The 72,089-nt window shown below is 39.8% G+C and overlaps 4 protein-coding genes and 1 long non-coding RNA gene across 10 annotated transcripts in view; 4 read left to right on the top strand and 1 right to left on the bottom strand.

Annotated features, from left to right (window-relative positions):
• The window catches only part of mtmr3 (myotubularin related protein 3), a 98,374-nt gene extending 93,718 nt beyond the window's left edge, over positions 1-4,656 (top strand). For all 6 annotated transcript variants that reach the window (XM_043715815.1, XM_043715814.1, XM_043715818.1 and 3 more), the window contains one exon: positions 2,493-4,656. In XM_043715815.1, the coding sequence (XP_043571750.1) occupies positions 2,493-2,664 (172 nt within the window). In that variant the 3' untranslated portion in view covers positions 2,665-4,656. The remainder of the gene's footprint in view (positions 1-2,492) is intronic.
• A 10,771-nt stretch (positions 4,657-15,427) lies between these two features.
• Positions 15,428-31,762, top strand: LOC122562711. The gene is made up of 3 exons (XR_006315392.1): positions 15,428-15,438; positions 28,329-28,332; positions 31,648-31,762. It is a non-coding gene; the product is annotated as an uncharacterized LOC122562711 (long non-coding RNA).
• Positions 16,363-25,160, top strand: ficd (FIC domain protein adenylyltransferase). The gene is made up of 2 exons (XM_043715812.1): positions 16,363-16,676; positions 22,824-25,160. Exons 1-2 carry the CDS (start codon positions 16,448-16,450, stop codon positions 23,903-23,905), a joined length of 1,311 nt encoding a protein of 436 aa, XP_043571747.1. The 5' UTR covers positions 16,363-16,447; the 3' UTR covers positions 23,906-25,160.
• sart3 (spliceosome associated factor 3, U4/U6 recycling protein) lies at positions 26,483-59,378 on the bottom strand. Its single transcript, XM_043715811.1, has 19 exons — positions 59,037-59,378; positions 56,262-56,388; positions 55,854-55,958; positions 54,465-54,649; positions 52,521-52,626; positions 51,188-51,312; positions 47,024-47,179; positions 45,737-45,875; positions 44,501-44,608; positions 42,697-42,774; positions 41,282-41,340; positions 40,409-40,518; positions 39,762-39,874; positions 37,006-37,082; positions 35,129-35,288; positions 31,769-32,211; positions 30,254-30,406; positions 28,692-28,879; positions 26,483-27,270 (listed from the first exon to the last, which is right to left on the bottom strand). The coding sequence occupies exons 1-19, from the start codon at positions 59,178-59,180 to the stop codon at positions 27,081-27,083; spliced, it is 2,766 nt and encodes a 921-aa protein (XP_043571746.1). The 5' UTR covers positions 59,181-59,378; the 3' UTR covers positions 26,483-27,080.
• Positions 59,379-59,772: 394 nt separating this feature from the next.
• On the top strand, positions 59,773-71,125 carry iscu (iron-sulfur cluster assembly enzyme). Its single transcript, XM_043715813.1, has 5 exons — positions 59,773-59,890; positions 62,539-62,652; positions 65,173-65,283; positions 66,605-66,683; positions 68,846-71,125. The coding sequence occupies exons 1-5, from the start codon at positions 59,807-59,809 to the stop codon at positions 68,911-68,913; spliced, it is 456 nt and encodes a 151-aa protein (XP_043571748.1). The 5' UTR covers positions 59,773-59,806; the 3' UTR covers positions 68,914-71,125.
• The last annotated feature ends 964 nt before the right edge of the window (positions 71,126-72,089 follow it).

Below are 72,089 nucleotides of genomic sequence, written 5' to 3'. Positions count from 1 at the left end.
AAAAGCTGAAAAACAATAAAGCTGTCAAATAATCACAAGGGCTAAGGCTGTTATTCTGTGGGACCCCTTGCTTACCTCGCCTTTGTATCCCTGACCACTGACCCAGTCAGAAGACCCAATTATTAGGAGTATGATCATCTCCTGGAATGAAGTGTCAGGAAACATTCCCCTCCCTAGTGTGTCACAGTGCTTGCAGCTTACTTACTGCAGATGTATTTGTTGTTCACCATGACCGGATCCAGAAGCTCTCACATTCGACAACTGCAGCGGATCTACCCTACCATCTCTAATGTGTTAATTGGTAATTGCTAATTACATCATTTATCATAAATATGGTCCACACCTTAAACGTACAGTCCAATATTTACAATATTGCCAAAACTTGCAGTTTCTAGTAATACCAGAGACTGAATTACCTACTGCTACACAAAATTGGAAATGAAGTGCTAAAAATGGGGAGAAATGTGGGCACATTCACTGAGGTCCTTTGCTGAACACTGTTCATTCATTGCCAGAGGATGTGGTGGAGGCTGGTACAATTGCAACATTTAAGAGGCATTTGGATGGGTATATGAATAGGAAGGGTTTGGAGGGATATGGGCCTGGTGCTGGCAGGTGGGACTAGATTGGGCTGGGATATCTGGTTGGCATGGACGGATTGGACCGAAGAGTCTGTTTCCATGCTGTACATCTCTATGACTCTACATCTTTCCCCAAGCATTAAATTCCCAGATACTGTATACTCAAAAAGCCCTGTCGCACTCAAGTCAAGTTTTCCTCATATTGCCACGTTCCTTGTTGGTATGTGCATTTTAAAATCCCTTTTTTATACAGAATTGTGATGAGTCACACTCCAGTTTATTTTCTTGCTACAGTAATGAACACCTAATCAGGCCCCTATTCAAAAAAGGTGTTTCACATGATTGCTAACTGCCACAGTCAGCAGTTGCCTATTTAACTAGGCTATTTTAACAAAAAGTCTGTTAGTTCTCTGTCAGAATCTGATTCTTACTCTAAGTGGAACTTTAACAAGATTTGAAAAAATTTACCAGTTGAATTGTCACCTTGAATCAAATTTCCAAATATACTGTCATTCGGGAAAAGTCTCCCTGACCCTTTGTCATCTATTTGTTGTAAGTTCACTTAATCCTGTCTGTTGCCTGCTGCTTGTGTTTAGCATGCAAATTCTCCTGTGCTGTAACTTCATGATGTTGCGACTCATTTTTAAGTATGTCTAGTGCTATTCCTGACATGCCTTGCTGCACTTTGATTTGAACCAAGCTTGGTTTGATGGTAATCGTAGAGTGTGGATATGCTGGGCTATGAGTTTACATGTTGTGATTGATAAACTCTGCTGATGCTGATGGCCCACAGTGCCTCATGGATACCCATTTCTGGTGGTCTGTCCAGCTGGTAGGATGGGCCATAACCAAAGGTGGTCATGTCTGGGAAATTATCTATCTTTATGGAAGAATGATTGTCAGGTTGTTGCTTGACTAATCTGTGGGACAGCCTTCTCAATTCTGACACCAGCCCCTAGATGTGACTAAGGAGAACTTAAAAAGAGAGTATACAGGGCTGGGTTTGTCACTAATGTTTACAGTGTCCATGTCAATGCCAGTTGGTCAGTGTAGTTTCCTAAGAGGCTTGCTAAACAAGGGCATTTAAGAGGATCTGGAGTCACATGTAGGTCAGACCAGGTAAGGACATCCTAAGGGACATAAGTGAACCAGATTTTTTTTTAACGACAATGAACAAGCTTTTAATATGTTCTAATCAACCTGTTCAGAGATGTCATTACACACTTCCGAAGCAGGTAGAACTTGAACCTGGGTCTCCTGGCCCTGAGATAGGGACACTGTCATGATGCTACACAAACCCTTGACAAACTTTTAATGTAATTTTCTAATCAATCTGTTTATATGTTATTACACATCTCTGGAACAAGTGAGACTTGAACCAGGGCCATGTGGCTCAGAAGTAAGACCACCACCACCACCACCACCACCACTACCACCGCTGCATTACAAGAGCTCTTCAACAAGCTTTTAATTCTAGATTTATTGATTGACTTCAAATGTTGTCATCTGCCATTTTGAGATTCAAATCCATATCCCAGAGCATTGTTTTGGTTCTCTGGATTACTGGTCCAGTGACATTGCCACTACCTCTCCTGGTTCTATTTTCATTATCCTCAGAAGACAAATACTTTTTGTATTTTACTGGGGGCTTGAAAGAAATGATTACCATTATATTCATGAATCCCATTTACCTTTAATAATTTTTCTGTCCGTGTAAGCATTTAGTAACTGTGAACCTTGTGCATGCAACCTCACTGATAATTGTTAAAAACTGAAGTTTACTACTGGAGTTGAGTTTGATTAATATTTGTCTATGAAGAACCCAATATTTTTTGCAAGTTTAATATAAAAAGATGAAACGAGATCTTAATTAAAAGCAAAGTAATGATCTGCTTATTTGTTCCTTCAAAGGAATTGTGGGAATGTGTTTTGCTCAAGTTGTTGCAACCAGAAGATCCCAGTGCCGAGTCAACAGCTTTTTGAGCCTAGCCGCGTCTGTAAATTCTGCTACAGCAGCCTTCAGCCAAATGGGTCCACGCTGGAGATAGAACTGGAGAAACCCATTGCAGCTACTTCAAACTAAAGGCAATGCCTTTCCTCCCACAAACACGCACATTTATGGGATGGTACATAAGAAGCCAAGCACTTTGGTTACTGTGCACTTGAGTGAGGACTGATGCACAGTATTGCTTGGAAGTTGTAACAGGATGTGGTGGATGGAGATACATGTGGATAAAATAACTTAAAACTGTTTGGAAGTTTATTTTATGGTGGCTTGTGGCGATTGGGATAGCGTGGGCAGTGCAGTATATTACTGTATTAACCAAAGGCCTTAGACTTGCAGAAGTGGTAAGCAAATTTTTATCGAGCAGTCACATCAGCACACTACTCCCTCTACAGGCTTAATTGAATATATAACATCTTAAAATAGATCAGTGTTAATTATGTTCCTTTTATTTACAAAAGAAAATTGATTTTTGGCATGTGTACAGCAAGTATTATAAATGCCCTATAGTTACAGCAAAATTAATTTGCCGTGAACTGATGGGCACTGAAGGAATTATATATTTTAAGTTTTGTTTACACAATGTATGGTAAGCTCAAACATTTTTGTCTATTTGGAACAGGATTTATTTTGAGCTTGGTGAATTAACCTTTTTCTGCTCTGATTCTGAAATGTGAATGAAGGTTAGAGGAGGTCAAGAAATAAGTTCTAGATAGGTGCCATTGGTTACGATATGATACGGGTTTCTGGGATTGTGTTTTAAATGCATACTTTGACATTTGTCATTTCATTTTTTCATGCAAGCACTTTTTTTTTATTTTTCTCTTTGTATATAAAGAGGACAAAACGCTATTGCTAGCTATATAGCACTCTTACCTAAAAGATATTAAGTGCTCCTTGGCCCACCATGAATAGAGATGTTTTGTTTTCCAATTTTGTTTTTAAAAGCAGCAATTGCTGTAGGCATTTTTCAAAGATGTAAAGAAAATTACAAGTACAGCATTTGTATGAAGCTTATGCTAACTCTTAGCTATTTTGTTACTTTGTTATTAATGAGCAGTGTTTAATACATATGCATATATATAAAATAAAATTGTGGGCCAGTGGTTATACAGGTAAAAAAACACCAAGTGCTTTCTCTCCCATTTGACTTTAGAAAATTAACTTCATGGTTAGATCATTTAAGAATGATGAGCTGTAAGGTAATCATTTAGAGCATTTTATGCAAACTCTTTCTTGTTCCCCTCTTTGTTCTGCCATTAAAGAGTTAAACAAAAATCATTGCAGCACAATTTGGATTTCAAACGTTTTCCCCACTACCAAGAGGCAGGAAAGGTCCATTTTTCAGAACATAACAGCAACTGATCCTTGTAACAAACAGGAAATAATAGTTCCGATTGTTATTGCAAATTGCAGCTTGGTATTTTACCAATGCTGTGCTTTTGAATTCTGGGATCATTTGTGCATTCTTTTTAGCAAAAGTGACTAAAAATTCCATATTATAAGCCTGCTAGAGCACAGTAGAACTTTTTTTATAATATGACTAACCACACCGAATTCACATTAAAAACTGTTTTAGTGAGAACATATGACAGACTGCACTTTATCAGTACATTAGTTGCTTTGTTAATACAGTACCATCTTTACTTTTCCACCTTTAGTTTTTCCATGTTGGACTTGAAATTAGAAATCCACCTCATCCTGGTGCTCAATTTCACACAGTTGAATGTGTTGAATACACAAAGTAACATCATCTGGGTTTAGAACTAAAGTTAAAATGCTGCTAAATTTACTTTGAACAGTCTGGTCTGATCTGTTTTTCTTTTGTCTTCTCATCCTGTCTAAGTGACTGTTATCCTTCAGTGGTAATGGTAGATACTTCTGATTGTACACTCAAGTGGAATTTGTAAAGTAGCACTTAAAGCCAGGCTTTAATTGCTTTAAGAAATGATGCCACAAAGCTGGGTGTTGAAAATGTAGTGCTTACCTGTTTGTAAGCTTTCATGGCATATACTCTTCTGTAGCCTCAGAATGATTTATTTAAATTTAAATAAATTTGTCATTTTCATATATTGTGTTTTATCTCGAATTTGAAGTGTCTTATTTTCTCTCTTAATGCTTTATATTGGGTTGAAGGGGTACTTGTTGGCATTTTAGTTGCTGCAATGATTTACCACCTACAATGGATTGAATATTTTACTGATGCATTAGATAATTTCTTCTTAAAACTTGTAGGATATTATTCGATACAGGGATAACACAACCAGATAATTTATTAGGATATTATAAATGTTTATATGAAAATAGCATGACAGGAAGAGATCACTCTTGCAAAATAATATGCCTCAGTACCTTGAGGTGATCCTTTGAACATCTTAAGTAGCTAGAAGATTTCTTGAAGTTGAAAGTTCTGACTGCATTGCTAATTATTTTGTAAATTGTTTGAATGAAAGTTTTCAATTATGTTTCTTGTTTTTGAAGATTTTCTTCTTTACAACATGCCCAGATTTTGCCCTTCTAATTTCCACTTTCCCATCATGCGCAAACAGAATTTTGTAGCTGAGAGATTGGGTAATTTGCAAACACTCTGGTTTTCAAAATAACCCAGTCAGAATTCACACATCAAATCTCTCAAAATATTGTCTATAATAATCAGGGTATTTGGTCTACGTGCCACTATGACGAACTTCTCTTCAGAATCTTTATTTTCACATGGCCATCAGCTTTGGATAATAAGTACTTGCATTTAACTGCAGCTTGACTGTATGACCACCAGTACTGCTACTTTGGCCTCCTGTTGCCATGACGGTGCACATCAAAGCTGCCAATTTTAATTAATTTACCAGCAATCTTAACGTAGGATTTCTGCATTGAGATGATTCTGTTGCGTTTATTTTTAGGAATAAACATAATGAGCACTTCAACCTAACCTTTTTCTATTTGAATACAACAAATTTAGCAGTATTTTAAGAGATTACATTTTACTCTGAGAGATTTCACACAGTGTGTCTTGGTTGCGTTGCTCCTAGATACCACTGTGTCTGTCAAGGCCACAACCGTGCTTGTCAGTTTGAAAGGAAGGCCTGGGGAGAGCAGGGTAATAATGCTTTCTTAGGACCATGTTGATTTCAAGATGACATGCCTAACCTTCCATGACAATTTTTAAAAAAATGCTTAAAAGGTTTGGCAGCTTTTGCTGTGAGAAAAACAGTTAATGTATCGGGTCAAAAATAAAATCACAGCTTATCAGGACACTAGTACAGGAGTTCCTCTGGGTCGCATGCATTCAGCTGCTTCACCAATGACCTTCCCATCATTGTGAAGTCAGAAGCAGGAACATTTGCTCATGATTGCAAAATGATTCACCAGTCCTCAAATACTGAAGCAATCTCAGCCAATATTCAGCAAGAGCTGGACATCGTCCTGATAAGAGGTAAGTAATATTCACACCACACAAGTGACAGACAATAATCATGTCCAACAACTTCAGATAATTGCATTATCATTATTAAATCTCCCACTACCAACATCCTGGAGATTACCAAAAGCTGAATTAGACAAGCCTTGCAAACACTGAAGCTACAAAGCAAATCAGAGGCTAGACTTTTTGCGACAAGTAACTCTTCCTCTGTGACTTCAACTACCTGGATGAGTCAAGCTGCAATAACACGCGAACTCAGTGACACTCAAGACAGAGTAGCCTGCTTGATTGGTACTCTAATCACAATCTTCAGTGTTCACTTTCTCCAACTGCACCTTCCAAATGCATGATCACTATCAACTGGAAGGACAAGGGCAGGAAGTGCATGGAAACATCACCAGCACCATCCCGACTTGGAAATATATGACCATTGCTTTAATGTAACTAGCTCAAGATCGTGGAACTCCCTCCCTATGCACTAGCGGCGTATCGACACCAATTTGACTACAGTGGTTCAAGAAGGCCTCTCACCACCCAATTCTCCAGGGCAATTAAGAATGGACAATAAATGCTGGCCTTGTCAACACCCATTTTCCATGAACAAACAAAAAATCTTTCAGGCAAGTTGCACAATATAATTGTTTAAACTCCAGAATGTCTGTTTACATCTTAGATTTGGTCAACTTGATGACAGGCTGTGTTTGTACAAATAGTGTGTGCTTCATGTTGAGCAAACAGAAACTACCTGTGTGGCTTTTTCAAATTGACTTGTAAAAGCTGATGTGTGGCAGTGGGTTTCATAGTCATGACAGACATGAAGCTGACCAAAATAAACAATGTAGAATTAATTTTTCAAGGCAGTCATGATAAGCTCACTGAGAACTTGTTGGTTACTATGAAATATAACATTTTAATTTAGGAAGGTTTCATCATCAGGTGGGTGCTGATTAGAAAAAGTCTTCAAATCTGTAATGCTGTGATCAAAACTGTAGACACAATTCTAGCTGTGGCCTAACCAGTGTTTGATACATTCCTAGCATTTTATGCCTGTTTTTGTGTTCTGTATCTCTAAATCTCCTAAACTCAGCCTTTCTAAATTACAGTTTATCCTTTCATAATGATGGGCAAATTGTTCAAATTAATGAAGTCAGACTTATAATTATTTGACCTGTTCCTCTAACCTTTCTTACATCACCTGTAACAAATGAGGACTGGAAAATGATTCACAGAGCATATGTTATTTCCTACCTCATTTTCTTTTAACAGGGTGGCATATAATCCATCCAGCATTGATTTATCCACTTTCAAGGATGGTTGTCCTTTCAGTAGTTCATCAAGCATAATGTGACAATATCTAATATTTCATACTCTTATTTAATTAGAATGCCTACAGTAGTCCTCCCTTTGCCCACTTCTGAGATTTTTCTTTTACTCCCTTATGGAACATGGACATCGCTGGCTGGCCAGCATTTATTGCCTGTCCCTACTTGCCCTTGAGAAGGTGTTGATGAGTTGCCTTCTCGAATTGCTGCAGTCCACGTGCTGTAAGTAGACCCACAATGCCCTGAGAGACAGAATTCCAGGATATTCCAAGTCAGGATGGTGAGTGGCTTGAAAGGGAGCTTGCAAATTGTGGTACTGTCATTTATCTGCTACCCTTGTCCTTCTAGATGGAAGTGGTTGTGGGTTTGGAAGGTGCTGTCCAAGGATCTTTGAATTTCTGCAGTGCATCTTAGAGATAGTACATACTGCTGCTACTGAACATCAGTGGTGGAACAAGTGGATGTTTGTGCCATATCAAGCAAGCTACTTTTAACCTGGACGGTGTCAAGCGTCTTGAGTGTTGTTGGAGGCAAGTGGGAGTATTCTATTACACTCCTGATTTGTGTCTTGTAGATGATGGACAGGCTTCGCTGAGTCAAGAGGTGGGTTTCTCACCAGTGTTCCTAGTCTCTGACCTGCTTTGTAGCCAATGTATTTATATGGCAATTTCGGTTGAGTTTCTGGTCACTGGTAACACGAGAATGTTGACAGTGGGGCATTCGGTGGTGGTAACACCATTGAATGCCAAGGGGTGGCAGTTAAATTGTCTCTTATTGGAGAAGGTCATTGCCTGGCATTTGTACGCTGTAAATGTTACTTGCTACTGGTCAGCCCAGGCCTGGATATTGTTACAAGTGAAAATAGATTGCTTCACTTTCTGAGGAGTCATGAATGGTGCTGAACATTGTGCAATCATTGAACATTTCTGCTTCTGACCTTAAGATGGACGGAAGGTCAGTGAAACAGCTGAAGATGGTTGGCTGATGGCACTACCCTGAGGAACTCCTGCAGAAATGTGCTGGAGCTGAGATGATTGACCTCTGACAACTACAACAATCCTCTTCCTATGTGCCAGGTATGACTCAGAGGGGAGAATTTGCCCACGATACCCATTGATTCGTTTTGCTAGGGCTCCTTAATCTCACGAGTCAAATACGGCTGTTATGCTCCCCTCTGATCACTGAGCAGGTTACTGCTGATTAGGTGCTGCTTGATAGCACTGTTGATGAGCCCTTCCATCACTTCACTGATGATCAAGGGTAGACTGATGGGGCAGCAAATGGTTGGGTTGGATTTGTCCTGCTTTTTCTGTAGAGGAGATGCCTGGACAATTTTCCATGTTGTCGAGTAAATGTTAATGGTATGACTATACTGGAACAGCTTGGCTAAAGGACTGGCAAATTTTGGAGTACAGGTATTCAGTATTATGGTCAAAATGTTGATGAGGCTCATCATCTTTGCAGTACCCGTTGCCTCCAACCATTTCTTGATATCACACGAAGCGAATCGAATTGGCTGAAGACTGGTATCTGTGATGCTGGGGACCAGTGGAGGAGTCCAAGATGGATCACACAGTTGGCACTTCTGGCTAAATATTACTGTGAATGCTTCAGTCTTTTGCATTTCTGTTGGGCTTGTCCATCTTTGATGATAATTGTGAAATTTTCTCCTCCAGTGAGTTGTTTAATTGACTATCACCATCACGACTGGATGTGGCAGGACTGCAGAGCATAAAACTGATCTGTTGGTTGTGGGATTGTTTAACCCTGTCTGTCGCTTTCTGCTTATGCCGTTCGGCATAGCTTCATCAGGTTGACACTTCATTTTTAGGAATACCAGGTGCTGCTCCTGTCATGCCGTCATGCACTCTCCATCGGACCAGGATTCATTCCCTGGCTAAATGGTACTGGTTGAATGGGAGATATCCCAGGTCATGAAGTTGCAGATTGGCAAGGTAGATTAGAGTGGTGCTGGAAAAGCACAGCAGGTCAGGCAGCATCCGAGGAGCAGGAAAATAAACATTCTGGGCAAAAGCCCTTCATCAGGATGTTGCAGATTGTGCTGGAGTACAATTCTGCTGTTGATGGCTCACTGAGTCTTGAGTTGCAATATCTGTTTGAAGTCAGTCCAATTTAGCACAGTCATAGTGCCACATAACACAATAGAGGTTATTCTCAATGTGAAGGCATGACTTCATCTCCACAAGGACTGTGCAGTGGTCACTCTTACTGATAAAGTCATGGACAGATGCAGCTGCAGCTAGCAGATTTGTATGGTTGAGGTCAAATATGTTTTTCCCTACTGTTGGTTCCCTCTCCTTTGCCACAGACCAATCTAGTAGCTGTGTCTTTTAGGGCCTGACCATCAATCAATACTGCTATTGTTGAGCCACTCTTGGTGCTGGACATTGAAATCCCCCACTAGAAGTACTGATTCATCAACTGAGGGAGGACAATATGTGATAATCAGCAGGATGTTTCCTTGCCCATGTTTCACCTGATGCCATAAGACTTCATGGGGTCTGGAGTCGATGTTGAGAACTTCCAGGACAACTTCTTCCCAGCTTCTTAACATACTGACAAAACATGTTTGGGTTTCCTTGAATTTATCTGCCAATATTTTTCCACATCCTTGTTGCTTTCTTAATTTCCTTTTTTACTTATTCACTGTACTTTCCGTACTCCTAGCTTCATACTGTAGAAAGCCTATTTTGTGGCTTTTGTAAGCTTTTTTCTTCCAGCTTTAAGTTACCCTGTATGTTTCTGGAAATCCAGGGGCTCTAGATTTGGGAATACCATCTTTTTCTTCTAGGGTCACATCTACACTGTGTCTGCAGAACTTCACTTTTGAATGCCTTCCACTCTCTTTTTGCCACTGATTATTCCTTCCAATAACTGGTTCCAGTCCATTTTCAACAAATCACCTCAACTTCATAAAATTTGTCTTCCCCAATTTAGAACTTTTGCTCCTGCTCTGCCCTTGTCTTTTATTATATTGATGTATGTAACTGTTACAATCACTATCTCCAAAATATTAGCCACTGCAACTTCATCCATTCGCCTGACTTCATTTCCTGTTAGAGTATTGATCCGTAATGATCATACCATATGTCAGAGTTAGCATGAGGGGTCAAATAGCCTATTCCTGCTTCTATCTTCAATGTTTCTATTTTTTTTACATTCATGAGATGAGTGTTGCTGGCTGGACCAGCATTTATTACCCATCCCTAATTGCCCAGAGTGCAGTTCAGAGTCAACCACAATGCTGAGAGTCTGGAGTCACATGTAATCCAATCCAGGTTAAGTTTAGAGTTTCCTTCCCTAAAGGCCATTAGTGAACCAGCTGGATTTTTCCAATATCAATAATGGATTCGTGGTAAGACTATATCTAGAATTGCACCCTCTCTAATTGAGCTGGTTATGTGCTAAAAAAAAAAGTCCTCCTAAATGCACTTCAAGAATTTTATGTTGTGTGATTTTTCCCACTGTTTATATCCCAGTTGATGTTAGGATAGTTGAAACCCCCAACTATTTTTCCCTTGTTTATTTTTGCACGCAGAATTTTGCTTGGAATTTGTTGTTCTGTCTCCCACTATTTGGGATCTATAAATACACTCCTATCTATTTATCCTATCCCATTTATTTCACTTCTGAGCTGAACCCATGTGGTCATTTTTGATTATTCATTTAGTATACCATGTTTTTGCTGTAAGTTTACATTTTCTCACTGTAACATTGTGTTTGAGTTTTTCTTCCCTGAAAAAAAATTGATGGGTTACTTATTTCACCTTGTACAGTTGATAGGATGAGCAAATGCAAGTAGTTAAGGGAGCAAAGAACAAAGAATTAAGAAAATTTACAGCCCAGGAACAGGTCCTTTGGCTCTCCAAGCCTGAGACGATCCAAATCTATTGCCTAAACCTGTTGCCCAATTCCTAAGCATCTGTATCTCTCTGCTCCACACCTACTGTGCCTGCCTCTACTACCACTGCTGGCAACATGTTCCAGGCACTTACCACCCTCTGTGTAAAGTACTTGTCGCATGTATCCGTCTTAAACTTTTCACCTCTCACCTTGAAAGCGTGACCTTTCCTTACTGAATCCTTCACCCTGGGAAAAAGCTCATCTCTATCTACCCTGTCTATACCCTTCTTCATTTTGTAGACCTCAGTCATGTCTCCCCTCAGTCTCCTTTTTTCTAATGAAAACAAACCTAACTTACTCAACCTCTCTTCATAGCTAACACTTTCCATACCAGGCAACATCCTCGTAAACCTTCTCTGCACCCTCTCCAAAGAGTCCACATCCTTTTTAGTAATGTGGCGACCAGAACTGTACACAGTATTCTAAATATGGCCGAACCAATGTCGTGTACAATTTTAACATGATCTGCCATCTTCTATACTCAATATCCTGTCCGATGAAGGCAAGTATACCATATGCTACCTTGACCACTCTATCCACCTGTGCAGCAACCTTCAGGGTACAATAGACATGAACTTCCAGATCTCTCTGCTCATCAACTTTTCCCAAGGCTCTTTCGTTTACTGTATAATTCGCTCTAGAATTAGACTTCCCAAAATTCATCACCACATTTGCCTGGATTGAAATCCATCTGCCACTTTTCCACCCAGTGGTGCGTCTATCTATAGTCTCCTGTATTCTTTGACAGTCCCTTATGCTTTCTGCTACTCCAACAATCTTTGTGTCATCTGTAAACTTGCTAATCATACCAACAGTTCCCTCTTCCAGATCATTTATGTATATCACAAAAACAGTGGCCCTAGCATTGATCCCTGTGGAACACCACTGGTCACCTTTCTTCATTTCGAGAAACTCTCTTCAACTACTACTGTCTGTCGCTTGTTGCTCAACCAGTTCTTTATCCACCTGGCTAGAACACCCTGCACACCATGTGACTTCACTTTCTCCATTAGTCTACCATGGGGAACCTTATCAAACGCCTTACTAAAGTCCATGTATATGACATCTACAGCCCTTCCTTCAACTTGGTCACTTCCTCGAAGAACTCCATTGGTAAGGCATGATCTCACCCCCCACAAAGCCATGTTGCCTATCACTGATAAGCTCATTCTTTTCTAAATATAAATAGATTTTATCTCTCAGTACCTTCTCCAGCAACTTTCCCACCACTGACATCAAACTCACTGGTCTTGCAGTTATTACCCTTCTTGTACAGGGGACAACATGAAAATCCTCCAGTCCTCTGGTACCTCAGCTCTGTTAAGGATGCTACAAAGATATCTGTCAGGACCACAGCTATTTCCTCTCTCACCTCCCTCAGCTACCTGGGATAGATCCCATCCGGTCCTAGGGATTTGTCCACCTTAATAAACTCTAGCCTACCCAACACATCTTTCCTACTTATGTCAATGTGACCTTGAGTTATCAAACTTCTATCTCTAATCTCAACATTTATCATGTCCCTCTTCTCAGTGAACACTGATGCAAAGCAATCATTCAGAATCTCAGCCATTGTTTCAGATTCGACACACAGCCTTCCTTCATTATCCTTTAGTGGACCAATCCTTTATCTAGTTACCCGCTTGTTTCTTATAAAAGAATAAAAGGCTTTGGGATTCTCCTTAATTCTGCTTGCTAAAGCAATTTCACGGTCCCTTTTAGCCCGCTTGATTCCTCATTTAAGACTGCTCCTACTCTTCCGATATTCCTCCAGGGCCCGTTCTGTTCTTAGCAGACTGGACCTTATGTACACTTTCCTTTTCGTCCTGGCTAATCTTACAATTTCTCCTGTCATCCCAAGTTCACAAATCTTGCCTTTACTATCCTTTGCTTTTAACGGGACATGCCTATCCTGCACTATCTTTAACCTATCTTTGAAAGCCTCCCATATATCAAATGTGGACTTCCCTTCAAATAGTTGTATCCAATCCACATTTCCCAGTTCCTGCCTAATTTTGATATAATTGGCCTTGGTCCAGTTTAGTACTCTTCCCTTAGGACCACAGAAAGATAAAGGATGTGATGAAAGAACAGTGGCAATGTTAACTAGGTGAAGCAAACTAACACTTGTTTCCAACTTTTTATCTGTGCCTTGCTTTTGTAACTTCATTTAGTTTTGTGTAAAAAGTTAAATACCACACAACACCATGTTATAACTTTGTGATTTTTAATTTTGTTCACCCCAGTTCAACACTGGCACCTCCACATCATTGTTTTGTGTAGCATGAGTTGCACTTGTATGTTTTCTAATGCATGATAGTTCACTGTTTCCAGTTAGCAGTAAAATTGCAGCAATTTTCTTTGAGCTCTTTTTTTTAAGGCTTTTGTATGATTGGTGGCATCTGCTGTTGATGAATGGATAACCTTCAGTGGCTTGAGCTGGACATAGTGAAGTGATCACTGAATAAAACACCATGGGACTGATGAAAAGGTTTCATTTTTTATACAAAAGTAAAATGTTGGAATTTTTTTTAAAAAATGGAAATACTCACCTGGTCTAGCAGCATATATGGAGAAAGAAACAAAGTTAAGACCAATATGAATAATCTTTGGTGCTGATGGGGGCTGGAAAATTATGGTTTTCATTCCTTTGACAAAGGTGTTGGAGGTGCTAATGAAACAGATGGTGAGGGTGCCCTGAGCAAAAGATCTTTCACAATGCATCTCCAATATCTTTCCTTTTCTTAACTGAGGATTGTTGTTGGAGCTGCACTCATCCAGGTGATTCTTCCACCTCTTTCTTCCTTCTCCATTCCTCCTCTTCCCTTCTTCTCCCTTCCTTCTCTTCCCTCACTCCCTCCTTCCCCTCCCCCCAATCACCATCAGTTTCCAGTCTCTTTCACCTCAAAAGCGGAGTGACTCAAGAACTTTCTATTTTATGTCTCTAACATCCCCAGTCTCTTGCTCTGATCTGTTCAGTGGGGATCTGCAGTCTCCTGCTCTGATCTGCTCATTGGAGATCTGCCTGCAGTCACAGAATCATAAAGATTGCCAGCCCAGAAAATGATCCTTTGACCCATAGTGTCTGTGCCAGTTGAAAACAACTGTAATCCCATTTTCCAGTACTTGGTCCATTGTCTTGTATACCTTGGCATCACAAGTGCATATCTTAAATACTTTGTAAATATTATCAGGCCACCCTCACAGGCAGTGAGATCCAGATTCATACCATCCTCTGGGTGAAAATGTTTTTCCTCACATCCCCTATTCCTTACCTTAAATCCAAATCCCCTGATTTATTCCTCCATCAAGGAGTAAAGTTTCTTCCTGTCTACACTATCCATACTCCTCAATTTTTTACATTTCAGGAATGTCCTTTCTCAATCTCTTCTCAGGAAAACAATACCAGTCTATTCAATCTCTCATCGTAACTAAAACTCTCCAGCCCAGGCAGTATCTTGGTGAATCTCCTCTGCACCATCCCCATTGTAATCCCTCTAAAAATATGAATTCCAAAATTACAATAGCTGAGGTCTGACTGACATTTTATTCAGTTTCAGCATAACCTCCTTGCTCTTAAACTCCAAACCTCAGCTAATACAAGCGAGTATGCCATTTGTCTTCTTAACCACATTATCCACTTGCCGTGTACCTTTTAGGGACCAGTGTATATCAAAGTCTTTTGGACTCTCTGTGCTTCCCATGGTCCTACTGTTGATTATGTAATCTCTTGCCTTGTTTTTCTTGTCCAAGCGCATCACCTCACATTTATCCAAATTGAATCCATTTGTCGCTGACTAGCTTGTCCTCATCCTCCTGTAATCCAAGGCGATCCTCCTCACTATTTACCACCCCAACATTTTTTTATCACCTGTGAATTTACTGACCAACCATTGTGCATTCAAGTCTAAATCATTTTTATAAACCACAAACAGCAAGGGTCCCAACACTGACCTGAGTTGGGAAACAAAATCCCTCAACCATCAACCCCTATTTCCTGTCATTCAGCCAATTGTGGGTCCAATTTACCAAATTTCCTTGGATCCCATGGGCTCTTACATTTTGTTATCAGTTTCGCATGAGGAAGCTTTTCAAAAAGCTTGCTAAAGTTCAAGCAGACTACATCAAAAGCATTGATTGCCCTCTTCTACACACCTGGTCACCTCTTCAAAAAAATTTAATCTAGTTGTTCAGACGTGACCTCTCTTAGCAGAGCCGTACTGACTGTTTTTGTTCCATCGATTACTGTAATTCTGTCCTTCAGAATTGCATCCAATAGTTTCCCCCACCACTGGCCTGTAGTTTCCCGATTTAACCTTTGGTCCTTTCTTGAATAACAGTATAATATTGGCTAACCTCCAGTCCTCCAGCAAACTTCCTGTGGCCAGGGAGGAATTGCCACTGCTCTGTCCTCCTTTGCCTCATTTAACAACGCTGGATACCATTCATTTGACCTTTGAGATTCATCTACTTATAAGCCTGGGCGGTACTCAAATCCTCCTTTTTAATTTGATCATTTCTTTGCGACAGTATATGTCTCTATTCAATGAGGATCTGTAGTCTTCTGCTCTGGGTTGTCCACTTGGTGATCTACAGATTTCTTGCTCTGGTTTGTCAGTGCAAATCTGCAGTCTCATGTTCATAAGGATCTGCAATCTCCTGCTCTGATCTTAATGGGGAGCTGCAGTGTGTCACTCTGGGTACAGTGGGGAGCTGCAGTGTGTCTGTGTTTGCCTGTCTCAGGGATTGTGACCAGCTGTTGCAAAGTTAAAAATCACACAACACCAGGTGATAGTTCAACAGGTTTATTTGGAAGCACTAGCTTTCAAAACGCAGCCTCTTCATGAGGTGGATCATCAGACCACTATCTGATGAAGAGGCAGCGCTTCGAAAGCTAGTGCTTCCAAATAAACCTGGAGTTGAGTGATTTTTAACTTTGTTGAAAAGTACCATCTGGTCCAACTCAGATGCAGCAAAGCCATTGTTAACGTCACGTGGGTCACTCGGATATGCGCAGTAGCTCATGTGATTGGCTGAGGGATGGAGACGTTGCCGTTGTGTATTGGCCAGGATAATGATTGACAGATGTGGCACCCAATAGGTGATGAGAGAAGTCTCACGGGCGGACCAATGATGGAGCAGGGAGAGGCGGGTCCGGGAGCCGGCGGCCGCGGTCTCAAAGAGAGCGGTCGCCATGGGCCTGGGCGGCAGGCGGCTGTCGGCAGCAGCGGGGGCCGTGCTGCTCGGCTCGCTGACCGCTGTGCTTCTCCCCCAGCTCCGGGACGGTTTGTGGTCACTGCGACGGCGCCTGTGGGAGGTGGTCCTGGACGGCGAACCGAGCACCGGGCTGAGCCTGAGCTATAGCGGAGTGGAGCTGAGCCAGCTGGAGGAGGCCTGGGCACTCAGGCAGAAAGCGGGACCGGGTAAGGAGCGGCAGAGGCGGCCTGGCCACTCACCCTCTCGAGCGGGTGGTTTCTCTTCGAGCTTTGCGGGGGGAATCCGAGGTTTCTGAGGGGGCAGAGACCGAGTAAAGGAGAGGGACACTGACACTCACACAGATAGGAAGGAGATCTAAGTGCAGATCTGCAGCCTCATGTTCATAAGGATCTGCAATCTCCTGCTCTGATCTTAATGGGGAGCTGTAGCGTGTCACTCTGGGTGCAGAGTAAAAGAGACTTAGGTCTCTTTTATGTCTTTCCCCTCTCACCCTAAATCTAGTTCTGGACTCCCTGACCCCAGGGAAAAGACTTTGACTATTTACCCTGTCCATGCCCCTCATAATTTTGTAAACCTCTAAGGTCATCCCTCAACCTCTGACACTCCAGGGAAAACAGCACCAGCCTCTCCCTATAGCTCAAATCCTCCAATCCTGGCGACAGCCTTGTAAATCTTTTCTGAACCCTTTCAAGTTTCACAACATCTTTCCGATAGGAAGACCAGAATTGCACACAATATTCCAACAGTGGCCTAACCAATGTCCCGTACTGCTGCAACATGACCTCCCAACTCCTGTACTCAATACTCTGACCAATAAAAAGGAAAGCATACCAAATGCCTTCTTCACTATCCTATCTACCTGCGACCCCGCTTTCAAGGAGCTATGAACTTGCACTCCAAGGTCTTTGTTCAGCAACACTCCCTCGGACCTTACCATTGTGTGTATAAGTCCTGCTAAGATTTGCTTTCCCAAAATGCAGCACCTCACATTTATCTGAATTAAACTCCGTCTGCCACTTCTCAGCCCATTGGCCCATCTGGTCCAGATCCTGTTGTAATCTGAGGTAACCCTCTTCGCTGTCCACTACACCTCCAATTTTGGTGTCATCTGCAAACTTACTAACTGTGTACCTCTTATGCTCGCATCCAAATCATTTATGTAAATGACAAAAATTAGAGGACCCAGCACCGATCCTTGTAGCACTCCACTGGTCACAGGCCTCCAGTCTGAAAAACAACCCTTCACCACCACCCTCTGTCTTCTACCTTTGATCCAGTTCTCCCTGTATTCCGTGAGATCTAACCTTGGTAATCAGTCTCCCATGGGGAACCTTGTCGAACGCCTTACTGAAATCCATATAGATCACATCTACTGTTCTGCCCTCATCAATCCTCTTTCTTACTTCCTCAAAAAACTCAATCAAGTTAGTGAGACATGATTTCCCACACACAAAGCCATGTTGACCTAATCAGTCCTTGTCTTTCCAAATACATGTACATCCTGTCCCTCAGGATTCCCTCCAACAACTTGCCGACCGCCAATGTCAGGCTCACTGATCTCTAGTTCCCTGGCTTGTCCTTACCACCCTTCTTAAACAGTGACACCACGTTAACCAACCTCTAGTCTTCCTGCAACTCACCTGTGACTATCAATGATATAAATATCTCAGTAAGAGGCCCAGCAATCACTTCTCTAGGTTCCCACAGTGTTCTGGGGTACACCTGATCTGGTCCTAGGGATTTATACACTTTTACCCATTTCAAGACATCCAGCACTTCCTTCTCTGTAATAGGGACATTTTACCAGATGTCACCATCTATTTCCCTACAATCATATCTTCCATATCCATTTCCACAGTAAATACTGATGCAAAATACTCATTTTGTATCTTCCCCCATTTTCTGCGGCTCCACACAAAGGCCATCTTGGTGATCTTTATAACATAGAACAATACAGCACAGAACAGGCCCTTCGGCCCACGATGTTGTGCCGAACATTTGTCCTAGCTTAAGCACCCATCCATGTACCTATCCAATTGCCGCTTAAAGGTCACCAAAGATTCTGACTCTACCACTCCCACAGGCAGCGCATTCCATGCCCCCAACCCACCCCTAACATCTCCCCTATACCTTCCACCCTTCACCTTAAATTTATGTCCCCTTGTAACACTCTGTTGTACCCAGGGAAAAAAATTCTGACTGTCTACTCTATCTATTCCTCTGATCATCTTATAAACCTCTATCAAGTCACCCCTCATCCTTCGCCGTTCCAACGAGAAAAGGCCTAGCACTCTCAACCTATCCTCGTACGACCTATTCTCCATTCCAGGCAACATCCTGGTAAATCTTCTCTTCACCCTCTCCAAAGCTTCCACATCTTTCCTAAAGTGAGGCGACCAGAACTGCACACAGTACTCCAAATGTGGCCTAACCAAAGTCCTGTACAGTTGCAACATCACTTCACGACTCTTGAATTCAATCCCTCTGCTAATGAACGCTAATACACCATAGGCCTTCTTACAAGCTCTATCCACCTGAGTGGCAACTTTCAAAGATCTTTGAACATAGACCCCAAGATCCCTCTGTTCCTCCACCTCACTAAGAACCCTACCGTTAACCCTGTATTCCGCATTCTTATTTGTCTTTCTAAAATGGACAACCTCACACTTGGCAGGGTTGAACTCCATCTGCCACTCCTCAGCCCAGCTCTACATCATATCTAAGTCCCTTTGCAGCCCTCACTATCCACAACTCCTCCAATCTTCGTATCATCTGCAAATTTACTGACCCACCCTTCGACTCCCTCATCCAAGTCATTAATAAAAATTACAAACAGCAGAGGAACTGATCCCTGCGGAACTCCACTTTGAGGGGCCCTATTCTCTCCCTAGTTACCCTTTTGTCCTTAATGCATTTGTAAAAACTCTTTGGATTCTCTTTAACCTTATTTGCCCTCCTGATTTCTTCTTAAGTATACTCCTACTTCCCTTATACTCTTCTCAGGATTCACTTGATCTATCCTGTCTATACCTGACATATGCTTCCTTCTTTTTCTTAACCAAATCCTCAATTTCTTTAGTCATCCAGCATTCCCTACACCTACCAGCCTTTCCTTTCACCCTAACAGGAATATACTTTCTCTGGATTCTCGTTATCTCATTTCTGAAGGCTTCCCATTTTTCAGCCGTCCCTTTACCTGCAAACATCTCCCAAAAGCTAGTGCTTCCAAATAAACCTGCTGGACTATAACCTGGTGTTGTGATTTTTAACTTTTGTTTTTGAGCTGCATCGAAGGTTTTGGGGCATCATACTGGGCAGTTGCCACAGCCTCCAGCATTCCCCTTCCTCTTGTCGTGGCCATTAATATCTGGATCCTCAACAACTTCTTAAAACTACTTCACTTTCCCCAGCAACAAATAGCGTTGAGAGAGACGTAGTTTTTTTTTAAATAGCAGGTCCCTTGGCTTGTCGCCTCATATGCAGTGGCGTGTGAGGAGTTTATTTAGATACTACATAAATGTTTTGAGGTTTCCGGTCTCTGCTACCCTTTTAGGCAGTGAGCTCCAGGTGCCTATAGTATGACTTTATTTTTTCTTCCAATCCCCTGTCAACTACCAGTTCCTTACTTTAAAACTGTCTCCTGAGCCCTATACTGAGAGAAGAGTTTCTCCCTATCCACGCTCGGCCCCTCATAACTTTGCACACTTCATTCAGGTGTCTCAGTTTTCTTTGCTGAGAGGAATTTGTAGTAGACTGTATCACTCCTGCCCAGCCAACATCTAGGTGAATCTCCTCCTCACCTTTTCTGGTCCACACCTTGAACGCAGTAAAACATTCCAGTAGCAGACCACAAAATTAACACTGAGCCAGAGGTGACCCAAAGCTTGTTCAGTTGTATTTTTTTAAGGGGAGGTTAAAGGAGGATAAACAGAAGACAAGGTTTAGGAATGAAATTCTCCAACTGAGGATAGGTGAAGACTTTAGTTGCCAGACTAGCATTGGAGGTATGTTGCATTCTCAAAGGGTTATGGAGCTGGAGGGGTTAGCTTACCTCGGAAGGACTATAATCAGGTCGTACTGTCTACTAGCCTTCACCTATCCCCACTTCACTGTGCGCCCCCCCCCCCAAGTCCTGAAGTAGGGTCACACCTAAAACATCAACTTCTCCACCTCCCGATACTCCCTGGCTTACTATGTTCTTCCAGTTTCCTGCCTGTCTGCTTTGGATTCCAGTATATGTGTTCTTTTTGTCTTAAGAGTATAATTATGGCAGTGATCAAGCATTGGGAATTTTAACATTTGGGTAGTGGGAGTCAGTCTGGGTGAGCAGGCACAGTCTGAATGGTAATTAGTGCAAGTTCAGAATGTAGTTTGTAAGTTTATGGAGAATGACAGATGTTGGCTGACCAGGCAGCCATTCGAATTGTCAAAAATTGGCATGCACATGTTGGCCCAGTTTACTACACAAACTATTTTAAAGGCCCACATGTATAAATATATTGCCATCGCACTACAAAAATAAATTAGAAGGTACATCGGTCTGTAGATTCAAAGGTCTGTGGCTTACTCTTTCAAGGTTTAGGCAGGAGCAGAAATGAATGATGTTAGAGAATTATCCAGCTGCAAGGTTTGTGAAGGTTTGTAGCTCAGGTTGAAGTTTAAGGTGTAGGTTTGCTCGCTGAGCTGTAGGTTTGATATCCAGATGTTTCATTACCTGGCTAGGTAACATCATCAGTGGTGACCTCCAAGTGAAGCGAAGCTGTTGTCTCCTGCTTTCTATTTGTATCTTTCTCCTGGATGGGGTTCCTGGGGTTTGTGGTGATGTCATTTCCTGTTCGTTTTCTGATGGGTTGATAGATGGTATCTCGATCAATGCGTTTGTTTATGGCGTTGTGGTTGGAGTGCCAGGCCTCTAGGAATTCTCTGGCATGTCTTTGCTTAGCCTGTCCCAGGATAGATGTGTTGTCCCAGTCGAAATGGTGATTTTTTTCGTCTGTGTGTAGGGCTAAGAGGGAGAGAGCAACTATCCCAACACACACAAACGAAGCTGTATCAGAACACTATTCCTAGTAGCACACAAATCCACCAACACTCTCAAACAAAAACTAACAAACTTAAAAGACCCAGTACAACCCATGGACAAAACCAAACGTCATCTACAAAATTCCATGCAAGGACTGCCAGAAACACTACGTAGGACAAACAGGAAGAAAGTTAGCCACCAGGATACACGAACACCAGCTAGCCACAAAAAGACATGACCCTCTCTCCCTCGTAGCCCTGCACACAGATGAAAAAAAACCACCATTTTGACTGGGACAACACATCTATCCTGGGACAGGCTAAGCAAAGACATGCCAGAGAATTCCTAGAGGCCTGGCACTCCAACCACAACGCCATAAACAAACGCATAGATCTAGATGCCATCTATTAACCCCTCAGAAAACGAACAGGAAATGATATCACAACAAACCCCAGGAACCCCATCTAGGAGAAAGATATAAGTAGAAAGTAGGAGACAACAGCTTCGCTTCATTTGGAGGTTGCCACTGATGTTACCTAGCCAGGTAATGAAACGTCTGAATAGCAAACCTACACCCTAAATTATCCAGCTACGGGCCGTTCCACATGGCTGCAACCTATCAATATTTTGTGTAAACATAGGATATAATGTTGTTTGAGAGAGTTGATGATTTGCATTGTGTTATTTATGACAACTGTATGTGACTATGGCCATTTGAATTCTATAAAATTTAATCAGTGGATGTGCTCTCTTTTGAATTTTCTACTTCCTGCTTCTTTTAACCAATTCCCAGTAGGAGATTATCTTGGCACTCTGTCCACAGTTATGTAACTAGTGGCTATCATTTTTCAGATAATCTAATTATTTGTGAATAAGTATACACTTCCACTGATGAAGGAGCAGCACTCTGAAAGCTTGTGGTTTCAAATAAACCTGTTGGCCTGTACTGTTGGACTGGTGTTGTGTGATTTCTGACTTTGTCCGCCCCAGTCCAGCACCAGCACCTCCACATCGTGTTGTGGATCTGTGCAATACCACATGTACTGATAGCTGAATGCATTCATACCAAGTCCCAGATTTTGCTGTCTGTTCTGCCAAACTTTTAATATTCATTGACTGGTAGGTGACTTGTTTCAAAGTAACTGGATACAGAAATCCAGAACAAAAGTCCATTTTGCAGTCAGTCTGTGACATTTGACATAATGGGTTACAGTTGGCTGAAGATCTGATTATCCTGTGTAGTAATTACAAATGACCACAAATCTCATCCATTACTGACTATGTGGTACATTTTGCTCCATTTAAATTAGAAACTGATTTTTAATTTCAGAAATCCAGTTGGAAGCTAAAGCTGCTCTGCACCAGGCTCTGGAGATGAAACGTTTGGGAAAGCGTGAGAAGGCATATAGGCTATTCATGCATGCCCTCAACATGGACCCTAATTATGTGGACGCTTTAAATGAATTGGGTGTTTTCATGGAAGAAGATAAGGATGTTATTCAGGCTGACCATTTATATACAAAAGCTTTGACCATTTCTCCATGTGATGAGAAGGCATTGGTCAACCGTGATAGGACATTACCATTGGTGGAAGAAATTGACCAAAAACAATTTAGTATTCTTGACCGGAAAGTTAAAAAATTGATGGCTATACCCAAAGGGAATGCAGCACTGCACCGTGTAATGGAAGAAAGTTATTACCATCATATTTATCACACCGTGGCAATTGAGGGGAATACACTGACACTGTCTGAAATCAGGCACATCATAGAAACTAGGTATGCTGTGCCCGGGAAAAGCCTGATGGAACAGAATGAAGTTATCGGGGTTGATGCAGCCATGAAATATCTCAACAAGTCTTTGGTATCCAGAATTGGATCTGTTAATATTGATGATATTTTACAGATTCACAAAAGAGTTTTAGGATATGTTGACCCTGTAGAAGCTGGAAGATTTCGGACCAATCAAGTCTTTGTGGGTCACCACATTCCTCCCCATCCAAGGGATGTAAAGAAACAAATGCAGGAGCTGGTTCAGTGGTTGAATTCTGAAGAAGCCATGAGTCTACATCCTGTTGAAATTGCAGCCCTTGCACATTATAAACTTGTCTACATCCATCCCTTTATAGATGGAAATGGAAGGACAGCACGATTACTTATGAATCTAATCCTAATGCAAGCAGGTTACCCACCTGTCACTATCCGCAAGGAACAAAGGGCTGAGTATTATAGTGCACTGGACTTGGCCAATGAGGGAGATGTAAGACCATTTATTCGTTTCATTGGAAAGTGCACAGAAATGACTCTTGACTTACTGCTAATTGCAACAACCGATCACTCTGTGGATAAAGGTTTACCTGAAGCTAATCCAAACCATTCAGATTATACACAAACAATTCTAATTAAAAATTAAACTCTCATTATTCCATGCTGTTTAAGGACATGAGTTGCTGGGATCGACAACAGTCTAAATTTTAGTCAATATTGATTCCTTTAGTTCAGAAACTTGTCAAGTTCTTTACTGAAGGGTTGTGCATGTTAGGCTGTTTTTTTGCTTGGCTTTATCATGAGATCCTGAACCAGCCATGCGTGTTTGCATTTGTTATGTTGGTTGCTTAACAGTTTGGATCTGCAGAATAAAAGCTGCAAAAAAAAAACCCACAATATATTTAGGTATTCTGGGTTATATCCAGGTACAGGATGTGATTTAAACTGGACACATTCTGAACTGGGCAATTGCCATAACTTAATTGGGACTGCATTTCTTAGGCTGATCTGTGATCGATACTATCCCTGATTTTTAAGTGTCTATATTTACAGAGACTATTTTACATGGTCTAAATATAAACACTATGGACATGATGACAGATTGGGCTGTGTATATTTTCAAGAGTTAAAAAAAAATGTCCATCCCACGGTTTGTAGTGAGGGGTGCAAGTAGTATTGTTCATACACTTAACTTTGGTTTGTGTCTCTTGCTAGAAAAAGCTATTTTGTTTAAAAGATTAACTCCTGTTTAGTATCTCAGTGCTGATTTTTTTTTGTTTTGGTGGCATTTTTTAGCAATCCAGTAGATTGAGGGGAAAAAAAAATCACCCCGTTGTTCCAACTTGTCTCGTACTTGCAGAAATTGCAGCATGTAGTGAAGCTGGAGTCTGATATGTGTAATTGCTCCAAGCCAAACAACACAATGAACGATTGCTGAGTCCGATAATTTCTTTTCAAAAGCTACATAACCATCTTAAAAATGTTTTGGATATCCTGATGTTAAGAAGGATGTCGGTCAGCAGATTATTAATGCATTGTATCCAATTGCTGGTATTCCTGGAGTGTTAGATGTGTTGAATTATGTTGATTGATTTAAAAACTGAATCACATTCCTTCAAACTATAATTTGCCATCATTATAAGAAATTGTTTTTGTTTTATAATTTCTATACTTTTTAATTAAAATCTTGCACTTGAGAAATTAAAATCACTAAGGATTAGAATAAAAGACCAGTGTTAGCAAATTTCATTGGACAATAACCCAATGGGCCAGTGAGATGTTTGTGAATTGAAATTGCACTTTACTTAAACAAAGCCTTTATTTGTTTGTGAAACATAGATATATATATATATATATATATATATACACTATTTAAGATGTAAATAAAGTATTTTGGCATCTATGATATTCTTGACTTTTCCTTTTGGTGGGCTGATGTGGAACAAAGTTCATAACTATGTTTCTTGATTAAAAAAATCTAATTTCAACTTAAATACTTACATTGCTATTTTCACATCACTTGAAACAATGTGCTTTGGAAGATACTGAATATTCTGTCATCAATATTTTCAGTGCTGGGGTGAGAGGGGTCAATGAACCAAATGTATAGCTGTGTCGAACAGCTACAAGGATTTCTACTATTTGTACAATTGAACAAGGTTTACTGGGAAAGGACAGGAAGTGACATCAGCAATGTCAGCTCAACCATCATCCGATTGAAAGGCAGAGTGGACTTAAGGGGCCGAATGGCCTACTACTTATGGTAAACCTTACTAACTCATTAAGGGCCATCTTTGCTTTCCAAATAATCGTCTCAAGATGAATAAACATTGTCATAATTTTAAAAAATTATTAGTTCACTGATATCCTGTTTTGTAATAGTTCTTAAACTAAGGCCTTGGTATTTCAGAGGGTAGGTAAGTGGATTTGGAGTCACATATAGCAAAGATCGAATGAGATGGATTTACCTCCTAAAATTGACTATAAGTAGACAAATTATGATGAAACATTAAATTCTTTTAAGGTTAAGATTCTTGTTAAGCAAGGAAAGTAAATATTCTGGTAGAAGGAATGTGGCAATTTGAAACATGAACAGATCAGTCACCATCTTATTGGCTAACAGGGAAAACATGAAGGCATGATGGCCCACTTCTTGCTTCATCAAATGTCAATTGTCAAACCTATTGTGACGCGAGTGCCCCAGTTTTACATAGCACAGACATAATTATTTTTTCCCTTGTTTCTCACACCTTTGCCAGTCTAAAGAATATTTCATAACAGGATGTGGATTCAAGGGAGGGAGTGAGTGATGTGTATATCACTTGGTACTACCCACTTATCTACCAGAGTAAAAAGGGATGTTATTTCATGAACTTTAAGATAGTAGGTGTTGTCACCTTAGTAGGGGAGGAAAGGTTGCTTCCAATTTGCACAAAGTCCTGTAAACAGCAGTACAAAGGTGATATGGGTTAAAGATGAATAGCAGCATGCCAATAGGAAATGTCTTGCTCTTCTGGAAGGCAGATGAAGCCTTAGTTTATTCACAAATCACATGAAAGATGTGCTGGTAGTACAGCTGTGGACTGATAAATCACTCGTAGAATTTCAGCCGATTAAACCATAGTCTGACAAAGCTAAAAGTCAAGTAAGCATACAAATTTTGAATACAAAAATCAGTAATGACCGCCCCAATAGCTCAGAATGAAAGGATAGCTTTTGTACCTTGTTTTAAACAGTTTTTAATTGGTTCAACTGCAGTGTATTCAATGACATTTTCTTACATTTTCAGGGAACCTGCTCCTGCCCTTAAAGAGGGCAGCTGAAGCCTTAATTTAACACATCCTGACTGTTCTGTGATTTTTAACCAATGAATCCAAAACATGATCCTTAACTAATGTTACATTACAATTCATATATAAAAATCACAGCAATATCAAAAGTAACAATGAAATGGTCCCTGTGATCCTGCTGTAATGTAAATATTTTTACCAAAAATGCAAAACAGTAGCTTCCAGGGCACTTGTTTAAAACTAACCAATTAACAGTTATAAAACACAATCATAAACAAAACAAACATTAAAGCCATTCTCTGTAAATACAATTCAGCAACTGCTTAAAAAATGTTGACAAAGCAAAGCAACATGGAGCTTCCATCAAGGATATTTAACACTTGTCAAACTCTTAAAAAAATGGATTATTTACATTTCAGTACTGTTCATAAGAATCTCTAGTCATGCCTAAAGATGCAAATAGTTTCTGTAAAGACAGTTCACATGTTTCCAGACATCCAGCAGTGTAACAATGATTGCTGTAACATCAGGTTATTTTTTCAGCAGCATTTTTGCAAAATCTGCATTCGTCATCTTTTTAGTCTCTCCCGTTACAGAGGAATCACCTTTTGAATTGCCATCCTGATCCCTCAAAGTACCATTTTCAGTATTCGCTGCAGGTATAGGCAAACGTTGTAATGCACGAGGTACAAGTGCAAGCTGTGTTCGACCTTTGCCCCTCCTAGAAAAATATCAGCGTTAATGAGAGCATTCGCATGGATCAACATATAGTGTCAAAACTGCTGCAAACCAAGAAAATTCTGGACACAATTCAAAAGTCATATTTCTTGGTGCTATCAAAATTTACTTTTGTACATTTATACCAATGTTCCTATTCCGTTTCCCCTATGTTTCAATGTGCATATTGGACTTCACTTTGGATGGGTCCTGCCCTGCCTTTTTAAATGATCCTATCCTCCTCATTCCCCATTAGTTGATACCTTCTTGTCTTTTATTCTTGCATTTTACAAATACTAGTACATACTAGTAATAAACATCAGCGTTCTACCTCTTTTTCACTTAGTAGATAAGTCAAATGCTGTTTTAAGGGTTTCCCCTCATCAAAATCTCCCTGAATCACATCTCACTACATCCCATTCCCAAAACTCCATGATAGTGGCTTTACGTTTCATTTCAATCTGTTCGCTTACATTTGCAGTACCGTTCAGGCTTCTCATTTACAACTTGTTACTCATTCAAGGTACTTGAACTGTGGAATTTTATATTTCCAAGCTATCACGATTTAAATAGACAATTTCAACCTGCACCAAAACACACTTTCTATCCCCTGACCCATGCATCATGATCATTGCAGATATCAGTCAATTTCCTCCTGTATTAGCCTTGCCCACACCAACCCTGCCTAAACTAGCACTTTCAAGGTTATAATTCACTATCAAGATCAGTTCTCATTTTGCCAATTCACATGATGTTGTTTTCAACCCATTGTCATAGTAAATGCCAGAATTTTCCCTATTAGTACATAGATTTATTTTTGTGATATGTAACATATCCCCCCTTAATCCTTTCCTTATCACTTACATATGCAATATGCATATATCCAAGAAGCAATACTGCCATAATCTATATGCAGCTCTTCTATGTAGAAGAGGAACAAAAAAAATCAGAATTGTTTCTAGTGAGGAATAACTGAACTTAGAACTTCAGACGTTTGCTATCTGACTAGAAATTCTGTTGTCATAAACTTCAGAAAGACTCAAATTCAAAATTAGATTTTAGATCTGTGATATATAATTAGATACATAGATGTGTATTACTGCTAAATTATTTGCATTGCTGGTTTTGACACATGCACCTGGTCCCCCGTTAGAAATAGCTGGATATTAGTCTTGGCTTACATTGTCACCACCACAAAAGGGACAACTCTATATAATGGAGCCACAAATGATTCAGATGTCTGTATTAAAAACAAGCACAAATAGCCAACATTTATAAAATATGTTCCTTATTCAGCAGCAATTATTGTCTGAAATAAATGGATGACACAATCAGCTTTGGTTAGACAACTCCCAACTCACCAATTATAACTGTATCATCCACAATAGCTATTGTAATTGTTGTAACAATTTGATTCACACTTACGCTCCATACACCTGCCGAGGAAGCAATGAGCCAGAAGATCTGCTGGTTTCGACCTTGGTAGTCTGTTTTCTCTGGGGCGGATTACTGATGGCTACACTGATTGTGTGATCTTTAATTACCATGCCATCCATCTTAAGAACAGCCTGGGAGGCTTGGGCTTCATTTTCATATTCAGCATATGCTAAACCCTGAAACAGAATTCATTCAAATATTATTCAGCCTTCAAATGGGAAACAACTAATATTGAATAGTTGCTAATAGGCAGACACATATGAAAGACTTTAGAGAAAATGTATAGCTCAGGTTGTAGGTTTGCTCACTGAGCTGGTAGATTTGTTCTCAGATGTTTCGTCACCATGCTCAGTAACATCATCAATGAGACTCTGATGAAGCGCTGGTGTTCTGCCCCACTTCTACTTGTGTGTCTTGGTCTGTTGTGGGTGATATCACTCCGGTTCTGTTTCTGAGGGGTTGGTAAATGGGGTACAAATCGATATGTTTTGGAAAAGACATGACCAACAATCAGTAGTATCCATAAACACTGACGAAAAGGGACACCAGTATGACTGGGACAGGCTAAACAAAGACACGCACGGGAATTCCTAGAGGCCTGGCATTCAAACTGGAACTCCATTCACAAACATATCAACCTGGACCCCATTTACCAACCTCTCAGAAACAGAACCGGAAGTGATATCACCCACCACAGCAGACCAAGACAGATACATAGCAAGCAGGACAGAACACCAGCACTTCATCGGAGACTCACTGATGTTACCGAGCATGGTGACGAAACACCTGAGAACAAATCTACCAGCTCAGTGAGCCATGGACTCAAATGACACAGCAAACTTAAAAGCTTAGGGAGTTTTCCTGGTTTTGGTCGGTAGACTTCAAACTTGAGTCTCAAATCTGGCGATCTGTACGCTACAGTACACCCTGTTTGCAGCTAATGCTGTGGCAATTACATCACAATGACCTTCAAGTTAAAATTACCTACAGGGCATAACCTTCCCACACAGAATTTCAATATTAGTTTAAGATCCAAGGAACAGACCATCTTGTATACTATGACGAAAACTGAGAGACCATAATTTAATGCAGAACAAATAGTCATAAATCATGGAAACAGGCCCTTTGGCCCAACTCGTCCATGCTGAATAGGTTTCCTGAACTGAACAACATGTCTGTGTTTGGTCCAGATCCCTCTAAACCTTTCCTATCCATGTACCTGTCCAAATGTTGTTTAAATGTTGTAACTGCACTTCCTCTCGCAGCTCATCCCACATACACACCACATTGTGTGTGAAAATGTTAATTCAACATGAGTGTTCACACTAAAACCATCAAAACCCAGGTCAGCCAATGCAACGCGCTGAAGATTTTGCTAGTGACCAGGAAAGGCGATTTAAGATTTAAAGTTCCCAGACTTGCGAACACAAAGTCCCTTTGAAATCAATCAGTTTCCAAAGAGTGGAAATTACTCAGTTTGTTCAAGGTAGAAAATATTCTTGTTGCACAAGTAAGCAACAAACACTTCCTCAACATGTAAGAGGATGTACCTTTGGTTTTCCAGAGCGGTTAGTGACAAGACGAATGTCCTTTAGATTTCCATGCTCTTTGCAGATTTCTTCCAGTTCCTCTTTAGTGCAGGAGAAAGGTAAACCAGATATAAAAACCTTGTGCTTCTCCAAGCTAGTGCTATACCTAAACACCTGGAGAAGAATGGGCAGAAAACATTGCGAAAAACAGGTTTATTTAAAGCTCTGTTGTTTCTTGTCAATGTAGTGAATCTTAATAAACACCAGTTCCTCATTGTTGTGTTTCATTGTCTGGGAATGACTTGCAGAATAGCGAATAGTAGAAAATTAGATAATCAAGAGTCATGACAAACAAAGGAAGTAGTGAAATAAGAATATATTAGAATCACAGAAATGTAATGGTACAGGAGACAAATATTTGACACATTGGGTCCTGTACCAGCCAAAAGTTACACATCCAGTCAAATCTTACTTCCTGCCTTTTTATCCATAATCATATGGGTTATCGCGTTCTTTATGATTGTTGCTTATCTCCACGTTTTAGACTCAGTCAAGTACTTTTGAAATGTAATCACTGTTGTATCGCAGGGACTGCAATAGCCATTTTTGCACAGCAAGCTCCCATCAACAGTAACATATAATGACTAGATAATCTACTTTAGTGAAGCTGATAAACGTTGGCCAGGACATTGTTAATAATTCCTCTGACCTTCTTTGAAAGGTCCCACCCAATCTTTCATATCATTTCGGCAGGATGGGGCTCAACTTGACGTCTCATTGAAAAGCCAACTCCTCCAACAGTGTAACACTCCCTCAGTACTGCACTGGAATGCCAGCCAAGAGTTTAGTGCACACACCTAGCATTTAAAGCCAGAGCCTTGTGATTCAAAGGCAGGAGAGCTACCAACTGAGCCACAACTGACATTCCATGACTCACATCCAAGCACCTCTCAAATGCAGCAATGGGAATTTCTCACTCTATCATCCTTTTAAAGCAACAAGATCCAGATCCCCACAATCCCAGTAAATAAACTTTATTATGTACCCTCTCATTTTATCAATTGCTTTATATAAATGTACTCCTGAATAATGACCAAGGAAATAGGTCATTTCTACCCACTCTATCGAGGACCCACAGAATTCTACACCATTAAAGTCATCTCAATTAAATCGCCCCTCAGTTTCCTTTATTGCAAAGGAAACAGCTCCAGCCCATTCAGTCCTTCCTCATAACTAACCTTATCCATTCTTTATTGTGTCCCTTAAACATTTTGTGACAAAGGTTCACTAAGGATCAAAGTAAACATTGATTGAGGTGACAGCAAAATTCACTGAGGTGCACCTCATCAAGTATATGAATCAATTTGGTTGGAACCATATCACAAACATAACTATGGGATTGAGAAATGTACCAGAATTGGTGGTGAAGTGGGTCCTTTCACTTTGGTGCATTAGAATTCCTTGAAAGAAAGGAAAAGTTACAAAAGACAAGGAAAAATATTCAAAGAATATCATAACAAACACCAAAAGTAATACCTTAAAATCTGGATTCTTTGTTTTATCAACACAGGGTGAAACAAACATTGGCCGGCCTTCTAACTCCTGGCGGTCCAGCCGCAAGGCACTGGTGGCTGCTTTCTCTTCCTTAAACTCCACATAACAATACCCTCGAAAAAGTCCCCTATTATTGTAAACAGGGCGGACATCTGCAATTTCACCAAAACTTTCAAACATTTCCTTCAGCCTCTCCTCAGGGTTGGGCATTGAATATGACAGATTACTGACAAATACAGTCAGGTTATCCTTGCTGTCGTCATGAAGAACTTTGTTCCTCGTGGCTGCTACAGCCTTTTGTTTCTGTAATGCTGGAGTCTCTAGGATCTTTGTGCTACTTTTACGACCAAACAGACCACATTCGGTAGACAGATCATCTTCAGTTTCTTCCAGCTCCAGAGCTCGAGATCTTTTATTTGGTTGATCTGAAATTGAAACGTGCAATATTAGAAAGCTCCCTTCTGTGGTCATAAATGGCACAGGAGAATGGGAACACAAAAATTAGGAGCTGAAGTAGCCAATTCAGCTCCTCACGCTGCTCTGTCACTACATAAAATCATAGCTAACCTGATTGTGGCATCAACTCCATTTTTCCTGTCACCTTCCCATAACCTGTGACTATTTAATTAGTGACAATACATTCAAAGGCCCATTGTTCTCTGGGAAGAGAATTCCAAAGACTACTGACCTGAGAGAAAAGATCTCTTCTCTACAGAGTCTTAAAATAGGAAACCTCCTAATTACTAAAAATGTGTCCCCTATTTTACACTCCCATACATATCTTCTCAGCATTCACTTCACGCAAGTACTCGTACTACCCAGCTGTCTGAGGTAGAATTCTGCAGGCAGACAAACTGAAGTAACTAGGAACCTGCCCACTGCTGAATTAAAACCCAAATAATGGTAAAAAATGACTAGTCGAAGAGGAGAATAATTCTAAAATTTGGACTTTGCACCAAAACCACAACAAACATTTCCAATATATCTCATAGAAGGCAAGACAGAGATGGGAAAAATGGAACAGAAATATCCATTGACATAACTGTGCATAGGAGTGCAGGAACACCTTATATCACGTAAATGTATTTTTCTTTATACACATTTTAAAAATTATGTTTATTCTCAAGCTGATAAAAGACTCAAAAAAACTGCTGAATTCTAAGAAACTCCGTTTTCCTATTTCCTGAATTACATTTATATTTGAAGCATTACATATTAAAATAATGAGTAAAAGTATCATTTCAAATGGAGTTGATTTTTAACCATGCCCTGTCAAGTATCTCACTCCTAACCATATTTGGTTCTGACTCCTTGTATAATGCATGGGACAGTACATTAGAATTAAAAACAGGAAATGCTGGAAACGCTCAGCATCTATGCAGAGAGACCGAGTTAACAGTTCAAGTTGATAATCTTACTAGATGACAGTTCTCCTTTGAACAAAGAAGTTTACGATCTCAAAGAAGTATGAGAGACTAGATTAGATTAGATTACTTACAGTGTGGAAACAGGCCCTTCGGCCCAACAAGTCCACACCGACCCGCCGAAGCACAACCATTCCCCTACACTTACCCCTGAACCTAACTCTACGGGCAATTTAGCATGACCAATTCACCTAACCTGCACATCTTTGGACTGTGGGAGGAAACCGGGGGAAACCCATGCAGATACGGGGAGAATGTGCAAACTCCACACAGATAGTCGCCTGAGGCAGGAATTGAACCCGGGTCTCTAGCGCTGTGAGGCAGCAGTGCTAACCACAGTGCCACCGTGCTGCCAAGGGGTGCGGAAAACCAAAATACGTTTTGCAATTCGTTTTAGAATAAGTGGACTTGTGCATAAGGAACAACTTTTTTTTAAAAAAATGCTTTTATGGATAGAGCCGGCAAGGCTAGAATTTGTTGCCCACCCCTAATTGCCCTTAAACAGAATGGGTTGCTCGACCATTTCAGAGGGTGGTCACTGCCCATCATTGCTTAGCCTGATGCTGACCATTTATAGATGCCAGATATCCTCCGCCCCCCCCCACCCTCCACCACCCAGGGTATTAGTGAACGTGATGGGGCTCTCATAGCAATCAATGACAACTTTAGGGTCACCCAGACTGAAGCTACAGTTCTTAATTCTCGAATTCGTCATTGAACTTAAATTCCACTTGTTGCCATAGTCCCCACTGCAGGAGCTCTAGATCACTAGACCAATGACATTACCATTATGCCAGACCCCTCGTTCTCTCTCACAGAAATAATTTCATTAGTTTAAAGAAATTTCAATAATTTAAAGAAATCAATACCAACCATATTTATGATTACAGACAACCTGTGACCTGATGGAGAAATGTTCCTCACCACACAATGACGAGGATTGCACAAAATCTTGTTTATTGCATGCCAGAACAAATATCCTCCACACTGCTAAATAAATTCTCCTGAGCTACTGCACAAATAGAGTAAACATCTCTGCTCAGTTGCTACTAAAAATATCTGGCTGTCATCTAATGGGCTGCAAGGAAGGAACATTTCCGATTGAATTCCAAAGCCGAAGGAAAAAAAAACTCTCTGGCAAGTAGGTCAATAACCATAGGCTATAGATTTAAAATAATTGACAAGGCATCTAGCCAGGAGATGAGAATTATTTTCCCTCCTGCACAAAAAGTCACAAAGATTGAGAAAACCTTAGTCAAAAGGATTGCAGAATTCGATTCCGAAGATAATGTTAAACAGGAGTTGCACAAGAGTATGAGGAACCAGGCCACATCTAGGATGTGGGGCAAAATACAACTGCACTTTCAAGAGCACCCACAAATAATGGGCAAAATAGCCTCCTGCAGTGTTGTACAATCTTAATCCACAGCAACAACGGCTGCTAATTGAATAGTAGTAGTATTCTGGATTCAGCAGTAAATGAAGGTAGGCATGAAATTGGAAATTTCTGCTCCTGCTATGTCATGCTGAGTGGTTGATCTGTCAGTATTAACTTTCCATCTCAGATACCCAATTGATAGACCTAAAATGATGTCACTGGACTCATATATAGTCTCCCTCACTTATTCAATACATATAAATGCTTTATAACGAATCAATGGCTATCACTAAATTACCTCTGTTCACTTAAAAAAAGGTATTCGTAGATGTAAACTGAGGGGTTTTTGGTACATTTGATAAACCATTACACCACAAGACTAAAAGAATGCAAGCTTTAACTTACCCATGTTAAAACTCAATTGTTTTTAAAGAGAAAGAATTTGCCCTAATTACTGACCTCCACGCCCTCATTGAAATGTTTCACTTAGAAAAAAATCTTATAATTCAACTCCATGAGTCTTCTCAGTAGGTACCATACCTGTTTGGCTGCCCCATTCCTCCTCATCTGCTTTGCGTTTGTCTCCAGGTAAGGCCTGTTTCTGGGCCTTTCTCGCAGCTTTCTTTTCAGATCGGCCTTTCTTCCGCTGCATATTTTTCTCTTCTTCCTGTTTTGTGAGCAGGGCTTCCTTCTCTGCAGCCTTGGTAAAGTATTAAAATTCAAACTTGAAAATTTAAATTTACCTCAAGGAGTACATTTCTTTCAATAACACTTACAGCTAATTTCTGTGTGGCTTGATTGAGTGAGAATCAAGAGTATTAAGAAACATTAATTAGCCAACTCAGTGCATTGCATAATCCCACTCAACTCTATAAAAACTAATACCAATCACTTAATACACTGTTAAAGAATTAACATAACTTTCACAAGTGTTAAAAACAGTTAGAACAAAGCCCTACACAACATCAAGGAGATGTGTTGCTGCTCCAAAGTTTTGTTAATCTTGTTGTTTCTCCTATTTTCTTCATGGCAGGTAATAGTGATCACATGGAATTGATCTGCTCAGGGTAGAGGGTGTTTGAGTGATGTGGATGAGAGATAGGGAAGATGTATAGGATGAACACCTTTCCTCTCAAGGGAGTGCTGGTGGAGAGTCCATCCTTGTGGATTGAGCGACTGCCTGGTAAACTCACAGCACAACCATGTTTTGTCACTGCCTTTCATTATAACTGCAGACTTACTGTATTCAGAAATTTCTTTTCCCCCAGACACTCCATATCTTTTCATGTGCTCAACCAGTTGTATGTTCTTTCCAATGCCTGACTGATAAGCTTTATATCATCCGACAACCTTCTAGTAAGCATTAAACATGTGCACTCCCTGTCTGCAACTGGCTGTTAGCTGTTGAAATATCACTGACCAAAATGTTATCTTTCCACCCACCTGACCAGAATGTTTTGCAGCATTTTTGTTTAAATTTCAAATTGCTAGCTTTCACAGAATGTTCCTGGAGTTTTACCGACTTTGCCCCCTTTCTTTTCCTGTCTTTAACCAACATTTAAACGCCTACTTGTCCTTCTGATACAAGTTACATGTTCAGATGTTACAGCCTGCCATTTCTCTTTGGAGGCTAATCGATCTGCTTACACATTTCCAGCACATTCTGATCTTATTTCTGATCTCCTTTTTTGATCTGCAATTAAAACAGAAGCCATCCTGATTTTTAGAACGTGATCTCAAATTTCCTTGGACTGGTTCTGTCAGCTTGGTTTTTTCACAATGAAAAGTTAAAAAAAAAAGCCATTCCTCTGAGTTATCTACAATAACACTGAAACTTCCTTCTGATTCATAAATAGGGCTGAAAATCCCTATTTGTTGCAGATTTTTCTATTGTTCATTATGTTGACTGGGGAGCAAGTGAGCAGACCACACTTGACCTAGAATGCACTAAGCAGCATCCATTTGTGTTGCATTGAACCTGGGAGTATACAATACAGAGAATCCAATGCCAAAAATAGGAAAGGAACTCTAGACTTCTGTGAATGGAAGTTTTTAATTCCAATGAACACACAGAAGGGAAATTCAGAGGTTAAGTCATTTCAAGACTCGTCTGCATGCCTTTCCAATGATTAGCCCAACCGCAGTTTTGGCAGAAGTTATTTGCCAGCCTCTGTCAAGGAATATTGAGAATCCGAGTGTGGATAGCACTGACTAATCATGTTAGTAACCACTCCATACCCATCAATAAAAGATGAGTCATAATCATAGAGATGTACAGCATGGAAAACAGACCCTTCGGTCCAATTCATCCATGTCGACCAGATATCCCAACTCAATCTAGTCCCACCTGCCAGCACCCGGTCCATATCCTTCCATCGAACTCACCTAGCAAAAAATACAATTCGCTACATACTTACTTTGGCTCTCTGCTCATTAACTCGGTTAAGTCGGGTCTCAGTCTTCTCTACAGCTAGGTCCCAATCTTCCAAAGAACCTGAAAAAGGGGAAAATAAAAGGATAAAACATGTTTTACTACTCAGATTGAGTTTTATTTTTCCTGTTTAAGCTTCTTCTAAATTACTGAAGGAGGTGGTTGATGCAGACTTAACAATTATTATGAAGAAAATAATTTGTTACAGAATTAACTTGGGCTTAAAAACAACCTGGCCAATAGAACTGATTCATTCTGGTTATGGACTAGACCAACCCCCTTCAAATATATCAAGGAGGACAGGCTTAGAGCCTAACGTTTGTCTTTGTTAAAAGGCAAGTTGTAAGGTGCTGTGTTCCAGTTGTAATTGAATTGGTTATACTACTCAGCTTTAAGCAAATCACACTTTACTCTTACCCTATGTTAAAAATACAAACAAGAAGAATTGGAATAACTTAACTCTACTGGAAAACTGAACAGAATAATAGATTATTTAACTACTAAATAGCAACTGTTCCAATATGGTAACATTATAAACACACCTTTGGCAAAGGCAAATTCAGTAAAATAGATTGTCTCACATGCAATTCTTGCAGCAGAGAGAACTCCAGCTTTTAGCTGTAACAGAGAAAAACACAACAGCTTCCACAACTAGTTTGCATCAACTGACCTCAGGTTTAGACTACTGAAATGAAGCTCAGCACTTCTTGGCTAAAGGCAGACAAATCAGCACTGGGTACTATTCCTGTCTGTTATTTAGTAACACATGCTCATTGTTTATATTGGACACTGGGCATAAATATGTCCTGATTGAGCCTTGACCCCTTTTTGGCCTAGTACCCACTAAATGAAGTTAATACGTGAATGGGGGTCACTTGGCTAAGGCATTGAAGTATGATTAGTACCTGTGGAACACAAGGAGTGAACATCTTCAGCACAGAACAAAAGTGAAAAAGATAAAACTTAAATTTATGTAGCAGCACCTTGTGCTCAGAATGTTTCAAATCAAACTATAAATAAGAGTCAAGTTGAAGCAAATATGGCAGCCCAATTTGAATGCAGTAAATTAACGAATGATCAGATAATTGTTTTTAATGGCAATGAAAAAAAATGTTTCCAGGATATTGGGAAACTCCTTGATTTTCTTCTTCACCAATCTTTTCAGAGATGTTAGAATTCCCTCTGGAACAGGGTGGACATGAACCCTGCGCTACACTACACTACCAATCTGCCAACAGAGCCTGTTATCACATAACACATTCACGAGATTTTGGCTTAACATCTCATCTCACGTTGTACAGCACTGAAGTGTCATCGTAGTTAACATTCTCACAATTATTGCAGGTTTTAAATCCACAACCTTTCTGACCCTTCTGAGGGTGCTACCTAGATGAGTCAAGCTGACATTTCATTAACTTTGTATAATAGGATGATGATTTATTGTACTTCATGTCTTCATACTTCCTTAAAAATCCTTCTTCCCCTCTATGCTTTACAGCTCATCTCTCCTAAAGGCTGAGTACACCTATTTGGTGTCCCAGTTCTCTGGCATTTCATACTAGTGGGTATTTCACGTGTGCAATTTCATACAGTGCAAGGTGACAGGTTATTTAACACTGTACAACTCTCAAGAAGCTGAGCTTAATGATCTAGAAATAACTTACTTTTGTGAGTTTGATAACACAAATTGATCCTATCCTTAACCAAAACCCCCTCACAAATATAGTTTCCATCCAGCGCAGAAACAATTTTTGTTTCTAATCAACTAATTAATCATAGTGCAGGAATGGAATCTGGTATCATAAGGTCTATATGAGTGAATATTAAAATATGGGAGAAAGTTTGGACTGCAGATGCTAGATCAGAGTCGAGAGCGTAGTGCTAGAAAAGCACAGCCGGTTAGGCTGCATCCGAGGAGCAGGAGAATCGGCGTTTCCTAATGATTCCTAACTGATTCCTAACGAAGGGCTTATGCCCGAAATTGCGACTCTCCTGCTCCTCGGATGCTGCCTAACCTGCTGTTTTTCCAGCACCCACACTCTTGAATATTAAATATGTATAGCATTTATTTGTGATGTCATTGGGATAGTTCATTCACTGAAGATAAGAAAGTGCAGCATTTTTGAAGGCAGAATATGTCAAAATTCTTTCAATTTCTATGAAACTACAAAGCAGAAGAACCTGAGGCTTCCCCCATCCAACGGCATTTGCTCCATAGTTTGAGAAAGAACTTATCACAACTGTTCGATGAGACAATGCAATACTGTAACTGCATTTAACTATCCATAAGTAGAATCTTGATTCTTGGCAATAAATGTGCAGTGACAAGGTCTTCTAACAAGATAAAGATGACACTTAGTTGAAGTAGCCAAATGCAGCTACTCAGTAGACCTGTCACATGGAAATTAGTGAGGTGCACTCTGGAAAAAGATTTATATCTGCAACAGGTTCCAAGCAGTACATCAACTTTCTCAGAGTCCATGGGAATGTGACAGCATTTGTATTAAGTCATTGGGAGAAAGAGACTCCTGGATTCATGTAAATATTACCCCGAGGCCTCTCATCCACTGTCTTCAATATAACTCAGTTTCAGAAATAACATTTCACAAATAACAGCACAGGCAGGGACTGTATTAACAGCTTCGTGTTCACTCAGCCTCGCTTCATTTTCAGCTTCATAATCACCTCCAAGGACTCTGGGTTTTTTAAAAATCAAGCGCTTATCATTTTACAATAACTCACCCTCCACCCTTTCAAAGGCAAGCAGCACATCACAGACATGCTCAGGATAGTCGGTGGTACATTGTACTGCTCGATGCAAGGCCTTTCTGCAGTGTTGACTGTCGCCATGAGCTCTGCAACATGCAAATACAAAGTAGGTCAAATGCTATAATATATCCAAGTACATACACAAACATTGACAGTTATGACACCTTTTATGAAACCCATAAATCCAGTGTCATTTTCTTTATCAAAAGTCTCTCTAGTCCTGTAGCCATAATTATTTTCAATAGTCTTGCTTCTTTCTTATCTGATATGGTATTAATTCCTAAAGACGTTTTAACAAGGTATAAGCTTTTAATGGCATCTCTCTCGATTTTTTAAATTGTTATTTTATTACTCCATCCACCCACCCCCTCTCTATCTTTACTTGTGAAATTTCTTTCCATAATCCTTTCAGTGCATTCTGCTAGGAGCTTGATCCGCACACAGTTTGGATGCAACCTATCCCTGTGGTAGAGATTATAAGGAATGGCAATACAGCAGTAAAAGCATCCACTGCTTGTAGACTATACTACCAGATTAGATTTGATCTTCAGACAAGGATGAAGGATAGCTTGTGAAAAATACAAATAGACTGCTGTGTGATAAAAGACTGATGCTCTTACCGCTCTAAATTGTAATATTCCAACCACATGTTGGCATATGTTGCATTTCCTTTGGTCATGATTCTGTCCCAGATTTCTCTGGCTTTCTGCATATTTTTACAGAGCCTTGCCTAGAAAATAATATATCATTGTAAGTGCATAGGTGATCACAATAATCATGATACTTCCAATAATCAAATCCAGGCAAAAGTATTCCAAACAATGGGGAACTGTCATCTAGAAGTTTATTTATCTGGGATATTTATTCAAAATCAAAAGGTCAAATGATAAGACATTGCTGGGAATTTATTACAGCTGAAAACAGAATTTATTGCTTCCTGGTAAAATTTCCCCATTGCCTCAATTGCTTTCAGAAAATGAAACAGAATCTATTAAACTGAAGCCTCTTCCAAGTTAATCTAAAAATCTTTTCATCACCTGTATGAAGACAGAACTAAGTTGAAACTTTATTGCTGGAACAGCACAGCAGGTCAGGCAGCATCCAGGGAACAGGAGATTCGACGTTTCGGGCACAGGCCCTTCTTCAGGATTCCTGAAGAAGGGCCTGTGCCCGAAACGTCGAATCTCCTGTTCCCTGGATGCTGCCTGACCTGCTGTGCTGTTCCAGCAATAAAGTTTCAACTTTGATCTCCAGCATCTGCAGACCTCACTTTCTCCTTGAAGACAGAACTACCATTCCTAAAGGTACTACACATATTTTAATGTACTAGTGCATCATTTCCTTTCAAATAGTCATCAATGAACCAAACAGAAGTAATACTTTGCATCTGCTCTTTATATTTGAAATTACATGTTCTAGGACTGTCTCACTGACGTCCTTATTACTTACTAATGTTTGAAGTATGGTCACAGTTGTTCTGTGTATAGTCTTACCTCAATCCTTGCCCAATTCTGTAAAATTGTACATGAGGGGTCCCCACTCTCACCAAATCCTGCAACAAGGCCAGAAGTCTGTCAATTTCCAATCATCCATCATTTAAAAACTAGTTCACTCGGGAATAAATCAAATAACTCCAAAATCAAGGAAAAGTATTAGATAGAATTAGGAATTAAGGCAGCAATATCTTTCATACGTACGTTGAAACCAACCGACATATGTTTACAAATATAAACATCTGTCCTGAATTATACAAGAGATAAAAATTAATGCATTTAAATAAATGGTGAGAGCACTAACTATTAGAAATTTGGCGCAACTGTAAAAGAACACCATATATTAAGCAAGGAACAAATGCACCTACCATAGACACTCTGCAAAGGGCCAGCAACATCCCTGTACTCACTGGCTGAGCTGCCACTAGCGTAATGTCAACTCCCTTTCAAGCCCAATTACACTTAGATTTTCCACTAAAGTGAGGCAACAGTATCAAAGCTACTAATTATGACAGGGTTGACAGCTGATGTAGTTTCCACTCAATGACAACATCTGTAACATGGAACTAAATTGAGATGGTAAAATAATATTTTCTAGGCACTTTCAGAAGATAATAGTATTAACTTGCTATTCTGCTTCTACACCTTAGAGATATTTAAAGAAATAAGCATCTGAGAAAGAAATAAAAGTCTAAAAGTAGTTTAAAGGTAATTGCTGTAGGGCTCTGAATAACACAGGGAGGAATATGTAGGAACACCAGCTATCATCACAAATCATTACAGCACAAAAGGAAGTAATCTGGTTAACTGTGTCCACTGTAGTTTAAACGATGGAAATATCCTATTCAACTATAAATTTATTCCAAGTATTCATCTAATTTTAGTCCTACAGAACTTCACTAGTGTTGAACAATTTATTCACTGGGCAATGTTGAGGTCCTGCAAAATTGAAAAGCATGGTATTCTGTGGTGAGGAAGTTAACAATTCTGACACAGGCCCATTAATTCTACATTTTTAACAGTCAAAATAAATAAATCTGTTCTAGAGTACAGGTGGAACACAGCACGCCCAGCAATAACTAAATAAGAGGCAGTGTAGATTAAGAAAACAAAGCTCCCAGCTGACCAATGTGATGAATATCTAAATTGCCTGACAGAATAATCGAATAAATAATACAACATTTTAAAATACACCCGAATGCTACAATGGGTTGAATAACATATTAAAAAGAAATGATCTTTAAGGAGGGAATAAATAACTTTCACCTCAAGCTCGCCTAATGTTCTGTGACACATACAAAGTACATCAGAAAATGGCAGAAATCACATTGCTCATGACTAACTGATGACAGTAATCAGTGACTACAGCAAACCTGACAGTAATTTACATTTAAAACATAAAAGCACAAACATACGTTGCTCTATATCCTGTTTCAAGTAGTCAAGACCACGACTGAAAGCTGATCTGAGCTCCTCCAGCTCTTTACTGGAATCTATTCAAATAAAATGACAACAAATTAACAGGAAAGCACATATATACAGGGAAAAAGAAAAAGAGAGTGAGAAAGAAGGGCACATCATGGTCAATCTTGTAAAATAAAGTTATGGTCTTGAATCTCAGAGCTGAAGACAATATTGCCTCCATGTATTAACATCTATCCAGTTCTACCTCCTGTTAAAGAAGAGGTCAGTTGTTAGTGACTCAAATCTCCCACTCCTTCCTATTTGCAGTAATTCTACAACAGGCAGATGGAAAGTCAAACACGGTGTATTTCATTTGCTACAAATAAGCCATAGAAATATATAAATATGACCATAAAATGATACAACAGCTGTGGCCCTTTGGTGCTGAGTGTCATTCACTATTTTGAGTCAGAAAGGTTCTATAATCAGATCCAGCTCTAAATGTTAAGGTGACATTTGGAACTCCTTAACTTAACTCTCTGAAGTCACAAATGGATCTCTTTGTTCAAAATTTGTATGTTTCACTTTCAAATCTACAGTCAGCATCACCTATTCAAAAATTCCCCTGTCCATTTGTTTTTCAAATATTTTCTCTCAAAGGTCTTCAAATGTACTGTTGCCAACCAATTCACATGTATATTTCCAACTCCCTGGTCAATTCCCTTTCAATTAGTTCATATGCAGTTCACAATACTGAGTTTGCACTTGAAGTCAGTATGATCTCTACTTCCACAAGAATTGCAGTTTGTGCCCCCTTGCAGTGCTCAGTATTTTCAAAATACTCAACTTTATGTCTCACCATCTTCCTTCACCACCTTTCCTCCATGTTCCAACTCCACAGGATTGACCTTATTTCCCTCCACTGCTGCCTGCCTCAGTGCAACCAATGAACCTTAAAACAAAATGCTTTCCCCACCAGCCACACCTCCCCTCACTCCCAACACGACATCCCCTCAAAAAAAACTTTTCCTCCCTCACATCCAGAATCCCCTAAGATTTCAGCTTGGTTGCTTCTTTCACACCTGCCTCCAGCAAAATTATCCACAATCCTGATTTGTGCGACCAGAAGCTAATGACACCCTGTTATACTACTACACAACTTCATTCAATCCAGGTTTAGACTGAGCAACAATTGTCACTAACCTAACAACAGATAAGCAGATTTTTACCCCCATCTAAAACTGTTTCTTTAATGCCAACTTAATTTCCCAACCTTGAACGAGGCTGTACACAACCACAGAGTCCAGTCCATCCCTTGGCTGAATCTGAAAACTGTTAGCCTATCCATTACTATGACTGCTTATATTTAATCTTGCATCAAATTTCACCCCTACCTCACCTAAACAGTCAATAAAAGATGCAGTCTAACTCCATTAACCTCAGCCACTATGTATTTCATCACATCACCAAATTTCACCTCAACCTACTCCAACTTCACAATTCAGTACCTCAGTTTCTATCACCTTTCAATTTTCCAAAAGATCATCAGCATGGGACCAGTCCTGCAAGTCCAGTACTTTCACTATCACAACCTGTTGCTGAATACTTTGTAGATAAACAACATTTGATTCTTCACATCTTTAACCTGTATCAAGCTTTAGCATTCCTGCAGGATGATACACTGTTCCCCCAATCAGAAGTTACCATTTTCAACATCACTTCATTTCCATTACCATACTTACAGTTTCTCATTGTTTCATAACATTGTCAGTGAGATAGGGCTAAAGATGAAGACAGGTCACTTTTACGCTGTACCTTGGCTGAAATTGACTCTCCGTCTCAGGTAGTCGAGATATGCTTGCCAAAGCTCCACATAGTCTGTAGCCTGGATAAACCCAGCATTCAACGCTTTTTCAAAGGTTTCTATCAATTACAATAAAAACACAGTCAGTTCCATATATATTATTCCTACAGGTAACATCTAAGAGTAACTATACAATATCATAGAATGTCATAATTCAATGTCCTAAAACTTTATAAACATCCATCTCACATTGAGGTGATGCATGAATCAACTTCCATAGCTATCCTGACTACAATTCCTCCCAGTGTCTTGTCAGCATTCTATTATATTTTCCAAGTTTCTTTGTATTGACAATGTGATATTTCATATCAGATATGCTTATCTTCACCTTTAACCACATGGATGCCACTTCCACGGTATACAGTTACATTACCACATGTGCCCCATTTTCTGCACATCTGTTGTCATTCTTCCACTCCCTTCAGAACCACAATAGGTTTCTCCTTGTTCTGACCTACTGTCCCTCCCAGCCTCCAAAATGCAACAGATTGTCCTCCATCATTTCTGTACACCTCCAGAGGGACACCACCAAAAATTGCATCATCCACCTCCAACCTTCTGCACACTGAAGAGAATATTTCCTCCATTACATAGTGGTCCATGTTTCAATCAGCCCAAATACTTCCTCCCCATCCCTTGGCATCTCCACTTGGCACACTTTTATCACCAATCAGGGTGCCAAGCAGTCTATTAGATGAATCAGAGATTTACTATTCTTTTTCAATTTAGGATAGTTTAACTACTGCCCATGATACAGTCTTCCCCATACTGGTAAGATAAAATGGCAGCTGGAACGTGATCATTCAGCCTTCTAGGAGGATGCTAGTATTGGACTGGGGTGGACAAAGTTAAAAATGACACAACAGCAGGCTATAGTCCAACAGGTTTAATTGGAAGTACAAACTTTCAGAGCACTGCTCATTCAAGGAGCAGTGCTCTAAAAGCTAGTGTTTCCAAATAAACCTGTTGGACTATAACCTGGTGTTGTGTAATTTTTAAACTTTGTTCACTCAACACAACCATGAGGACTCGATCATTTACAGTCTTCCGGACTCATTTTGATTGAGTGGAAAAAGGAATGAAAGTAAATTAGAAAGTAAATTAGAAGGAATTCTGCTCTCTCTGCCTAAACATAAAACTAATTAAAGCTTTCCTAATACAATGTACTGTTCTTGGCACAGGGTTACCTGTTATAACTTTGTGTTCAGCTCTGTGTCGTTCCAGTGCTAGAAGATAGCGTTTCCACAACCCAACTATCCAAGGGCAATTTCGAACAGCACGTTCATGTGCAGACAAAACTAGATCTTTAATCTTCAGCTGTCTGTCCTGGAATGGCAAACGTACAACAGTATATGGCGTGGAATCAAATCAATAGTCAAGATTGTGTAGAGGTACAAGGAAAAAAGACATCATAAAGCAGTATGTCACATAACTCTACTCCAACAAAAGTCTATGTACACTGTTCCACAGTCATGAAATCGATCACTTTATTCAGTGTGAAAGAACAGCAGAAACTATATTTCCAGAAAACAAACTTTAATGTATTCAACTAAAGGTAAATCAATGAACCAAATCACTTTATTTCACATTCTCAGTTTTATTCAGAGGAAAAAAGTGGCACCCTGCATATTACCTGTTGAAAGCAAATCAAAGAACAGATGTTCTGCATTATAATAAACAGGATTATTTATGATGAGAGTCGGTCTACTAAGGGGATTTGGGATGGGCGTTCTAAAACCTTGCCAACTAATGGTGGACCAATATGTCAGAGGTCCTGTCTTCTTTGGAAAATGTGTAATCAGAAGGGAGGTTTCTCTGTAGTCCAACTAAGTGGTGGTCTGAAACTGCTCAGCATTTATTGAAGATAACAGGCACTAACAGGGTCCCTAATTTACTTAAGGGAACGTGCACTTATGAACATGATCCTATACTTGGTTTCAATCTTTAAAGATCCCACATAAAAATATTTCCTGCACTTACGAGCGGTTGCTTTCCATTGTATTCCAATTTGCATACAAATCTACTTCCACGAGCAGACTCCATTTGCAACCTGGGGACTGCCTGTGCTATAAGATTCCAGCAGACCATGGAATCTTTTAGCTTAAATCTCCATTGCCAATGACAAAATGCCAATGTGCTATTCGCCATTCTTAATCTATCCATCCAGAATGATCAGAAAACCCAATATTACAACATTCAGCTGGTCCCAAAAATGCTCACAGGATTGATGTCTCCAATCTAATCCATGAACTGACCATCTCTGTATTAAAATCAATTTCCTCAGACTCCTTTTAAACCCAAGGCTACATCTCAATCTCAAGATGTAAAATATCCAATAGTATTAGGTTAAGAGGAGCAGGGGAATTTGGCTTGTTTCCTGGCTAACAATGACCCCAATCAATATCTGCTCACAAAAACCAGTAATAATACTCCAATGCTCAACCAAAGGTCACTTTCTTAGGGAAATTCCTTACCAGATACAGAGTGAAACGTGCCCATAAGTCTGGCACTAAACAGTTCTCGGACAATGCCCGTTCAAAGATTATCTGAATTCGTGCTGGATCGCCTTCCTTCATTTCAAAGTCAATGTAAGCTTGATATTCTGCTAGTTTGGGAGGATCTGCTACCAACTGTAATGGAACAAACAAAAAAAAGTCATTTAGCAAACACACTACTCCATAATAATTGTTTCAAAGGCAAGACGAAGTTTTGTTTTAAAAGATCAAATATTTCAGTGTTCATTACAGAAACTGTTTCTCACTCTAGAGATGCTGCTTGAGTTGTGAAGTATTTTCAGCATTTCCTATTCAGATTTCTGGAATCTGAAACCTTCTGTTTGTGCATTAGTACCCAATTCATCAAACTGGAAACCACATCACAATGGTAAACCTAACTGGCAAATCTAATGCAAGGATGGGATCAACTATTTTTGATGCAACTGTAGAATAATGCCCTACAGCATAAGTTGGACTAAATGAATGCTCCACACAATGAATGTCCAGAAACCAGGATCAATGTTATCTAACTCTCAGAACAAGTAACATCTTTCTACAGCACCTTCCAAACCCAGAATCTCCAGAATCTAGAAGGATAACAGCAGCAGTCTCATGGGAACACCACCACCTGCCAGTAGCTCCCCTGGCCACACACTGTCTTGCTTTGAAACCATATTACAATTTCCACAATGTCATTGGCTGAAAATCCCAAAACTTCCTTCCAAACTACACAGAGCTTACCTACACACAAGAACAAATAGGCAGCTCACAATCCCCTTCTCAAGGGCAATTAGAGATGGATGGGCCAAAAACAGCCACTTCCCATGAGCAAATAAACAAAAACCACAATAACCAACAGAACAGCTCAGTCAGCAAGCCCTGCTGCTTAAATCTTTAACAGAAACAGAAATATAAATGAACGTGGTAATTTTGTCTGGGCTCCATTACAGGAAAATGAATTGACATCAAAGAGATATATAAAAGTACACAGGGCAGCACAGTCATACAGATTGGGCAGCATGGTGGCACAGTGATTAACACTGCTGCCTCATAGCACCAGAGGCTCGGATTCAATTCCAGCCTTGGGTGATCGTTTCAAGTTTGCATATTCTCCACATGTATATGTGGATTTCCTTCAGGTGCTCCAGTTTCCTCCCACAGACTAAAGACGTACCGGTTGGGTGGACTGGCCTTGCTAAATTGCCTGTAGCATCCAGGGATGTACAGGCTAAGTAAGTTAGCCAATGTAAATGTTGGGATATTAGGATTTTCTTTTTCCTGGGGGGGGGGGGGGGGTTTCTTGGGTGGGATGCTCTTCAGAGGATCAGTATCAATATGATGGGCCAAATGGCATATTTCCACACTGTAAGGATTCTATGATTCTACAAAATCCACAATGGAAAGGCTTATTCTTATTTCCAACATCCAGGGAGCACTTCTGACAGGTCACGTTCTAGAGTTTTATGTTTAGGAAAAAAGACCAACAGGTATGCCTTTACTGACATTATTGTATTGATCAATTGGGCTAACTATACGGGATAAGAATGCGAATACACCTTAAAAACACCTAAAATGCCCGGGAAAGATTAATCACAAGGGTGCCCAATTGAAAGAAAGTCGGCCCAATACATGGGAGACAGAAATTCTTGAGCAGCTGTTCCACTAATCATTGATTTTGTGTCTTCAGTATCTGACTATGCAATAATCAATAAGTTAATTCAATATGTGGAATTGAAAGCTTTGCTAGCATGTCAACTACTTCTCACAAGCTATACATGATTGACACAGACCAAATAAAATAAGACACTAAATATTCTTCAAATTGAATAAAATCCTGAATGGATTGTAATCATTTTGGCAGTCAGATCTAGGCTATCTCATGATCCTGGAATAAAACTAACCAACTAACCTTTCTCTTTAATCCACTGGGTTTTTTTAAGGTAAAAACAATGACTGCAGATGCTGGAAACCAGAATCTGGATTAGTGGTGCTGGAAGAGCACCAGTTCAGGCAGCATCCAAGGAGCAGCGAAATCAACGTTTCGGGCAAAAGCCCTTCATCAGGAATCACTATTTGCTGAATTGCACATTTTTATTCAAAATGCAAACAACAGCGAAAAACATCAAGGTTGCCACAAAGATTGAACGATCAATTGCTATCAGTGAATTTTAAAGTTAATTTTCTTTTGTGACAGTGGATGCACTGGTATTCATCTTTTAAGATTTTATAGATTCTGAAACAGTTCCAATGGATAGGAGTGTAGCTAATGTAACCCCTCTGTTTTAAAAAAAGGAGGTAGAGAGGAAAACAGAACTATAGACCAAATAGCCTGACAACAATAGTGGAGAAAATGCTAGAGTCCATGTAAAAGATTTAAAAGCTGAGTATTTGGAAAACAATAACAAGATTTAACACAGTCAGCATGCATTTATGAAAGTGAAATCATACTTGACAAATATATTGGAATTTTTCAAAGATCTAACAAGAGGGGTTAATCAGGGAGAGCCAGTGGATGTGATATACCTGGACTTTCAGAAGGCTTTCCAGAAGGTCCCACACAAGAGGTTAGCAGGAAAAATTAAAGCACATGGGATTAAGAGTAATGTACTGACACGGATATAGAACTGGTTGGCAGACAGGGAAATAAAGAGAAGGATTAAACAGGTCTTTTTTTTTTGAGAGGCAATCAGTGACTACTAGCATACTGCAGGGATCAGAGCATGGACCACAGCTACTGACAATGTGTATTAATGAGTTAGATGATGGAACTACATGTAACATCTCCAAATTTGCAATTCACAAAGCTGGGAGGGAGGGTGGGGGAACTGTGAGGAGGATGCCGATATGCTTCAGTGTTATTTGGACAAGTTGAGTGCATGGTAAATGTATGGCAGTTGAAGAACAATGTGGATAAGTGTGAGGTTATCCACTTGGGTAGCAAAAACAGGAAGGCAGATTATGTGAATGGTGAGAGATTGGGAAAGGTGCAGATGCAATGAAGCATGGGTGTGCTTGTACATTGGACACTGAAAGTAAGCATGTAGGTGCAGCAGGTGGAAAAGAAGGCTAATGGTATGTTGACCTTCACAGTGAGAGGATTTCAAATGCAGGAGGATTTGACATGTCACCGTCTAAATATTATGTGCAATTTTGGTCTCCTTAACTGAGAAAGAATGTTCTGACTATGGAGAGAGTGCAACAAAGGTTTACCAGACTAATTCCTGGGATGGCAGGAATTTGGGACGGCACAGTGGCTCAGTGGTTAGTACTGCTGCTTCACAGCACCAGGGACCTGGGTTCGATTCTAGCCTCGGGTAACTGTCTGTCTGTGTAATATTTGCACAGTCTTCCCATGTCTGCATGGGTTTCTTCCCGGTGCTCCGGTTTTCTCCCATAATCCAAAGATGTGCAGGTTAGGTGAATTGGATGCGCTAAATCAGGGATGTACAAGTTTGGTACATGAGACAGGGTTAAATGTAGAGTAATAGGATAGTGAAATGGGTCTGGGTGGGATACTCTTCGGAGGGTCGGTATGGACTAGTTGGGCCAAACGGCCTGTTTCCACACAATAGGGATTCTTAAAAAAAATTATATATCAGCCATGATCGAATGGTGGAGCAGACTCGATGGGCCGAATGGCCTAATTCTGTTCCTATGTCTTATGTACTTATGAACATATAAAGAGAGACTGGATTGGTTAGAACTACTTTCATTGGAAATCAGAAGAATGAGGGTGATCTCATAGAAATCTATGTTCCCAATCCAGAACCAGGGGTCACACTTTAAAGATATGGGGTAGGTCATTTAGGACTGCAAGGAGAAGAAATTCCTTCGCCCAAATAACGGTGAGCCTGTGGAAATTCTTTGCCACAGAAAGCGTTTGAGACCAAAACTTGAATATTTTCAAGAAGGAAGTAGACATACTTCTTAGGGCTAAAGGAATCAAAGGATATAGGAAGAAAGCTGGAACGGGGTATTGAATTGGATGATCAGCCATGATCATACTGATTGGTGAAGCAGGCTGGAAGAGTTGAATGGCCTATGTTTGCGTCTATTTTCTATGTTCATTTAATATGAACTGGCCCCTAACGAAGAACAAACCTCCAGTACTCAAAAACTAGAATAACAAAGTTCAAATTGTACCAGACTTTCTTCAAAGGGCTTGCGTTTTTCCATCTGCTGCAGGGCCTTCTTGTACATTTGTGTCACAGATTCACTGGGTAGCTCATCAGCCCATTCCTCATATTCAGCATACGTGGTCTCCATATCTATATGGGGGACAGACAGACAGTAGCAAGTGATATTTCACTCTTTTGATCAAAATCACAGCCAAGACTAGTCTTCAGATAACAACTCCACAATATCAAGATACCTGCATTTTGTCTTAAGTAATGTATATGGCTTGCCCATACACTGACCCTCTCTCAAGAAGGAAAGCACAATCAATGCCTTAGATTTCTGGACGCTTCCTGCTGTCCCATTCTTTGAAGACCACTGGGTGCTGTAACATCAGCCAGAACAGACAGCACTGATCATTTCCTTTCTTCTTGCTTCCAAAATACCGAGTTCTTAACCCTGCAACCTTGCCAAGAGCTACTTATACCCAGAGAGGTGTGGCCATAAGGATCAAACATTTGCCAAACATGAGGTAAACCTCAAAATATAAATAACAAGGCCGATGAACTTGCTCCAACAATCTCATAGGCCTTGAACATGTAAACAGTAAACCCATGGGATACTCTCCAATCCAATTACACTGTCATTTTAGTCTGTCTGTGCAAAGTGGGGGAATTATTGAAAGACTGGTCCAGTCTCTTACTCCCTATGGCTCCTCCTTTACACATATTTTTAGTTTGGGATCTCTTGAGCAACATACTAGTAGGCAGCCAGCAAATAATTAGAGGGAAAAATAGCAACAAGTAATTTTTTTTTTAAACATCTTAAGAGATTGTCACTAAGTTTAGAAGCCAGTTCTACAGTATTTCATGGTCGATGCAACTCACTGGAGCAGTCTCATTTGGAATATATTGTAAATATTGCAAAACAGCATTGAGAAAAATAGAGTCAATGGTGAGTGGAGGGCCCTGAGGCTCCAGAATTAAGTATGGGCTATGCTGACATAACTGGCAGATTTATAACCCTTAGTATTGCAGGAGAAACTATTCCCAGGAATACAATTAGTGCCCTTTGGTGAAAGGTATGAACCATGCAGATACAATAAAATTAATTCACTTTTGTGCTAATGATTAAACAATCTAAAGATAAAAGGTTGGTACACACATAAAAGTTCCAACAGTCTGTTGGGAGCAATGGGCATGTGGTAGAATCTCCTTGCCTAATTTATGTCGATTCATCAATTATAAGAGATTTATAAGTGCCTATCTAACACTTACTCGTACTCAAAACAAATTCAACATAACTTTACAATTCCCATAGGATGCACAGTTAGCCGTAAGTAAATTCAAAAGTACTTTACCAAGCAAAGGGACGCCCAGCTGCCTCTTGAAGAGTGTGTGTATCCGCTCAAGCTGTGCATTCACCATCTCCTGCTGTTCTGGAGTCAAAATGCTACCGGGTGAGGCCTGACGGAGGAAAGACTTTCATTTAATTAAACTGCCAGTTCCTGGATTGAAATAGGGGGACTCACTTAGACATTCCAGCTCACCCCAATCTTCTTAAACACTGTGTTTGTAAGCAAACAATTTAGATTTTCACATCAACCAGGAGAAAATTTCAAAAGTTGACAACACTACCAGACCGCATTTGCAGCAGTCTCCCTGTTACTCACAGTATCTACATAGCTCAGGAATTGCAGTTCCTTACTCAAATACTTTTGAAACATTTTTTTGAAAATTATAATGAAGCAATTCAATATTTCTGTTCAGTATTTTCTAGTTCAATGGGGTACAGAACATGAAATAGAAGTTTACAAAATTATGAGAAACATACTAGATAGTTGGAGTCTTTTTCCCAGGGTAGAAAGTCAATTACAAGAGGGCATAGGTTTAAAGCAAAAGGGGGAGAATTTAAAGGAGATGTGAGAGGCAAGTGTTTCTTTTACACAGGCAGAGCACAGTAAATGCCTGGAAGCGTTGCCAGAGGAGGTGATAGAAGCAGAAACAATAGCACCGTGTAAGAGATATCTTGACAGATACAAGATGGACCACGTGGTGGCAAAAGATTTATATTTTAGAAAAGACTTTGTGAGTCAGTGCAGGCCTGGTGGGCCAAAGGGCCTGTACCAAAGAGGCTATACTGTTCTTTGTTTAGAAATATAAACATATACCAAATCCAGTGAGAATTAGCAACCTGGAGGTTTAGTATTGCTACTCATTCACAATTTCAAATCAATTATGAGGAGATGGTGGCATCGTGGTAACGTTACTGGACTAGCAATCCAGAGATCCAGGGACATGGGCTCAAATAATGACAGCTAATGGGACTTAACTCAATGAATAAATCCAAAGTGTAAGATATTGTCACCAGACTAGCTATCATCAAAACTAACACTGATTCTTTATGGTTCTTTATGGAAGGAAATCTGCTGTCCTTTCCTGATATGGCTTATACTTGGCTCTGGATCCACAGCAATGTGATTGACTTTTAACTGCCCTCTGAAATGGCCAAATAAGCCACTCAGTTCAAAGGCAATTGGAGATGGGCAGCCAATGCTGGCTGAGCCAGTGGCACCTACATCCCATGAAGCAATACAAGAGAAACAGTTGTACATGAATAAAATATCTGTGTAAGCATCCAAAGAAAAAACTTCATGTCATTCTTCCACTGAAGGAAATATCACTGGTAAACTTAAGTAAATAATTCACCAAAGGTAAAAGCAAGATACAGTGCTGCCACGGGCTTGTGAACATTGTTTCATCATTGAGACCCACATGCAAATCCAATACACATACTGGGGTAAAGTGCTCCTTTCTATTAGCTAAAAATTAGTTTGAATCATCTCAATCTAGTTCCTAAACAATATGGATCAGCAGAACAATAGTCAAGGATTTGGCAATAAAATCTCATTTTCAGACTGGGAATAACAACAGTCGCAAACAAAATTGCTGCACTGCTGCTATTTGATTTGTAGTCAAACTATTTATTTCAAATCAATTTGAAAACACAAAAATGGAAGTCATCCCACTCCCTGGTACTGAATTCCCTTGACCAAAATCAATATATTCAAATTGTGGGCATAGGTGGAGAAACCCACATTTAAATAGTTTTCAACAAATGAATAAACAAAGAAAACAATGTACATAATCACATATATTCTATGGCATATCATATATTCTGTATATTCTATACTACTAACCAACTATTTCTTGTCAGTTTGCATTTTGCTTCATGCCACACACAGTGCATTTACAAATTTATCATTAATTCACATTAAATTAATCTGGATTTCAGATTCCCTTACCTGTAAGGTTCCTAAAATAGCATTTTCAAATTCTCTAAATGCTTCCCAGATTGCTACTCCTTTTGTCATATGTAATCCAGCAGCAGTTAAAGCTCGATCAAATATTGCACGAGCTCGCTCAATACCACCTTGCTGACCAATCCCACCGATGGAGTACTGGGCATATTCCAGCCATATCTCAGGACCTGTAACGAAAATTATTTACTAACATTATTGTGCATCAAAACAGAATTAAAATAGTCCACGCATTCTGACAACCAATTCTTCAAGTGAGCACCCTGTAACAATTTCAGAGGATTTCACCAATAGTGTTGCATACATAGCAAATCTATTTTTCTGCAAGTATGAGGTGGGGGTGGGGGTGGGGGGGGTGGAATATCTCCTTCAGCAGGAGACATCATTAACTGCATAACTGCAGTAAAATATTTTCCCACAGGACTAGACTCTGCTGTGGAACAATCTCATGTGACAGTCTATTAGGCTCAGTTACTGTATTGTGGGATAACTGATCATAAATGTTCATTCACTTTCTTCTATTTTTAGAAGAAATGTTAACCTAATTATTCCAAACAAGTTAATACCTTTACTAAAATACAGCAGAAGGTAACTTTAGACAAACTTAAGCACGTTTATCCCATGATATTGTTTTCAAGGTCTAAGTGGGCATTGATTTTTACATCCTGGTTGTTCCACAATGGAGTTAACAAAGCCTACCACACTGTGGAGCCAATCCAAATTATGCTTTCTATCCAGTGGGATGTGTTTAGTATGGTATAAAATCAAGACTTTAGATAACTAAAAATTCCTTGCAAACTCATTAGGAATCTATTCATGAAGATATCTTTGCAGATTCAACAGCTGAGTGCCACCTACCTAGAGATTACCAGTATCTGAAAGTTCTGTAGTTGGGTCAGCTTAAATGCCTGAATGAACAACAGGGAACATGTCTATCACAGTAATTTCAATTGTTTCTAATACGGGGAGCTTCATCATACTGTCATACTATATCATCACTTCCAGTTAAATTAATTATTTGATTATTTGTCTGCTTGGGTTTTTAATTTCCTAGTTAACCAGCCCTTGATTTAAAGCTGAGAGTGTGTGTAAGAGGAGAACTAACTTTCAGGATAACATAATTTGAAATTACATATAGTCTGCACATTATGTCTTTTAACACATTAATAAATTAATAAACATCAAAGTCTCTTTCCTTTTTTCCACTTCATTTCACGGTGGGGGGAGGGGGAGCGAGGAAGATTAATATTCAACAGGTAACAGGTATGACCAATCCGCAGGACAACAGTGAGAGGTGTTTGCCTTCACCAAAGAAAGCTGCGATTGCCCACTTTTAGGAGTCAGACAAACATTTAAGTGTAAAAAGGAACTTACAAATATAATCTTTGATGGCCTTCTCAAAGAGTTCATAAACATTCTCCCTGTCGGCTGTTCCCTCTGCCATTAGAATCTCATCCTTCAGCCAGTCCAACCAAAGCTCTGCAAAACAGAATAGGATTTGTTTCCCAATAAAACATAATCTTCACAAACAGCATTAGTCAGGATGACATGAACTATGGCTTTGTGGTTGCCATATCAATACCAGAATGTTCACATAATCAGTCTCCAAGAAAAAGGAGAAATTTTAAAAATCACAACTAAAAACACAACCAAAATCTTGTGAAAGTGGATTAATTCTTCAATTTTTTTATCAGCAGGTTGTTTATAAATGTGTGAACAAACTCTGATCCACTTTACAAACCAGGTTTCATCTGGCATTGTAACTAATAATTATACTCCTACCTTCTGTAAGGGGGAATAGTTCACTCATCTTCTGTCGAGCAGCTCGTAATTTCTCCAGTTCCCCCTCTTGACGCAACAATTTAATTAGATCCACGTGACAGTTGTAATCATAGGCACTGATGGAAAGCTAAAAGAAACAGGGCACAGATTACTGATGTTCCCATGCCAGTGTTACTAGGACTACTTAAAATCTATTATTTTATTTAACTTTTTAATAGCCAGTTAGTTATAAATAAGTCTGCTTCTCACTTTTTAACTTATCATACACATCAGATAAAAATAGGTGCCTATTCAGTCTTTGGCAAATCATGACAACTGTGTTAATGCTACAAAGTGAAAACACAAAGCTTCCTGGCCAATGGCACAACAAGCATAAAACCATAAATCAGAAATAAAATGCTTTAAACAGATGAACGGTTTTTAAAAGTACCCCTTCCTTCATGTCAGATTATACATTATTTTACATTGCTGCACAGGACCACTCTACCATGAAAACCACAGTACATTCTTCCATGAAATTGTAGACTTATTGCTCTGAGGGCACTAAGTCTCGGTAACCATAGGATCAAATCAGAGGTAAGTGACTGACTTGCCTGTGTCTTTCTGCTTCTTATTGAAAAAACTATTTAGAATAAATCAAATTTCAGTACTTCATCTTACATAAAGTATTTCAGTCAAATTGTGGTATTTGCTATAATTGGACCTGGTAGCCCAAGTGGAACAAAGTACTACCAGTACGTATATGGGATACAGTTAAAAATCGCACAACACCAAGTTATAGTCCAACAGGTTTATTTGGATTATAACCTGGTGTCGTGTGATTTTTAACAGGGATTTTTAACCCTGCCCACCCCAGTCCAACACTGGCACTTCCATATCATAAATGGGATACAACATAAAGAATTACGATACTATTCACTTGTGTCTCACTCAGTTTACATACTGAAACTGCTGTGAAAGTTGTTGACATGAGAATATAACTGGCAAACTATAAACCTTCCAGAGCTAAACACTTCTTATATATCCCTGAAATGCAACAATTTTCAAACAAATGCTCTCACTTTAGACAATGAAGGTGAATCCTGTCAGTCTTTTTTAAACTTTCATATGTATGAGCTCAGAGATCTCATGCTCTGGTGAAATTTGCTTGCAATAGGGTTGACTTAAATATCACCTCATTAGACTGGTTCATCACACTTCTGGCACCCAAATCTTTCACAATAGCACCGAAAAGGATAAGCAGCAGATATTTTGGAATTAAAGTGTCCCAAATTCTTGAGATGTGTCTTTAGTCCCGATCAAGACTATTTAAAGTTTAGCAGCGATCAGAGGGTCTTGACAAACATTGAAAACAGGAGTATGAGTAGGCCATTCGGTCTTTCAAGCCTGCTCTGCTTTTCAATATAATCATGGCTGATCATCCTACTCATTATCCTGTTCGCACTTTCTCTACAAACCTTTTGATCCTTTAGCCCCAAGAACAATGCCTAATTCCTTCTTGAAAACATTTTATGTCTCACCTTTAACTGCTTTCATTGGCAGATAATTCCACAGATCACTCGGCTAGGTGAAGACATTTCTCATTTCCGTCCTTAATGGCCTATCTCATATTCTTAAACCATGACCTCTGGTTCTGTATTCCTCTTATTGGAAACAATCTTCCTGCATGTAGTCTGCACAGTCCTGTTAGAAGATTACCACCTCATGCTTGTAAACTTCAGTGAAGATAGTCCTAATTGAGCCAATCTTTTCATACATCAGTCCTGCTGTTCTCAGAAACTTTTGCTGCACAATCTCCATAGCCAGAACATCATTCCTCAGGTAAGGAGATTAAAACTGCACACAATACTCCAAATGCGGTCACATCAAGGCCCTGTACATTTGCAACAAGACATCCCTGCTTCTGCACTTGGATCTTCTCACTATGAAGGCCACCTGTTTTTCTTTACTGCTACACCTGCACACTTACATTCACTGACTCTCTACAAGCACACCATTTAGATAATTATCAGCCTTCTTGCTTTTGTTACCAAAGTGGATAATCACACCTTTATCCACATTACACTCCATCTGGCAAGCATTTGCTCACTCATTCAACATGTCCAAATAGGCATCCCCGCATCCTCCTTACAGCTCACCATGCATCACCTCCTCCCCTGCCAACTTGGCTTTGTGTCATCTACAAACTTGGAGATATTACATTTAATTCCCTTATCTAAATCGATTATGTGTATTGCAAATAGCCAGGTCCAAACATTGATCCCACTAGTCACTGACTGCCAGTGAGATTTAATGTGAGTCAAGGCATATGCTTCAAATCATTTTGATTTTATTGGTCATGACTTGATCATATGTACATAACTAGAAAATGGGCCATTCATATAAGTCAGCATAAAGCTACTTTATTATTCCCCATCAGAAGACTATATTTTCTCTCTGTAAAAAAACTGACCAAGTGGTTTTCAAGTGACTCTTGAGGGGAGCTTGAGATGTTTGTTACACTTCATCAATCAACAAGAAGTGTTTTGTTTTGTGTCTTTCTGTAAGGTGAGCAGTTCAGGCGGGCAGAGAGTTTTGGGGCGAGGGTGCGGGGGATTGAGGGGCATGGTGGATTGGGGCGAGGGGGCAGGGAAGTGGAGGTGTCAGGGAGATTGGGGTGAGGGCACGGGGGGGGGGGGTGGAGTGGGCGGTGGGATTGGGGTGAGGGGGATCAGGAGAGGTTGGGCTACAGTTTTAAATCCCGCGGGCTCTCTCCCGCCCGACATCACGTCGCACCTGCTCTTCCAACCGCTGAATTTCCGCCTCGTTTTCTTGCTCATCTTCTGAAGAGTCTTCCATTTCCTCCTCCGAGTCACCCCCACTTCCAACCTCCAATTCCTCGGCCTCACTCGACCGTCGCCTCCCGATAGTCGCCATCATGCGAAGCAGTGCGGGGAAGGCCAAGTCGCCCGATCAAATGAAACATTCCACATCCCGAGAAACACAACTTCCTCTTGTAGAACAATTCCTTATTTTAATCAAAGCTTCAAACTGAAGTACAATCCCACACATTAGAGCGGGACTGTCTAAAACAGATATTTTCGGGTGAATATGGGATAATTGGGCGTAATATATACATCATAAACACGCGACTTGTGGGCTTTAATGAAACGGACGATTGAAGATGACGACAGCGGGGTATTATTGTCACCATCTTGGTAAGGGCACTGAGAGCGTCGACGTTTTGTTTACCACGTTGAGCACTTTTCCGTTGGCAACGCAACCGCGCAAGGAGGCGTGGCCAGACTGCCCGACGTAAGAGGCGTTGCAGGTCTTTTCGGTCACAACGTGTGGGCGTGTTTATGCGGTGTCGCGCATGTTCTCCAGCATTTGCAGCCCTCTGTCTCCTCCGACGCGCATGTTCAGTCGACAAATACAACCCAAGCAGGCTAGGGGGTGTGGCCAGTCTTACGTAACAGCATGAGGCGGGTCCACTGCTGGTGACGTCAGTTTGTGATGTAGTTGGGGGTGGGGAGGTGGTGTGACGCAGTCTGGTTTCGGTGGCAATGGCGGCGGTCATGGTTCCGTGCTCTCTGTCGCGGCTTGTGCTGAGGGCTCGGGCACCACTTGTCGCCGCTTATCACAAGAAGGTAATCGGGCTTTGGGACTGGCAGGAGCGGGGTTTTGAGGGCCTACGCCTACTGATAGTGCGCCCCCCCCCGAGGTTCCTTGCTGCCGAAATCGGGGTGGGCCAGAGGAGTGATGCAAATGTATGGAGAGTAGATTGGAGGCTGTTGGCCTGATATCAGCACCGCCTGGTGAAGCGGGTGATCTTACACATAGTGTTTGATTTGAGCGTTTCCAACATTTCTTAACCGTTTTTAACGACAGGAGAACGTTGTGGCTGCAGTAAGAGGGTGTGCGAAGGAGGGTGCAATGGTGCCTAACGAAGGAATGCTTCTTGAAGCAAAGTTAAAAATCACACCACACCAGGTTATTTGCATAATAGCAGTGCCATTTAAACTAATTGGGCCGGAATTGCATAATAACCAATATGCACTTTAAAAGTTTGTGCTTTAGAAAGTGACCCCAATACATCAATCATGTTATAGTGAATTTGCATTAACAAAACGTGCTATAGCAGAATGACCTGTGCAAGCAAACTACTGATTCACCTTGAACAGTGAGGAGGTCAAGTAATAGGCAGTATGCAATCTGCAATTCTGTGGAAATGTGCCATAGAGGTGAGGAAGTGTCAGAAGTAAAGGAGATCAGGGTGTCTCTGAGGAACAGTAGTAGGAAAGAAAAAGATGTTTGGTATTGTGGTTGGAGAAAACTGGCATTTCAAAGGCAACCATCTCAATGGTTGAGATAGAAAAGCTGAGAGGATGGAATGTAGTCCTTGTAGCACAGTCAGGAATGTAGTCAAGGTAACTGTCAGAGATGGTGGATTTGGAGTGGATATTGGTGGACACCTTATCCCCAAAAATGGGAATAGAAGTCAAGGAAAGGAAAAAGTCAGCTGAACCTAGTAAAATGAAAGGAAGATAGGGATTGAGGAATTGCACGTTAGTCATGAAGGGAAGGTAGTTAGGGCCAAAAAAGGAAACAGTGTAAAGTATCAGAAAACTAGTGTGTGTATATAAGAAAGGTGAGCAAGAGGAAAATAGAAAGAAATATGTGGGACGGGGAGGGGACTGAAATGGTGGATCTGCTAAAGCAGCCCAATTAGAATTTTTGGGAAGATGATTTAAGCATGTTCGGCAGTGTTGGCAGATGATGAGATGGGAAGTAGTAATACGGATAGATCTTCGGAGAAGGTGTGGTCAGGGACAGTATTTGTAGGGGGTGTAGAAGAGAAGCAGCCTGATGGTTAGCAATGAGGTCAAGGGCCAGATGGAAGCATGATAGGAGGAGGAGAGGGAGTAGTAATTGAATTTATAAAGTGTTGTTTACTACTCATCAGTGGTGACCTCCAAGTGAAGCGAAGCTGTTGTCTCTTGCTTTCTATTTATATGTTTGTCCTGGAAAACAGAGGAGAACCACCTATACAATGTTTTCAAGAAGAACGGATACTCAAAAAATACAGTCTGCAGATTCCTCCAGAACAAACCACGACAACCAGACCAAATACAGCCAGAAACCCTAACTACCTTACCATACATCAAAGTTGTTTCAGAAATGACAGCCAGACTACTAAGACCCCTCGGAATCCTAGTAGCACACAAACCCACCAACACTCTCAAACAAAAACTAACAAACTTATAAGACCCAGTACAACCCATGGACAAAATCAACGTTATCTACAAAATTCCATGCAAGGACTGCCACAAACACTACATAGGACAAACAGGAAGAAAGTTAGCCACTAGCATACACTAACACCAGCTAGCCACAAAAAGACACGACCCTCTCTCCCTCGTAGCCCTACACACGGATGAAAAAAAAAACACAATTTCGACTGGGACAACACATCTATCCTGGGACAGCCGAAGCAAAGACAAGCCAGAGAATTCCTCAAGGCCTGGCACTCCAACCCCAATAGCATAAACAAATGCATAGATCTAGATACCATCTGTCAACCCCTCAGAAAATGAACAGGAAATGACATCACCACAAACCCCAGGAACACCATCCAGGACAAACATACAACAGTTTCGCTTCACTTGGATGTCGCCACTGATGATATTACCTGTCAACCCCTCAGAAAATGAACAGGAAATGACATCACCACAAACCCCAGGAACACCATCCAGGACAAACATATAAATAGAAAGCGGGAGACAACAGTTTCGCTTCACTTGGATGTCGCCACTGATGATATTACCTAGCCAGGTAATGAAATGTCTGGATATCAAACCTACAGCTCAGCGAGCAAACCTACATCTTAAGCCTCAACCTGAGCTATAAACCTTCACAAACCTTGCATTGAAGTACTTTTAATGACGAGTCAGTGTTATGATGTAGGCAATGCAGTACTGATTTGTATACTGTAAATCAAACTGCCACAGACAGCTATGTGGTCTCATGATCACATAATCTCTCTATGTTGATTGTCTCCAGAGTTGAATCTATCCAATGTTGTGGAATGTTTTCCATCCACCTGATAGGGCAAACTGTACCTTCCCTTGCAAATGACAACAGTTCTGATAGCACGACATTCCATCAGTCCTGAACTGGACTTTAAACTTTATTTTTAATGCTCAAACTGTAACTTAAACACTCAGTTTCTCATTCAGAAGCTAGACTTCTATTGAGTCGTCATGACTTGCACTACTGGATTTCTTTAATCTTGCAGGTGGTGGACCACTATGAGAATCCCAGAAATGTTGGATCCTTGGATAAGAATGCAAAAAATGTTGGAACAGGCCTGGTTGGTGCACCAGCTTGTGGTGATGTCATGAAACTACAGGTACAGTTATTAAATGCATGCAGTGATCCAGAGTTGGATAAGGATCCATTTAAACATAGCTTTGCCAATTAAACCAACATATGCATCCCTTTTTAAGAAGTTGTTACTTAGCACAGTTAAAGGGGTGCATTTAATGGTTCAGTTGGTCAGCTTGCTTCTCAGTATGACAATTGTTGAAATAAAAGATATGGGTCAACATTCAGTGAGCTCTTGGATGAGTGAGCTGTTCTCAGCTCAACAGTTGGCTCCAGTGCCACAGGGTTAGATGAACGAAAATTAGAGCTCAACATTTGATCAGTGATCCAGAGATGAGGCTACATTTAAACACAGCAATTTCTTTAAACCTGTAGGCAGATAATACATGCCTATACAGCAATCCAAGCAATTGTGCATTCAAGTGAGGAGACATAGACAGAAAATTGAATAGCAATACCACACGAGAAACCATGCAGATGTTTAACAGGTTCTCGACTTAACAGGGTTTCTTAGAAGTATTTCAGGGGGATGGCAGTTTTCCATGCTAATGTCCAATAACAGCTTCAATTAATGGAAACTTGTGCTATTGTCACAGGAGATATAAAATAACCTATATGCTGGTTGCTCTGTAGCCAAATGGTGTGGGTAATTTGCTACTGGTATTTGTGGATTTTGCAGATTGACACTTGAGTTGTAGCTGCCAGGATATTTACAGGAGTGAGCACCAGAGTTCAGGGTTGTCCAACCTTTTCATGTGAGCAAGTAGATTTTAATTCTTTTCTCATTCAAGAACCCAATGCATATTTTCAAAATGTGTGGTTTGGCACAGCACTCAACACCTTTTCAAAAAAAAGGAATCACTATTTAAGCATAATTTAAACAAAAAAACAAACAAGTCTATTTTTAAGTACCTAGGAGAAAGTCAGGACTGCAGATGCTGGAGATCAGAGCTGAAAAATGTGTTGCTGGAAAAGCGCACCAGATCAGGCAGCATCCAAGGAGCAGGAGAATCGATGTTTCGGGCATAAGCCCTTCTTCAGGAAAGTACCACCAAGCAGCAGAAGGAAATAACTGAACCTGAGGCAGAGATAGACTAGGCCCCAATTCCTGATTGCCTCAAATGGAGGCAGATTTAAGAATTTCAGTTTAACTGAAACTGACCTTGTGTTTGCTTCTGCCACATATTGAGCTGATGTCAGTAGAATTCACGAAGCAGGGGTTGAAAGTGGGTTGCCTTTCAGGCTTGGTATTTCTTCCTCCTAGTCTTTGTGACTAGGTGTTTGGCTGAAGGGAGAAGAAGCTTATGCATGTATGCAGCTCCCTCTTGAGGATTCTCATTCTCTTGCATCTATATGCAAATACATACTCCCTCACTCATTCGCTAGTTCCCTCCCACCCTCTCTGCCCTGGCCTGCTTCCTCAGCCTTCCCTGAGCCTTGCCCTAGGCCATTATACCACTGAGTTTGGAATTTGGAGATGCCTGTGAAATTGATAGGGCACATGTCCTTATTTTGCACAGTCTTAGACTCTACCAGCCTGAACAAATGTACACTATTGTGAGACTGTTCCTTGTAGCATCTGAAGCCTACTTTCCCATCTTGACTCCTGTGCTCTTTGAGTGCGCTAAGATCTCAGTAACAGCCAGAGTGTGTGCTACCAATGACAGTGATGGGGTTGAAGTGAGTGTGCTTGGAGCCAAGTGTGGAATGTATGTTGCCACAGTTTTGTGTATATAGAGAGAGCTTATGACTCATGGACGGACTATATATACATCTCCATAGTGAAATGAAGAAAGGTAACACTTGCCTTCACACTGGGGTGGCAGCTCGTTGCAAATTTGTCATTCCACTTCCCTGTGTTTTGAGCATTATGTTCATGAGCCAAATAAATGTGAATGGAGGGTCACGTTCTGGCCCCATCGCCATGCCTTCAGAAAAGGGTATTGCTATAAAGTTAAATATTTTTCTACATTTAGTGCTGTCGTATGATTCAGAAGGTTTGCTTTTCTGTAGTCAGAGTTACACTCGTAATAAACTACTGAGGAGTTCAGAGTCAAAAGTGTGGTGCTGGAAAAGCACAGCAAGTCAGGCAGCATCCAAGGAGCAGGAGAATCGACGTTTCGGGCATAAGCCTCCATTCATGTTTGTTAAAATATTCAATGAAAACAATCAGGCAGTGATTTCTTCGATAGCTTCAATTCTGTTTCATCTTGTTGATTGAACTGAAGTTCTCCAGTATTTTTAATATATTAGCCATTTCCTAATTACGCTACGTGTAATATTTCAAACCAATTTTTCCTGAAAGACTGGGATCACATTGAGAACAAATGTTAACTTCCCTCTTTTGAGGATATGACCAGTCTGTTGTATTGTCCTCTGGAAACTGCATGTATGTGTGTGGCTGCTCTTTCTCTTCAGTCATCTGGAAGTCTCAGTTTGGATTCTGTTACAATTTTCTGCCTGGTAAATATTCAAATGATTTCAATTTTGTGATAAAGATTATAATTGTTAAAACTTGCTTGCATTTTGACTTTTTCTTCTATAGATTGAGGTGGATGAAAATGGGAAAATTATTGATGCGAGATTTAAAACATTTGGCTGCGGATCAGCAATTGCATCCAGCTCACTGGCTACAGAGTGGGTGAAAGGGAAAACGGTAAGGATATTCATCTTCTCTGAGGTAATTCCATGGAAATATACAGAAGGAACAGGAATAATCCATTTCAGTATTAAAATACTGATTAAAATTAAGTGCCAACCTCAATCAGTTGGTAACTACCCAAGAAATGACTATTTCTTGAACTTGTCTGAACAACATTAGCTTGACTAGTCCGTTGTATGCTTAGATTTTTGTAAAATGTGCTGGACACAAGATATTTTTCTTTCATGGCAGTAAAAAAAAAATGCTTGTCAGTCATAGATGGCGATATGTGTTAGGTTCTACACACCAACTTCTGCAAACAGGTAAAGTTTTTTTTTATTAAAGCTTGTACAAGCTGGGTGACCCCTCTGGCAGTCTCCATAGGTGTGTGAAGTCGATTCAGAAGAGAGACCCTGAACAAAGAAAACACATCCCCTTTATACAGGTCAATTGGTAATGCTGACAGATACTCTGGCCACCTCCCCCACCACCATCCCACCCCCCCACCCCCCCTAAAAATAGCCACCTGTTACCCCAGGTACATTAGAGGATGAGATCATCCTCTGAGATAATATAAATGCCCTAATCCTGGGGAATTGTTAAGCAGACTATTTCCTGATTCAGTGATTTCCCAAGACTATGTTGGTGTGGAATGTCCTAGCTTCGGAGCGGCTCTGCAAATTATTCTGGCTCCGCTACTTCCCCAGACCATGTAGGTGTGATATGCTTCCGTGTCGGATGATCATGCAAGCAAACCTGATTGGCTGGGGGATGGCCATGAAAGTATGAATGGAAGGGGCTGAATGATAGTTTAATTTCATAATAGTAGGCGAGTAGTAGCAAATGACTGTGTAAATGGGTTGGGCGTCATCCGTATTCCTGCATGAATACCATCCCCATCCACTTCCAGAATGTTCAGTTAGTGCAGTTTAAGCCTTTAATATTACATTAATGTCCAGAAAGGTAGTCCCATTTAATCTTTTACCATTACATAAGAACAGGAATTGTTATTGGACCATTTAAAGATAAGATGGTGCCAAAACACAAATTAAAACTGAAAGTAGAGGGAAAATATTTGATTTGTATAGTAATGGCTTACAGATATACATTCAATTTGCTCTCATTTTTGTTTGTGGAAAATGTATTGTTTAATTCAGATATGAGTGCGGATCTTGCCGTGTACTGATATACTGTTGGAATGTTCAATAAAGCCACATAATAAAATCTCATCAAAATATTGCACCTGTTTATACTGCATCCTGTGAAAGTATTTTTTGTGCCTCAGCCTTACATGCTTAGTTTGAAGAAAGAGTCATTGACAGTCATTCATTTGCAGGTCGATGAAGCTTTGACGATTAAGAACACAGACATTGCTAAGGAGCTATGTCTCCCTCCAGTCAAACTGCATTGTTCAAGTAAGTTTGGGTTTATTTTATGGATATGCAGGTGCAACTCATTAACTTAATATCATTAATGGCTTGTCTTTGAGATTCCTGAGCAGGGCAACTTGACTTGAAGTTTCTGTCACTAGTCGTAGAACAGAGGATGTTTAACGGAAATCTGAACATAATGTTTTCATACTTAGTGTCTCTCTCCTTATCCTTTGGCTCAATGTCATTTTTTTTCTTAACTGTACTAAGCTGCTTGAAACCTTTTTTTACATTTAAAATAACTGTATAAGGTGGATAGTGAAAGTATTAGGCAAAATGTATTTTACTGTTTTTTTCAGTATTTTTAAATGACTGTTTCAGAAACCAGGAAGACATGGTGGCATGAGGGGAGTAGGAAAATTTGGAAGGTAGTTTTGGTCGTTAACATATTGTGCTTCAGAAAGTCTGGTGCATCCACAAGTTGATGCCTTGCATCTAGACAAACATCAGAGCAATCATGGAGATGTGATAATTCAATCCCAAGCTAGATAATTTATGAAATTGAGACTTTTTGTGATGCATTAATTGACAATGCAGTATGAGATGTCAGTTGTACACTAGTAGTTATAATTTCTGTGAAACGCATATAACATTAGACTAAATTAATGAGTAACAGCCTCGTGAAGGAGCACAGTTTCCCTTTTTTGTTAAATTTAATCAAAGTGCTCAATTAGACATGATATTTGCCTGAATCTTAAAAATGTAATTGGCATTGTCATTAACAGCAGGGAGATGAGACAGAATATCCTTGGGCTATACCTGGAAGCTATTGATATAAGTGGAAGATGTTGCAAGAATAGAGTTTTTTCAATGAAAACAGCACTGAAACATTTCAGCAAACTAGAAGCAATAATACAACAGAGGGATGTTATTAAACAGCCTAGAAGCTACTCTTTGCAACATTAGCAAATGAGTGTTTAATTTACCACCTTGATGTATCACTATTTGAGAGGGATTAATGCACTTAAAGTTGGCAGAAAGTGCTCAAACACATTTATGAAGGTGATTTGTCTGTATCTTTTAAAAAAAAGTTTGTTTTAGCAAATGCTTAAATTACAAGATGTCGGTCAAGTTTGCGTATCCTGTTTTATGATTCTTTTTGCAGCCTCACTCTGCAGACTTAATTTGATTTTAAATGGAGCACATGCGCTTCTGATTTAGAAGCCTGTAGATTTAAGGACCAGTCCAGGACTTTGCATGTTCTCGCCTGTCCTTTCAGTGCAGTTAGTTTCCTTTCTCGTCTATTTCAAGGTTGCTTAATTGTGATACAGAGGATATAGGTATCTAAGTATAGGAATCAGTTAGTCTGCAGATACAAGATGTGATGAGGCACGCAAATGGAATGTTGGTCTTAATGCAAAGGAAGTGGAATGTAAAAATTGGCAAGTTTTACTGCAGTTGAACAAGACTTTGTTGATATCACATCTGGAGTTGTATTTTTGGTACCAGTTTTAATTAAAATTACTGTTGGGCATGGTTCAGAAGTCTTTTTTTATGTAGAACGATTGGGCCTGTACACATTAAAGTTATAAGAATGATAAGTAACCTTCTTCAAATGTAAAGTCTCCTCAGGACATTCTAAGTTTGGATATTTAGAGTTTGCCTCCTGATGTGGGGAGACTAGAATCAACATAAGAATAAGAAAAATTTGAAAATTGTTATTCTGTGGAATTCACTCCCTAGAAAGCAGTGGAAGTTGTCATTTCAGTTGTTCAAGGCTGAGTTAGAGTTTTGACTCCTGAAGAAGGGCCTGTGCCCGAAACGTCGAATCTCCTGTTCCCTGGATGCTGCCTGACCTGCTGTGCTGTTCCAGCAATAAAGTTTCAACTTTGATCTCCAGCATCTGCAGACCTCACTTTCTCCTTGAGTTAGAGTTTTGATCCACAAGGGAGCTATTGTGGCAATTTTGGGAGATTGGTGAGGCAATAGTCTGGATTTGATGAGACTGAGTCACTGGCTGAGATCTGACCTTTCTACATTTACATAACCTGTTATGACCTGTATAGTTCGGAGTCTGTTTTCCTTCACAAAAGCTGCATTGGAGTTGGCTCAAAGGAGGTTCAATTGAGGGGAAATGTCCTTTTTCTGGGATTTGAATAAGCAAATGTGTAGTTAATTTTAATAATGTAATTGCTCTTTTGTTTCAGTGCTTGCTGAAGATGCGATCAAAGCTGCTCTGGCTGACTACAGAGTGAAACAACAAAAGAAAAAGTGAGACTACAAACTTTACACAACAATCCTTCAACAACTAAGTGATAACTTTTGCAATGATCCCTTTGTGTAAAAGAACTTCAAATAATTTATCTGCTCAATTGTTACATTGTAAGAAAAACAGTAGCTAGATGTCAGTTTATTAAATGGACTCTTGATGTGCCTTGTATTTGAGTTAGAAAATTATTTTGGAAAAGTTCAGTTTCTTGAAGTATTAATAATATTGTTGAGAATGTAAATAACTTGATTTAGCTGAGATGGGCTTGATTATAATATTTGTACTTAGAAAAATATAAACATAAGTAATTAGTTTCTTATCAGTCTTTGTGTTTGAATTTCATCAAGAATTAAGACTTTGCTACACCTGTTAATCTGTTTCGCAATTCAACAGATATGGGTTTAAATCCCGCAGCTATTCATTTCTGCTGGCTGAGGTTACTCAAGTGCTACTTGTTTTTTTTTGCATCTAAAATGAGAACAGCAACAGAAGCAAAACTTATTTCATCTCTACCTGCACAGTGCACCTTCCAGAATGACATTGTGTCATATATTTAATTATTCAACATTATAACAGATGATGAATCCTGTTATTTCACTTATATATTGCCAAAGAACTACTCAAAGATTCACTACATAATTAAATTTTGCTTTATAATTTCACTCCTGTAGTACAAGTTGTCTGAATTCTTATTACATTTTAAGTTGCAGTAATTCTGAACTAAGTCACTGAAAGACAGTGAAATGTCTAATCAGTAATCTAAGAATACACATCCTGATAACTTATTTAGTTTCAAATTACAATGGCACCATTTAAGGAAATACTATTACATCTGTCATGAATGTTCCATTATTTAATGTAATTTTTAAAGTAATTTCCCATGTTTTTAAATGTAATCATTTGTCCCAGTTCAGATTATTCTATTTTTAAGAAATTGTCTTGGTACACAACTGATTTTCAAAAGCAGGCATGTAACTTTTAACTTTGAAACCAATTATGTTTTAAATCAAAGTTACTTCATTAGCTTTAAAATTCCCTTTGCAGCCATAAGCTGCAGCTACTGAAAATAGCTTTGTTAATGGGATAGACACACTAAAGCTGGGCATACATATCTCTAGTTTGCCTGATTCTCATTTTATTTTCAAGCTACAATGATTTGTCCAGTTATTTGCTGTAGATTAGATGTCAAGTGGTTGCCCGTTCATTTCTGGAATAGAAGTAGGTTACTTCGAGGGACCAACTCTCAAATAGGAAAAGAGGTAAGGGTACCTCTAATGTAGAAGGGAGGATGTTGAGAAGGTGTATGTAGTTTTATTGCCTAGCTTACAGATGAATGAGAAACAAAGTTTGAAAGATAAAATGGTCGTGCGAAGTCACCCATTCCAACTGGAAGGTTTTCATATCCTACCAGTACTGATCATCACCAGGAGGTTGCTTTTTAAAACTTAAAAAAAAATCATGTGAGCCTACCATCAGAATGTATGGCATATTTATTTGTGGTATCTGAGCTTATAAAAGGGATTACAACTTGTGTAATATTTGGTGAATTAAAGCAACTTAACAGGCCTCCTCTCTCAGGTTTCCTGTTTGCCAACTGAAGGCATGTGGATAATATCAAATTTAGGTCATAAATGTCTTTGTGCAAATAGGTAATAGTCAATATAGACACAGCTGAAATGCAACACAAACTTGATACTGGAAGGTAGAGTATCTGAAGAAAAGCTATGGAATTTTAATGATGGCAATCAGTAACTCTAGTCTTGCAGTTAGTTCTCAATGCAAGGCAAACTGATGATACAGTTTTGAATGTAACTTTTCTCTTAAACTGCAAAACAATTGACAAGACCTAATGCCTGAGTTCTTAAAGTGCAAGTAATGTTTGACTAATTGATATCATTCCTGAAGGGCTCATGCCCGAAACGTCGATTCTCCTGCTCCTTGGATGCTTTCTGACCTGCTGCGCTTTTCCAGCAACACATTTTCAGCTCTGATCTCCAGCATCTGCAGTCCTCACTTTCTCCTAATTGATATCATTGTTTTGTAAAGTTACAACTGATATAAATAGCATGGAAAATTAAGGTCCTTATTTATCTGATAAACCTTTGTCGTGCAATTTATACTTTGACAAACTTTAACTGCATTCTGTGTAAATGTTTATTTGATTTGGGAAGGAATGAGCTTCCTGGTTACAAATAATAAAATTCTCCATTTCTGATTATCTTTAGACTTTTATTTCATGATTTTTATTGAATTCAAGTTTCTTTACGGCAGGATTTTAATCCAGATCCCCAGGCCATTAGCTAGACCTTTGGGTTACTCGTCCAGTGCCAGTATCACTAAACCACCATCTTCCTTTTGAAAATACCAACAATTGCATACCTCAAACCCAAGCTTATCCATGACCTTATCTTCTTCCAAACTCTTTGATGCTGTTGACAGCTTTGAAAGAGCTGCATTGTTACATCTCAAACATGGTGTCTAGCCCAGCATACAGTCTTTCTATAAGTGCAGCATTCGTATTCAGGAAAAGCTTAAACTGGATTTGGACTCCTGATTCAAAACAGCATTAGCAGGAAAGTCATGAAACATAGATTGGTACAGATTCAGCAAGTGTTTTTCAAGCAAGATGATATGTACGTTTAAATTACCTAAATGCTGCACTAGAGATGCCCACATGAGATTCCTATCCTGAAAGTGTTTAATCTCCAATTCTCAGGTGATAGCAAGGAAATATAATCTTGTTTTCAACAGAAACAAATATCAAATCAATATAAGCCAATCAGTTCTGTGATTTAGTCTATTCTATTAGGTTTGATCCTATCAAAATAGAAGTTAAACAGAAGATATCTGCATGTAAGATAAAGGTGTCCTGGTTTCTTTTAACATTTTATCCCCATATGTCTCAAGTTTTGCAGCTAAAACATTTCCTGTCTGTGATCACCACAAAAATTCCATCTGATAAAAAGGGTCACCAACGTATTTTTCAGTCTCTCAAAATGCTCTCGAGTGTGCATTTCAGTATCCACAATTTGGATATCTTAGTGGTCAGCTACTGAATGTAGTCACACAAGGTTGTCAATGTATTTTTAATAAAGGAACATAAATTTATTATAGAAAAGGAAAAAAAAGTATTCTATTTGTGTATGGCTTTATAATATATACAATTTATATATACACGCAGC

This window comes from Chiloscyllium plagiosum, chromosome 25 (assembly GCF_004010195.1).
Source record: "Chiloscyllium plagiosum isolate BGI_BamShark_2017 chromosome 25, ASM401019v2, whole genome shotgun sequence".
Lineage (NCBI taxonomy): Eukaryota > Metazoa > Chordata > Chondrichthyes > Orectolobiformes > Hemiscylliidae > Chiloscyllium > Chiloscyllium plagiosum.
Note: the sequence above shows the minus strand (reverse complement) of the source record. Positions and strands in the feature narration are given on the sequence as shown.

Coding starts and splice junctions, on each gene's coding strand:
- ficd (XM_043715812.1), top strand. CDS start 16,448: ATGGGCCTGGGCGGCAGGCGGCTGTCGGCAGCAGCGGGGGCCGTGCTG. Junction 16,677..22,823: donor CAGGCAGAAAGCGGGACCGG/GTAAGGAGCGGC, acceptor TTTTAATTTCAG/AAATCCAGTTGGAAGCTAAA.
- sart3 (XM_043715811.1), bottom strand. CDS start 59,180: ATGATGGCGACTATCGGGAGGCGACGGTCGAGTGAGGCCGAGGAATTG. Junction 47,180..51,187: donor AGCCCTTTGAAGAAAGTCTG/GTACAATTTGAA, acceptor GTTCCATTACAG/TTGGTAGCAGATCCTCCCAA. Junction 37,083..39,761: donor TGCCTTTGAAAGGGTGGAGG/GTGAGTTATTGT, acceptor CCCCTTTTTCAG/GTTCTTTGGAAGATTGGGAC.
- iscu (XM_043715813.1), top strand. CDS start 59,807: ATGGCGGCGGTCATGGTTCCGTGCTCTCTGTCGCGGCTTGTGCTGAGG. Junction 62,653..65,172: donor GTGATGTCATGAAACTACAG/GTACAGTTATTA, acceptor TTTCTTCTATAG/ATTGAGGTGGATGAAAATGG. Junction 66,684..68,845: donor AGTCAAACTGCATTGTTCAA/GTAAGTTTGGGT, acceptor CTTTTGTTTCAG/TGCTTGCTGAAGATGCGATC.